The 72,089-nt window shown below is 36.4% G+C and overlaps 3 protein-coding genes across 3 annotated transcripts; 1 reads left to right on the forward strand and 2 right to left on the reverse strand.

The window, feature by feature from the left end:
- The first annotated feature begins 262 nt into the window (after positions 1-262).
- LOC122600178 (chlorophyll a-b binding protein CP24 10A, chloroplastic) lies at positions 263-1,919 on the forward strand. Its single transcript, XM_043772849.1, has 2 exons — positions 263-570; positions 1,290-1,919. Exons 1-2 carry the CDS (start codon positions 347-349, stop codon positions 1,837-1,839), a joined length of 774 nt encoding a protein of 257 aa, XP_043628784.1. The 5' UTR covers positions 263-346; the 3' UTR covers positions 1,840-1,919.
- Positions 1,920-2,858: 939 nt separating this feature from the next.
- LOC122599889 (3-hydroxyacyl-[acyl-carrier-protein] dehydratase FabZ-like) lies at positions 2,859-6,227 on the reverse strand. Its single transcript, XM_043772494.1, has 4 exons — positions 5,804-6,227; positions 5,641-5,701; positions 4,711-4,855; positions 2,859-3,304 (listed from the first exon to the last, which is right to left on the reverse strand). The coding sequence occupies exons 1-4, from the start codon at positions 6,006-6,008 to the stop codon at positions 3,050-3,052; spliced, it is 666 nt and encodes a 221-aa protein (XP_043628429.1). The 5' UTR covers positions 6,009-6,227; the 3' UTR covers positions 2,859-3,049.
- Positions 6,228-34,543: 28,316 nt separating this feature from the next.
- LOC122601373 (receptor-like protein 46) lies at positions 34,544-37,481 on the reverse strand. Its single transcript, XM_043774136.1, has 2 exons — positions 36,234-37,481; positions 34,544-36,102 (listed from the first exon to the last, which is right to left on the reverse strand). Exons 1-2 carry the CDS (start codon positions 37,479-37,481, stop codon positions 34,687-34,689), a joined length of 2,664 nt encoding a protein of 887 aa, XP_043630071.1. The 3' UTR covers positions 34,544-34,686.
- Positions 37,482-72,089: the final 34,608 nt, after the last annotated feature.

The raw sequence follows: 72,089 nt of genomic DNA on the forward strand, positions 1-72,089 counted from the left end.
AATGATAACATAAAAAATCCTTAGAATCAGAAAAGAGAAATGTAACGTATGCAACAAAGTAGATTCGAGAACACAAGAACTTGAAATGGGCACCACAAAAATAAGTATAGTTGGCCATATATTTACAAGTGGATGGAAGTTTGAAGATTGATATCAACATCCTTTCTTCTGATTGGCCAGAAATCTATCCAACTTAATCATATGTGGCTCCATTCACATATTTTCTTTTGATATCAATATTTTTACATATATTTTCATACTTACATTTCAACGTACAAACATAATAAAAAGAAAAACACATTCTCAAACAGCCATCATCAAACAACCTTGTTTTTTAGACCAAAAAATGGCAGCTGCTTCCTCTGCTGCTGTAGTTAATGGATTAGGCTCATCTTTTTTATCTGGTGGAAAGAGGAGCCAGACACTGTTATCTGCACCGGTTGGTGGTGCCAGCGTGGTAGTGGCTCCTAGGCGGTTAGTTATCACTGCTGCTGCTGCTCCTAAAAAATCATGGATCCCTGCTGTTAAAGGTGGTGGCAATTTGGTCGACCCCGAGTGGCTCGATGGCTCGTAAGTTTAACGCATCCTCCTCTTTTTCTGTACTACTAAAATTGTCACAGTTGTGACCCATTTACTTTTGAAACGATTGATTGTCAAATGAGCAGAAGCAAGATTATAATCAAAAACCTACATTAGCCCACAATTGACAATTGTACTTTCAACTAGGAAAAAGTTAATCATAACTAGTAATTATATTCCAGATCAATAATGGTCTAAACCCAAATTTCGATACTTTAATTATGAAACCTGTCAAAAAAAAAGTTACTATACAAAAATTAGCATCAGTCATTGTTTTAATTCCTTAACTTTTTCTAGTAATGTTTTTACTATCATTAACTTCATGTTTTTCTCTGTCTGTCTGACCATCTAAGCTAAGGAGTTAAAACCATATGCTGTTAAAAAGTTTAAAACCAAATAAAAGTTGGATGGTAAAAACATTGCCTAACAAAGTTCAGAGATTAAAATGATAACTTGTTTATCACTTAGAGTAAAAAGCTAGCAAAAATAAGTTTGAGCTTCAAAACAATCTGGTAAAGTGTTAATCATTATTAATCCGATATAGAATTCTCCTAACCATATTTGGCAAATCATCTGAAACAATTAAAATTTTCTTCGCAAGGAGTGTTTCTGAACCACCAGACCCATTATCACTCATACTAAACTGGTTGGCCCATTATCAATCGGACCAACATGCCCATTTGGGTCTGATGAAAACTTTCTAACTACAGGCTCCCAGGAGACTTTGGGTTCGATCCACTCGGTCTAGGCAAGGACCCGGCATTTCTAAAATGGTACAGAGAAGCAGAACTCATTCACGGGCGTTGGGCTATGGCAGCCGTGCTAGGTATATTTGTGGGTCAGGCATGGAGTGGTATCCCATGGTTCGAAGCAGGAGCCGACCCAGGTGCCATTGCTCCATTCTCATTCGGAACTCTACTCGGAACCCAACTCCTTCTCATGGGTTGGGTTGAGAGCAAGAGATGGGTTGACTTCTTCAACCCTGAATCACAATCTGTTGACTGGGCCACTCCCTGGTCTAAAACTGCCGAGAACTTTGCTAATGCTACAGGAGAACAAGGTTATCCAGGCGGCAAATTCTTTGACCCTTTGAGCTTTGCAGGTACGATCCAGAACGGTGTTTATATTCCAGATACCGAGAAGCTTGACAGACTCAAGTTGGCTGAGATTAAGCATGCAAGACTAGCAATGGTTGCAATGTTGATTTTCTACTTTGAGGCAGGGCAAGGGAAAACACCACTTGGTGCTCTTGGGTTATAAGTAGGAAGTGATTCAATTGGTTAGCATGTAAATTTGTTTAATTAGAATGATCCATTGGATGAATAACTTAAATTTAATTAGTATGTTCTTTACATATGTTTTGAACCTGAGTCAAGTCCATTAATATTAATATACACAAGTGAAGAAAAGGTTATGATTCCTTTTTAAACGCCGTTTGACTTCTAGATGGATTGTTAAGCTGTCGCATGTAGAGATAGTGAAGGACGGGTCCTTGGAGGGCCGGTTAGGGAGAGAAATTGTACCGACTGGTACTCCAAAGTCGAGTTATGACTAGTCTCTCGAAACTGATCCAGAAGCTCTTGGCAAGTGTAGATTCGTATATAGCTAATTAGCTATCATTCCCCTTATAATTTTTTTTAGACGAACAGAAAATATGAAATCTAAAAGCATATGAGTCCCTTCGGAGACATCCGATAACATTGGAACGATATAGAGAAAATTAAGGGTTAACATGCACATATCGAGAAATGGTCCATAAAGATGGCATAAACGATTCTGAGGGTGATGAAGAAGAAAATGCTGGAGGACGATTAGAGATTTTAATTAAATTGGATTGAATTACAAAACCAGCAACATTTCTATTTACACCAAGTCACTAACATGCAGATACTCTAAAATTCACACTTTCCACCTAACAAGCCATTATTTGGATATTAAGAGGGAAACGATTCAGCTTAAATCGAAGAAAATGAATTGAGACAGTTTGGAAGTATACTTCCTAGAGGGTGGAAAGATCCAGTTCCTATATTTGAATTCTATTTTGTCCTTGAACAGGGATAGGCCTAACCCAGGATCAGGTGTTCCTTAATTCAGAGGTTGGGTATGTATGGTTACTGAATTGGGAGTCGGGACCAGGATTTTTGGAATCAACGTAGACCCATCTTAAAACTTGGATGATATCTCATCTCTTGACTCATACAAGAGATTTTGAAACTCTAATTAACCAGAGAGATAAACCTATAAGGTGTTAGCATAATCTTCCTAAGAATTCCATTCCATCCACAATACAACCAATCTTCATTACTTCCAAAAAGATCAAAGATTAATCCTCGCATCAAAGATCAAATTAAGAACAGGACCTTACAAGAATCTGTCTTTACTCGCTATCAATCAAGAAAAAAGCTCAAATTGAACGAAAAGTTAAAAATATGCAGAACCTCATTAAGCAATATTACAGAGAAGAACATTATCAGTCAGTGTTACCCATTGCCATCAAGAACTCACCCTCACAGACAACCTCGCCTCCAACATACGCCTTCCCGTCCATCTTTGCGATTCCAAAGCGTTTTTGAAGTTTGGTGAGTGTCATTCTCATGACCAAAGTGTCTCCAGCGATCACCGGTTTTCTGAACCTGACTTTGTCAATTCCAGCAAAGAAGAAACTGTCACGAGACCCGCCAACTTCTGGTTGCAGCATTACCAAACCACCAACTTGTGCCATTGCCTAAAGATTATTTACCAAATTTTGTTAGCTTATAGGGAAACTTTCACGAGACCCACCTACAGATTTATTTGGACATGAAAGGAAAGATTGTTTTTATTTGGGGACAAGAATTCAACTGGTGCATTATCAGTCCCCCACAAAACAGTCCCGCAGCCAACATGAGAGAAGGTAAATGATGTAACACTATACTTAAAGGGACATGAGGTCTGAAATCCCGAATTTGAACTCCTGGCCTCTGTTATTATGCCACATGTTCCCACTACCAGACTACCATCGCAAGGACTTATCTTGGGACAAAGAGTTGGTGCTTTTTTTGAAATTTTTTTTTTCTACTTCCTAAAACATGTCTAGCTAAAACATGTCTTTAACTGGATGAAAATACGTTGGCGGTCGTAACGAAAAAATGCACTACATGTTACATGGTAGATCATTGAGTGAGGGTGGAAAATAGCATTAAATGGTTATTTTAATCAACCAATCTCAGTAATTACTGTTTCACTACAATATAGACAGCCATTTTGACTTTTGATATAAAGAAAACTCTTATTAAAAATTTTGACCTCGGATTTATGAGCTTAACTACTATACATGAGTTATTTGTTTATCAAACTAAACTTTATAGTAAATTCTACGCGTAAGGAAGCCAAGGTATTGATGATTAGCAAAATATGTATCAACTATCCACTTTCCATTTAAAAGGCCCTTCTATAACGTACTAAATTTTATACTTATTTATGTTCCAAAGTATATGCGATAGTTTTTGGCAAATGATACACAAAATGAACTTTTTAGATGTCCTGAAAGAAAGACAGTTTTTCTTTTCAAAAAAAATAAAAAAATCCTACTTTAAGTTACCTTCGTGCACATTAGCCGTTCAAAAACAAATTGTATAAAATTTATTGGCATCAGCAGTATTGCATTTCATTTGACTTGGAGCAGATACTAGGCTTTGTTCCAAAATCAAAGCAGAATCTTTTTGGATCTGGAATGAGTATTTTAAATTTTAACTAGTAGGCAACTGACATTTAGCAATGCACCCCAGCTAATCTTTTATCTCTTCCTAGTTTATAAATATGAACTCTTATGAACTCAATGTAATAAAATTATTCAAAAAGTTCTACAATTATACTTTGATTTTAGAGAATAAAAACACCATATGAATGTCGTACAAAAAGTTTATTATCTTTTTTAACTACTCAATCTATTATTCATTCATTTCACTTAAGATTAAGTTTGAATTATAATGCTCTGCCATCCAAAAAAAAAGTTTGAATTATAATGCACTATAGTCTTATACATATATGGGCAAAAAAAAACTTCCGATTATAATCTGAACAACTTTGCGATAATAAGAAACCTGAAATAAACATATAGTAGTAAATCATGAGAAGATTCTGAAACTGTACCTCAACCATAAGAACACCAGGCATAATTGGTCTATCGGGAAAATGACCAGGAAAAAAGTTGTCATTTATGGTCACATTCTTGATCCCAACCGCTGAAACTCCTGGATTATACTCAATCACCCTGTCCACTAAAAGAAATGGAAATCTACAACAACAAAAACTCAGATTAATAATTAACTATATATGAGAATTTTTAGAAGAAATTAAAACTTCTGTACAGTAAATGTAATACAGAAATACAAGAAACAAGCAAGTAAAAAATACCCAAATCACAAAGTAAACCATATGCTCATATTTTTTTGATCAATGATCAAAAAGCAAAGAAAAAGTACGACAACTACGATATGGGAGCAAATAAAAAATAAACAAAACCCAAATCATAAATCAAACCATAAATCATAATTTCCGCACAAAGCTTTCAACTTTATGCAGAAAAATAAATGTGGGAACTACCATAAACAAGCATGCAGATAAACTGTAATCAAATTAAACAACGCACTAGTTGAATTTATAACGTGTCAATTAGGATTTATTTAGAAATATAAAATTCTTGAAAATTTTGAAAATGAACTTTCGAAAATGAAGTTATAAGTTGGAGAATGTTGTTTTCTAGTTTTCTTAGGATTTTTTTTATTCTGAAAACATAAATTTGATCATGTTACCTAGTTTCTTTAGAAAAACTTTTCTTGAAACGACTAAACAAGCCAAATCACAAATTTAAAAATTAATATAAAATTACAAATAAACAAGTCTTCAAAATTCCAGTGATTTTATAGAGATAAAAAACACCCTTTTCATTTTCTTGTACAAATTAAAAAACTTATCCCTAACTAAACCAAACAATGCATCATATTTCCACTTTCCATGAAAAGTACATATAACTAAAAAAAACACTCGAAATCAGAAATCAAGCAAAAAAAAAGCACAAACCTGTGTGGCAAAATCTCACGAATCTGATTAATATCAACAACAGTAGGATAAGCAGGAAACCCTGAAAAAAATAACACACAATTAGTCATTAAATATTATAATTTCAAAGAAAATGAACACAAAAAAAAAACATGGGTCAGCTTTAAAATAGCATAAAACATACTAAGTTCAATTGGGGTTTCATCTTTTGAAGTATTACTATCACTACTAGCACTTGAAGTGCATTTAGTGATAAATCTTGATTTCAATTGGGATCTTGAAAAAGATAATTGATTGAAGGATGAAATGGAGATGGTTTTAGGAGGGGTTTGATTGGATGAGATATGAGAGTGAGAAATGAGGGAATGAGAGAGAGTTGAAGAAGCCATTTTTGAGTTTGGAAAAATGGTTGTTTTTTGGGGGTTTGAGAAATTGGGATTTTTGGGGGTATTTGAGAAATTGGGTGGGTGAAGATTTTGATGGAAATGGAGGTAAAGAAAGAGGGAAGATGGCGGAGATAGCAAGAGTGTGTCTGTGTTTGTTTCTAGTGTTCGCTTACTAGTTTTCAGTCTTTGGACAAAGTTGGTGTTGAGTTGTTGGTTGGGTGGATCTTGAAAGCAAGTGAATCGGTTCCGGGTTTTATAAAACATTCATCTCCAATGGAAAATATAGTTTGTACTAGCGTTGTACCCGCGCGATGCAGCGGGGAATAAGAAAAAAACGCTGGTGGTTTGATGGTGGTTTGTGGAGAGGCGGCGATGAAAAAGAAAAAAAATAAGCCGGCGGCAGTGGATGGTGGTTTTTGGAGAGGTGGTGGATGGTGTTTATGGGGATAGCGTACATAGAAGGTGGATTGCGGCGGTGGATGGTGGTATTTGGGGCGGTGGTGGATGGTGTTTATGAGGGGAGAAAATCAGAGAAGGGGGGAGGGAGAGAAAATCAAAAATCGGATGAACGTATGTGTGTGTAATGAGCGTGATGGAGAAAAATGGGGTAGTGTAAATTAGGAGGGCATAAAAGATATTTTAAAGGTAGAGGTGTTAAAAGGGGGGTGGGGTAGTTTGCTTATTAATGGAGTATAGACTAGGGATGAGAAAAGCATAACCGAAAAACCGAAAATCGAAAAAACCCAACAAATTGAACCGTCAAAACCGAAAAGCGAACGAATCTGATTCGATTGATTTTCGTTTTCTAAAACCGAACGGATTGGTTTGGGTGTTGGTTTTATGTATAAAAAAACCGATTAAAAAACTGAACCAAACCAAACAAAAATTTTTTTAATTTATTTTATATTTATAACTTATAACATATATATTTGTTAGTAATAGTTAGCATATATGTTAATATTAATATATATATATATATATATTTTGGCTTTTTAGTGTAAAAATCATTATAAAGTGTATGTTTAAATGAAAATACACAACAAAATAATTTATTTTATAAACATTTATACCGATTTTAACATCTGTATATTTTAGTTTCTATATCATATTTTTTCCTTAACAATTAAAAGTTAATATAATAACATAATAAACCAAAAGAAAACAAAGAAAAAACCGAAACAAAAACCCAAACCGATCCAGAAAACCGACAAACCGAACCAAATGAAAACTGACTCCAACGGTTTTGGTTCATAAAAATCGAACGGATTGGTTCAGGTTTTGGTTTTATGGCAAAACTGACCCAAACCGATCCATGCTCACCCCTAGTTTGTAAAAGCTATGGCTGAAGTATGGGTCAGTTTTTGCCTAAATCCAAAACCTAAATCAATCTATTTGGTTTTTAGAAAACCAAAACCATTGGATTCAGTTTTGGTTTTTTTATATATTTTTTTAAAAGTTTTTTTGTTTACTAGCCTGGTGCCCGCGCGTTACAACGGCTATACAGTGATAACAATACAAAACATGCGAGGGGATGCGACGACGATAATTGCAAAGCAAACACTTGTGTTACTCCGTAAAAACTATCATGATATATCGACTTCAAACAAAGGAAACGTAATAGTTTATTACATTGAATAATCCGTAAAAAAATAAGTTGTTTAAAACCCGATAAGATATAATAGAAGATCACCAAGCATAAATACTCAAAATAGACGCGATTGATGTTGCATTGGAGCAAAAATTTAAATATAAATTGGACAAATCCAGTAATTGAAAAATTGTCACATGGATTACTTAGGAAAATTTTCATGCTAGATGGTCAAATGCAATTAGTCACAAAAGCACGAAGTACTATAAATATCATTCAAAAGATACATATGCAATTTGTAACTTAAACTTGGATTAATTATAAGCTGGAATAATCATAAGCATTTTGTAATGTCCAAGTGCTATGGTATATATATTAAAATTGCTTCCTTATGCTCATACTGGAACTCAAGAAAGAAAACCAAGAAGTTAAACACATCACATAAGAAGAAAAACATGGGAGTCTCAAAATAATCGGGTTTTTACAAAGAATTTCCAAACAAAATAAATGTAAATTCACTGTTGAAGGATGCAAAAGGCTTGATTGTAGGTGAGTAATTTTGCATATGACACTCAAGAATCAACATTAAGAATAACATTGATTTAGTCGTTTACCCCTGTTATGTTCAGCGTCTTCCAAGACCTCCACCGTATGTATTCTGCAGAACAAGTAACGAAATTGTAACAGACACATTTTTAAATAGTAGTTTTGTCATAATGGGTTAATCCGAGCTAACTGAGCAGGCGCGAGTGTTTGTACATTAAACATGGGTTGTCATCCAGAGGGGATGAATGTTTGATTTAGGGATTTGCTGGCGATTCCCCGGAGGTATAAAGCACGGTGGTGCTTAACGCTATGTAATGTGAATGTGTTTCGGATTGATGGGTGTTTTTGGTTGTTTGTTGCTGGAGCATCACTTGCAGAGAGAAAATGACGTCCAGATCTGTGTTTGTGTTTTTTGAAGAGGAAGAGAATGAGAGTTTAGACTTAGAACTCATCTATATATATAGGGATGGTTATCTTAGAGAGTAAGTTTAGGGTTTTAATTGTGTTTTTATAAAACACAATTTGTTTTTATTGTGTAATCTAAAATACGTTGTGTTAAGTTTTTGATGTGTAAAAATCGAGCTTTAAATTTATAAAACTAAAACTACCCAAAAACTCACTACTACGCACTCACGGGCAGTGGACCCGATCGTTTGTAATATAGTTAAGAGATAAGTCCGAGTTCGTTCTCAGGGATTGGAAATGACTAGTTGCTTTATGAAATGGTTTGGAAAAACGGGTGTTGCTTTGAAATTCCTCTTGACAATTAAAGTAAAATTGGTTTGCAAAATAATTGCATGAATTTGAAAAGAACTTCAGACAGTATAATTAAAAGTCATACCTTGACTTCCCTCGACTTCAAATGTGATTGCATTTAATTAAGAACAAATTCTCTAGAGTTTAAAGATAACCGTGACAAGATTAAGGTGCTCACGTGGTACCACCAACCGTGAACAAAATATCGAATCACCTAACTCTTTTTCGTGGATATGGACTGCGGCGCAGTGGGCATAGCCTCCCTCCACTGCGGCGCAGTCATAGCTTGTGTAAGACAAACTTCTTTCGATCTCGAATACAAGCCGAGCTTCGCCGTCTTTTCCACTTAAATCAACTCTCAATCATTCAAATCAACTTCTAGGCCAATAACCCTTCGTAATTGCACCAAATGAACGCGTAACCTGTTTAGAGCCTGTAAACACTAACAAACACCATAAACGCGCCAAATGCATACAAAATATACTTAAAACACATAAGAAATAGGCCAATAAGGATGTGGGTAATGGGTATAAATTAGTCACATCAAATCCCCCCACACTTGAGCATTGCTTGTCCTCAAGCAAATCCGGAATTTAAGAAAAAGTAATCCTTGACAATCAAACTATTAAAACAAGTGACAAGTATCAAAAAGAAGCAACACCAAGCATGTCAAATGACAGAAAGCGGGTGAAGCAGTTTTAATCTTAAATGAAAACTCGAAATGTTTGACAATACCTGAACAATCCGCAAGCCACGATAATCAACTAAGCATAAATGAAAACAAACGATCCTATCAATTTCATTCTACTCCAACAAAGTTACTTTCGGGGTTGAATATATGAAGAATCATTCATAGCTCAGTCGTGATGTATACTCTTTTACTATAGGCTTGAACTAGGATCGTCACTTCACCATTGAGGCGCAAGGATCAAGTACATCGTCAAAATAGGCATTAAGGGTGGTTGTATAGTTAAACTAAGGCTAAGTATAAGGGATATGTACAATAGAAAATGGGAAATTTATAGGTTAAAAGTGGAAGATAAGAATTGATAGTATAAGTTAAATTAAATATGAACAAAATAGTCTAATCAAACCCATACCATTGATTGCCAACAAACCTTTAACCCATAAGATGCTATCCCGCGAATACCTCCAAAGTACCAAGCAAGCCTGATACCATTGTGGTGTTTCAACTTCTAACAACTTACAATCAACCAAATCTTCCAAAATAGTGATACAACAACTTTCTAGACATTTAAAAATGAGAAATGCCTACTAGTAGCCCAAGTTCTTTCTTTCTTTTTTTTTTTTATTTAATTTTTCTGATTTTCAACTCTTTTTATTCTTTTTGAACCATTTTTACTCTACTAGTAGATACCTGATGAGCGTCCATTTTGTGATAAAAACCCCTAAAGAAAGGCTTCATTTCTATGCTTAAATGAGTTAATATTCCGGAACTATCGATACTTAATGAATGATATGTTTGTGCAGGTTCCTGGAATATGCGAGAGAGGGTAAATGACATCAACTGACTCAAGAAGGAAGCCTATGAAGTTACAAGACACAAGGAAGTGGTTCGGGAGCCAAACGAAGACTCAAGTGCAAGACAGCAGCCACCAGCGCCGCTAGACACATACCCAGCGCCGCTGGTGCTCACCAGCGAACGCTCTCCAGACCACAAGCGCCGCTCGAAGCTTCACCCGCGGCCGCTCGAAGTATCACCAGCGCCGCTAGCCCATTAGCCAGCACCGCTAGCAGGCCCACCAACGCTGCTGGTCGGCCCAGATCAGTAACCGACTTAAACACCTATTTAAGTTGAACTAACCCTCAAAACCCTAGGAGAGAGCTGATTCAGCAGCCCTAGCCGCCCAGGACTAACCCTAGATCGAAATTGCAGATTCCAAGAAGGTTTTGGAGCATCTAAACACCTTCCGATCTTCACTCTTGGTCTAAATCTTTCATCTTTATTTACTCTTTGGCTTTGAACTATGTCTTTTATATTCTCAGACTTTGTTATTCCTTTAATAATGCTAGGCTAGTAGGCTGAATACTTGTTTGGATCAATGTGATCATATAGACGCTTATTGTTTTACTGTGTTTGTTTAGATTCTGTTGGAGTGTGCTTTACTGTTTATCGTAGATCCATGTTTATTAGTAATTCATGTTGCTATTGGTTTTATATCTGAACATATTAGTTTAATTCCGATGATTGTCTATGATCATGTACTAGGACTAATATGCTAGGACAGAAAACAACTAGTCGGTCTATAACTAGAAGTAAAAAGTGATTCACTTGTAACCGAGGGATCCAGAACCATAGTAACTAGGGTGAATTGAACATGAAGCTTAATAATACCAGACGCGATCCTTTGACTTGGAAACGAGCACTGTGGTCACCGGAGGGAATTATATCTGGTCATGGCTTAAGAGCCGGGTAATTAAAAGATGAATTAGTAACACAAACTTTAGGTCATAATACTTAAAACAATGAATCTAGCGAGAATTTGTTTTAAAGGGTAGTGTGAGTCTAGCGACGTCTTTGGCAACTGAGCTTTTGCTTCGGAGATGAATTTGGTAATGTCTTTAAATGACAAGAATGGAATGAGAGTATGTGTTCCATCAATAGTAGGCTTCGAAGAATACTTTCTATCCTTGAATAAGGCATAGCTGGTAAATTGAGCAGCTTTACGTTCAGCAGGTGATGAAACTTTGATCTTTGAGCTCTTTGGGATTGACTCAGTGCAAACTTTCTTTGGATCATCAAGTTCAGTTGGAAATACTGGACTTGTATCATGATACACTGATTCATTATCACTTTCAGTATCATCCATCTCAACTTTGTTAAAGTCTTTGAAGACTTCTCTCTCCTTGCTTAATAAAATAGTTGTCTTATCTTGCAACTCATGTTGAAGATTTGAAATGGTTTATATCAAGACAACTTCTTTTATTTGACTTTCCACAATGTGTTCATCAAGCCTTTGAAGTGAACTTTGCAACTCATTTGTCAATGTAGAAATTTGAGATTGCATCTCATTTGTCTTCAACTTATAACTCTTAACAAGCTTTGAATGTTTTGTTGTTAAATTCACAAAATCATTTAGATGACCAATGCTGCAAGATTCAAGGTCGGTATTCGTATCTTGTAGGCTTCTATTCTCATCTTGCAGTTTAGTCATCTCAGCTTGAAGTTGAGCATTCTTTGTTTGAAAAGCAATCACTTCCTCTTGAAGTTTAACATTCTTAGCTTGTAATGTGACTATTTCCTCTTGAAACTTGACATTTTTAGTTGCAGTCGAATGAATCAATGTCTTCATCACTTGACAGGGACTTGGATAAGGTTTCGACGAACAACATGAACACAGTCCATCTTTATGAAGTTTTACTTCGGATAAAGTAGGTGTCTTGGGTGAGGAAGTTAACCACAAATTAAAGACGAAATCATTTTGACTGAATTTAAAAACCTTGGATATGACATTTTGTTTAGCAAAGGGTGAAATGAAATGAAAGGTATTTGTGTTTGAAATTGAAATGAAGAATGAAATTTGGGAATTTTTGAATTTCAGGTTTTCCCTCCAGATTTTTCGCACCGAAAAAATGTTCTCACGAAACTTTGGATTTCATGTAAACTTTGGATATTTTGATCATAGGATTTCATTTTTTTTTTTTTTTTTGGATTTTCTGAATTGGAATGATCTTGGTTGAAATGATCTAAATGAAGATCGTTTTAGGATTGGAAATGAAACGATCTAAAAGGAATTAGGAAGTGAAACGATCTTGAAAGGAATGAAAGGTAGAACGATCTAAAAAGAGATCGTTTTGGAAACTTGTAGGTGAAACGATCTAATTTAGATCGTTTTGGAATCAAAGAGCTGAAACGATCTAAAAAGAGATCGTTTTGGAATCACAAAAACTGAAACGATCTAAAAGAGATCGTTTCACAGAATTTTCAAGAAATTGAATTGACCAAAACCAATCCAAAGGATCAGTTAGCCACAATCAATTCTTCACAACACAACCACACTTGTCAAAACGATCTAAATTGAATCGTTTTACAAGCTACAATCACTGAAGTAAATATGAAGTATGTAAAACTGAAACGATCTAAATTAGATTGTTTTAATTTCATTTCATCTTCTCCAACAGTTCAGTTTCAACATAAAACTCCATTGATGAACCTTAAAACTTCAATAACTTTTGATTTTCTGGAAATTAGAACATGAAACCACTTGCAAACTGTTTGTTTTCACCTTAGAAACAATCCGATTAACACAATTCACCTCAAAACATAACAGATTCAAAACCCAAATTTTGAGCAAAAAATCTCAAAATTCAAACTCGCAATTCGGATTGAATTAGAACGTGAAATTTGAGAGGATTATGAATTTAACTATCAGGAATCTATTGGTGAACAAATAATTGTGATTTCATGTGATTTGTGAGATGATCAAATGATGAACAGTGAAGAAAACGGTTTTGGATAAAAATTCGAATATTGACGAAAAATTGATAGAAATTGCAACAAATTGAGCTCTGGATCGTTAACGTGTAGTTATTTTGCTCTGATACCAAATGAAATAAACAAATTTAAGCTAGATTTGTGCAATTTATGGAGTTTGTGTGTGAAAAGGTGTTTGTGTGTGTATGGAGGTTAGGGATGAAGATTAGAGAGAAAATGTGTGGAATGTGTGTGTTTTTAATTAAGAAATGGTAAAAGTCTTACAAATTAGGTGTGAAAGGGGGTATTTATACCATAAATCTAAGATTTCACTAATGCCCCTTCCATCTCTAAAATATTACATTTTAACACCATTTTTAGGTCTAACAATTACTGATATTCGTCCTTTCACAACTATTTTCAGATTAGCCTTTTGCTGCAAAGCATTTGGTTATATTTTCTTATTTAATTGCTAAAAATTAGTTTATTAGGAGTTAGTGACAAACCCCCAAACAAACTAGAATTACACGTACCACTAGATTAGGTAACGCAACGCGTCCCTGCGAACGATCTTGTAATTTACCACTAGGCTATACTCAACTGACCGGGTTCGCTGCTCGTCAAAGTGTGTGTTAGTTTAGATAGTTACTTGTACAACATAAATTTTAAAGACTAGTTTAGATAGTTACTAGTTCATGGTATGATAGTGAATATTATTTTAAGAAAAGATTAATTTTGTCAACGTGATTGATATCGGTTGGTGGTACCACGTTATTGTCACATAGGTTCAATTGATAATTTGATAGTCAATAAAACTGATTGTTGGAAGAATTGTCTTTGTTTTGGTGGTACCGACTTGGGTAATTTAACTAGCAGTTAGGTGATTCGGTATTTCATTCACAGTTGGTGGTACCACGTGAGCACCTTAACCTTGTCACGATTATCTTTAAACTCTAGAGAATTTGTTCTTAATTAAATGCAATAACATTTGAAGTCGAGGGAAGTTAAGGTGGATGACTTTTAATTATATTGTCTGAAGTTCTTTTTAAATTTATGCAATTATTTTGCAAACCAATTTACTTTAATTGTCAAGAGGATTTTCAAAGCAACACCCGTTTTCCAAACCATTTCATAAGAAACTAATCAATTCCAATCCCTGAGAACGAACTCAAACTTATCTCTTAACTATATTACAAACGATCGGGTCCACTGCCCATGAGTGCGTAGTAGTGAGTTTGTAGGTAGTTCTAGTTTTATAAATTTAAAGCTCGATTTTGCACATCAATAGGTAGATTTATACAATGGAAAGGTAAGTTAAAGTGATGTATATGTGTATATATTGCTAAGGTATACAAGAAAAGAAAATTGTGTGAATATAGACAAGTATATGTATAAGGTTGTATACTAGGGATATGGATATACAAAAGAAAAGTGAAAAGAAAGAAATAAAAAGTATGGTCAAACCTAAATGCCAATTCGTTATCCAATGTACCCGTCACGATCACCAGGCCAAGTTCTAGAATCAACACATCATCGGTATACTCTTATCAAGAAAAGAACTCGGAAATGGCTAGGAAATACCTCAAACACGTAGATCCTAGTGCAGGGCATCAGAATGAAAACCCTTACTCCCGAATAAATCCAAGAGCCTAAGAGAGGGACGTATTTACGAAGCAAACAACCAAAACCGTCACCTGACACAACTATATATGAAATGATGAAATCTCACAATTGGGTGTTTTGGATATATATGAGTATGCAAGTAATGTTATCAATCCCGAAGGACTAGCCAAATAACCGTTCAGAACACACTTCGCCAATTAAAAATTTTTGTCAAGGAAACATTTTGTAGTAAAATTGCTTAATAAGTAATCAATTAAGTGTCAAAAGCAATTTACCACAAGGACAAGTTCAACTCAAGTTTTAAAGTTCATATCAATATCTATTGTTCCGCCAAATTGATAACACCAGTTTTAAACATGCACATCACAGTTAAGAGCTCAAAATAGAAACTCATACCCCTAGATAGAATCCAAAGGCCTACGAGAGGGACACATCAACAAAACTGATAGAAATCTCAATGGCAAAACAACAAAAGTGATAAACCCGGTAGCTTAAACCTATTTGCCACCCCCCACACTTAAGATGGACAATGCCCTCAGTGTCTATATTCGGTCAAACAAAAGTAAATAGGGGTAAGCAACATAGAAAAATAAAAGCACATACCGGAATAAGGACACATTCTGATTTGAAACAAGTTATCGACCCCGTGTCACAAATGACACTTCCGAAATAGGAAGGACACTTTGGTTGGCTGGATAAACAACTTGTACAAAAACGGAAGGTGCGAGAGTTGTGTGTGCATCAAACATAGCAATAACAAATATGGCGCTGAACTTACTACCAGCATACGCACACCATCACACAATCAACACATTGATGCCATAGAATAGATGAGAAGAGAATCCAAGGGGTTCCTCCCCACACTTGAGTTGGCTATAGCCATCAATTGTAACAACCTGCTCACATTGCATCAAAACAAACTATAATAGTTCAAAGCATAACCTTATTCTACTGTTCATGCAACAAACCAAAAGAAAAAGGAAAAATAACCAAATACAATGTTTCATCACCCCGTAGGGTGGATGCCAACAGAAATAAAGATAAAAGATAAGAAATAATGTATCAAGCACAGTCATCCATCTGCCAAAATGAGTGAATATCAATCAACATATGAACCCATCCCACGGTACCGGATGGAGATCATCATCATCACTGTCATCACTGCTGCTGCCCATGATAGCCATAAGGAGCACCAGGTGGGCCAAAAAGATCATCCACCCAGCTAGTGGCCTGCTCTGGCGTGCCTCCTGAACCTGAACCGCCATAGCCGCCTCTCGGCTGATCATCTGCCTGTCCAGAACCACCAGCAGCAAATCCTCCCGAGCCTCCAGCAAAGTCAGCGAACCCAGAGCTGGTACCTGCAAAGAAACTAGGCATGGAAGAGGAAAACCCAGCATCACCACCCGTATATCGACCAAACTGAACCGGCCCTCGAGTAGATCCTCCCAAGTCATGTGGCCGTGGGGACATTTAGGATGGCGTGAAGAAGAAAGAACCACCATCCTGTCGATAAGGTGGAACACGGATAGGTGGTGGGCTGAAGGCTGGAATCGGGTCAGGCCTCACAAACTCCGTCTCTGTATACTGGGCCTGCCACATCGGCTGGTAATAGTCAAGAGTGTAGTTTGTATGGGCCTGCTGCGACCCTAACCATGTTACCTCCTGATCCATACGCCGCTGATAGTCATCAAAAGCCTGGCGGCTGGCCTGCTGCCCCTCATAGATCTGCTGGAGCTGGGTGCTCAATGGGGTCAAATCAATACCTACCGGACCCCCGCCTCCTCGGTGGCTCCTGCGGAGTATCCCCCATCTCCACATCCTCAGGCGCCTCCACGACCGGAGGTGGCGCAGCAATAACCCCAGTATCATCCAGCAACTTCGAACTCTCATTCTTCGTCATCTTCTTCACTATCTTCCGTCACGATTTCCTCATCAACATCAGCATCTCCATCATTTCCTGTATCATGCACATCTGAAACAATATCATTAGGATTAAGAGGAGGGGCATAGGATCTACCTGTACGAGTAGTAATGGCTTTCGCTTCCTCCTGGCGAACAGGCGGTGGAGTGTACTTCTGCCCATTGTTAGGCCCTTGATTCTTCTGAGTGTTACTAGGCAAAGCACCCTGGGGCCTAGTGATAGCAGCCATCCTACTCTCAAGATCCTTGAAATTGATATCCTGATTTTTGGCATTCATCTCCACTTTACCATTAATCCTATCCAGCCTCTCACTCAACTGCCTAGTATCCTCCCTTATATTCTGGATACTTGTGTTTGTCTCCATCTGATTGCTCATCATCTGCTTCATCATTTCTCTTAACTCGGCATTAGGATCGGTAGTAGAAGAAGAAGAACCCGATCCTTGGCTTTGTTGAGTCTCATGCTGTTGTGGCTGACTTTGATAATTTTTCCTTTGCCACCTGTTACCAGAAAAACAAGAAGTATTAGCAGGAAAAGTAGAGTTATAAGAATTGTTACCTGATGACCGGTTCTGAAAACCGGTGTTTCTCTGAAAACCTCCTTGTTGATTCTGCACAAAATTCACATCCCCGGTGTTTCTCTGGAAACCGGTGTGTCTCTCTACAGTGATCACACCCATCAACTAGGGGTGTTCAAAACCGGATGTCCGAAAATTTGGATATCCGAATTTTGGATATCAGAAAATTCGGATAGTGGATTTGGCCATCCGAAATCCGAATCCGAAATTTCGGATTCGGATTATCCAACTATCCGAAATTTATATTCAACACAAAATCAAAGGCCTAACATTAATAATAGACAAAGATAACAAGCAGTTTTAAAGTCTTAACACAAACACAAGTACATAATAAACCGTCATAAGGCAAACATATGCCTAACAAACATAGCGAAATACGTTACAAACGTCTACATAAGGAAATGACAATCAAACAACTTATTAAACTTGAGCAGCCACACTTGACCTTGAACTTGAAGTCTACTAAACCTCCTGAACAACCAAAACATGAACCAACCACACTGTTGATATAATTTTCACAATCTAATAACTAATAAGTAGGCTGTAACAAAAGACTTCATACCTCAGTAAACCAACTCTCTTCCAAGTCCACTGTTTCGTCTATGATGATTGTAGGTTGATCTAGAGTTAACTCCTTGACTATTATAAATAAGAAAGAAACCAACAAAACATGACATACATACGGAATTAAAAAGATCAATTAAACAACTTGAATATAGATATGAAAAATAGATACTAACATTCTTCTTCCATTCTTTCTATCTCGAGAAAGGTGTCATCGAGTGAAATGGGAGTATGAGAAGAACGGATCCAATCTTGAGTACACACCAAAGCTTCAACCATTCTTGGCGTTAGAGAAGTTCGATAAGCATCTAGAACACGCCCCCGGTGCTAAAGGCAACTTCAGATGCAATTGTAGAAATTGGAATGGCAAGAATATCTCGAGCCATTTTAGAAACTGCAGGATAACGAACCTGGTTAATCTTCCACCATTTCAGAATATCAAAACTAGGGTCTAGTGGTTCACGTTCTTCCTTCAAATATTTATCCAACTCAGTCTTCTTAACAGTGGCTTCAAAATTTCCCATGGCCCTTTCAAAACGTTGTGTCATATGCTTTTCAATGTCCATTTCAACCTCAAGCCCCCATGTAGAAGTACTACCACCAGACATTTGGGATGATACTTCCTCATCCTTCTTTTTTTCAGGCACAACATGATTGTAAAGATCAAACAAAGCACGCATATTCACTCCTAATTCAAACAGAAACTTCTTGGCAGTTTCGGGAGCAAACGTATCATTCACAACCCACTCAATATATTCCCACTTGCGCCTTGGGTCAAGAACAATAGCAATGAAAAGAAACTGATTAAGCTTCTCAACTTTACCCTAGTACTTCTTATATTTGTCAAGCATTTTAACAGCCACATCTTGTATTGATTTATTAGCATGCATAGTGAAAGCCTGGATCACATTACCAATCCTAAGTATCTCATGCATATAAGCATTACAAGTCACAAAACGAGAACCAGAAAACCTCAATGTAGCATCATAAAATATTTTCAAGAATGGTAGCAAACTTGATACATTAACCCAATCCACATCAGTAATCTTAAATTTTACAGCACTTTCAAGCATCAGAAATGTCGAGTTCCATCTTGTCCCGACATCCATGGACACCAGACTTTTGCTTTCTATTTTTTCCTCCTCGATACAAGATTTAAACTTAAGAAGCCTAGCAGGAGAAGACCTCACATATTTGACTAAAGCACGCACCTTCTTAATGGAACAATTAACATCATTCAAACCATCTCTAAGAACTAAGTTCAATATATGAGCTGCACATCTCATATGCAAGAACTGTCCTTTCAACACATCACAATCCCAATGGTTAAGTATCTTCCTTAAGTGTAGAACAGCTACATCATTAGAGCTAGCATTATCCACCGTCACAGTCAAGATGTTTTTCACCCCCCATTCAGCCAGACACTTCTCAACTGCTCTTCCAATTAACAATCCCGAATGACCCATTATAGGACAGAAATTTATGATTCGTTTGTGGAGACACCAATTATCATCGATAAAGTGAGTAGTCAAGCACATGTAGTTAATATTTTGAAGTGAAGTCCATGTGTCCGTAGTGAGACACACTCTAGAAGACTATTTCTGAAAGACATTGAAAAGTTTTTTCCGTTCAGTAATGAAAAGGCTATAACAGTCTTGTTGCAGTAGAACGTGAAAAAACAGAAAAATGAGGATTAATGACTTTCAGAAATGCTCTAAAACCCTCCCGCTCAACAAATGAAAATGGTAACTCATCAATCACCAACATCCTAATAATGGCTTCCCTAATAACCTCTGGATTAAACTCCCACAACCTAGGGACTGTTATAGTTTCAACAGAGCCATCATCACTAACACGTGTTTTAGACTCGAGATCAAGAATTTTCTGTTTTTTTTATCCATGTTAGCCGGAAATTCTTTACAACTATTAATGTGATTTTTCAAAGGAGTAGTCCCATTTCCACTTGCACAACCAATATTTTTTTTGACAATAACGACATTTAGCAAAATCTACAGATTTGCCTTGTTCAAAATACTGCCACCAATGTGACCTCTTTTTCTTATTTCCAAAAATATAAGCTTCACTTACATTGGAATTCTTAGGTACACTTGGTGGTTTCCCATCATTTTTCTTCTTTCGCGTTTGGGTGTTTTTCCCTTTGCTCGCAACTTCACTAGTAGCAGCCACTTCATTTTCACAAACGAATTCCGACTCATCATCTTCATCGAGAACCATAGTCTTCTTATTCTTATCCATCTACAATCAAAAGAACAAAAATACAGAAAAATAATAAATTAATAATAACTAATTGATTAAAAAAAGAGAGAAGGTTAATTAACAATATTTTTCAAAAATTAAATATTAATACTTTTAAATTTTTAAGATTAAAAACTCTAATCCCCATTTAAAGAAGATTAAAATAATACTACTTGTATAATAAATTAATAAAACCCTAATCCCCATTTGAAGATGATTAAAAAATACTACTTGTCTACTTGTATAGATCTACTAAAATAATGAATGATTAAAAAAGATTACAACATACCTGTGTTATGGCCTTGTGTAAATCGCCTGATGTAAAACTTGTGTGGTAAATGAGAAAATGATATTAGGTTTTACTCTTTAGGCTTGAGTGTTTGCCTGTATACGTGTGGACTGTGATACTGTGGTGTAGACTTTTAGGCCCAACATTAAAAATTTTGTTATATTACACATATGGACTTGGCCCAAAACTCAATATATATAAATAGTTTATGTGAAATTTTCGGATATCGGATAATCCGAATATTTGAAATTATTCAAAATTTCATCCGATATCCGAATCCGAATATCCGGATATCCGATTTTCGGATATCCGAAAATTCGGATATCCGAATTTTCGGATAATTTCGGATCGGGTTTTCGGATATTTCGGATTGCGGATTCGGATTCAGATTTTTTGAACACCCCTACCATCAGCAAGGACCTTCACATCACGTTCAAGATAACCAAACCGATATTCTTTATTAGCAAAACCTTTATCCATTCGTGCAGACAAAGCTTGAATCTCATCTATGACATTAGAGATGTTGCTTAAATCGGCCCTCATTCTTCAAAAATCTTTTATCATCCATGGCCGCATTATCTTTCACCAAACGCTCCAAAATGTCATATCCTTCATTTGGAGTGATGTTGCTAAAACTTCCACCGAAAGCATACCCCATCTCTCTTTTGGAACCCTGATTCAAACCATCAAAGAATAGTTCAACATATTTTTCCTTAGTCAACTCATGTCCCGGACAATTTCTCAACATCTCCTTGAATCGGATCCATGCATCAACAACGTCTTCCCCATCTTCTTGCACAAAAGATCTTATCAAGTTTTCGAATTGCCTTTGAGTTCTAACCGAGTAAAACTCACCAATAAAAGCTTCCTTGAGTTGATCCCAAGTGGTAATTGAATTCTTAGGAAGATCGTTGAACCAATCTTCGGCATCTCCGGTGAGGGTAATGGGAAAGGTCTCAAGTTTGACTGCATTCATTTAGTTTTGGCCATATTGATAAAGCTGTGCTAACTTCTCAAACCTTTCTAAATGCTTATAAGGATCCCATTTCTTTTTACCATCAAATTTCTGCTCTTCAATGCTTTTAAGATGGTTTGGCTTCAAGTTGAAATTTTGATCAACACCCGGTGGTCTAATGGCGGAACCACGAGCCGTAGGAATAGTTCGGGTTCGGTCACCATACCAGATGTCATTTGGGTCTCTTGGTGGATTGTCACCCATTTCGTCTTTAACGAGTGCAAGATTAAAGAATTCCTCTAAATAGAACCCTTCTTCGTCTGAATTTGGTGGTGCTGAAAAGTTGATCCTACGTCTTGGTGGAGTTTTCAATGGACTAAAAAGAGGTTGCCCCGAAGAACGCAAAATCATCAACTATGAAACAATCCTGCAAAACACAACTAACACCACACGTCAAATGCACCTGTGATAATACAAGAAAACAAATCTAAGCTAATAAAGCAAATAACTCCCTCACGCGTGAGGAAGGATCAAACCACTAAATTAACAACTAAATTGGCACACAATCCCCGGCAGCTGCGCCAAAAACTTGATGTGCAAAAATCGAGCTTTAAATCTATAAAACTAAAACTATCCAAAAACTCACTACTACGCATTCACGGGCTGTGGACCCGATCGTTTGTAATATAGTTAAGAGATAAGTCCGAGTTCGTTCTCAGGGATTGGAAATGACTAGTTGCTTTATGAAATGGTTTGGAAAAACTGGTGTTGCTTTGAAAATCCTCTTGACAATTAAAGTAAAATTGGTTTGCAAAATAATTGCATGAATTTGAAAAGAACTTCAGACAATATAATTAAAAGTCATCCACCTTGACTTCAAATGTGATTGCATTTAATTAAGAACAAATTCTCTAGAGTTTAAAGATAATCGTGACAAGATTAAGGTGCTCCCGTGGTACCACCAATCGTGAACAAAATATCGAATCACCTAACTTCTAGTTAAATTACCAAAGCCGGTACCACCAAAACAAAGACAATTCTTCCAACAATCAGTTTTATTGACCATCAAATTATCAATTGAACCTATGTGACGATAACGTGGTACCACCAACCGCTATCAATCACGTTGACAAAATTAATCTTTTCTTAAAATGATATTCACTATCATACCATGAACTAGTGATAATTACTCATAGACAAGTAACCGTTTTAAAATCACATACACATTCAACTGGTACCACCAACGAAGAATCATATGCAACCAATACCAAAATTAATTAATAAAAAGAATTAGAGTCATCAAGATCACAGAACAACGATGATTAAATAAACTCTTTTGAATTAAAAATATTGCAATCACATTATCCGTCTTGTTTCATCAAGGTGGATGATTAAACGTTTAGCCACTCATGATCAATCCACAATAATAATTAAAATAGAAAAGAAACATGATGTACCAATTGTTTGATAAAAAATAAATTGCAAGACAGTAAGTAGATGCGATCTAGATGGGTGCTCGTGAATCTTCAATGAATCCGCCTAAGTAATTATCTTGATTGGAGATTGAAGAACCCTTGTAGAACAACTCTAAGAAAGATTTTTGATAGCCGCCATTCGACCTAGGGTTTTTGCTTATATACTATCTGAAAATCTGATGCAAAACCGATCCATTCCTTCAGACCCCGTGTTCCCACTGCAGCGCAGTGGGCTTTGTCTTTGCTCACTGCGGCGCAGTGAGTCTTGTTTGACTTTGACTTGAAGGTGACTGTGGCGCAGTGGGCTTACGCACCCTCCACTGCGGCGCAGTCTGATTCCTCGGCCTTCTTTCCCTTTGATTCGACTACGGCGCAGTCGTCCTAGTGCAACCTCCACTGCGGCGCAGTGGGGTGTGTTCCACTCTTTTTCGTGGATATGGACTGCGGCGCAGTAGGCATAGCGTCCCTCCACTGCAGCGCAGTCATAGCTTGTGTAAGACAAACTTCTTTCGATCTCGAATACAAGCCGAGCTTCGCCGTCTTTCCACTTAAATCAACTCTTAATCATTCAAATCAACTTCTAGGCCAATAACCCTTCATAATTGCACCAAATGAACGCGTAACCTATTTAGAGCCTGTAAACACTAACAAACACCATAAATGCGCCAAATGCATACAAAATATACTTAAAACGCATAAGAAATAGGCCAATAAGGATGTGGGTAATGGGTATAAATTAGTCACATCAGTTTTAAATCATGGTGTGTTTTTGATAGCGTTGTAAATCATAAAATTGTTCAAACACACTGTGATATGAACTTAACATAATGTGTTTTTGAAAAACATATTAAAAACACATTGTGTTAAATTCAGAACACAATGTGTTTTGACAGTTTTCTAGTTTTCACGATAAATTTAGTTTCAAATGATTAAAACCCATTCTTAATAATATGCCAGATCTGGTATTTAGGATGAGATAAGAGCAAATCTCTTTATTTTAGGAGGAAGAGATTGAGATAAAATCTTCCATATTTAGATAAGCCTTACAGCGGATACCTTCGTCACGCAGGTTCGGCTCCGTAACGGAGGCCACGTTCCGTCACGAAGGTTTGGTTTTGTCATAGAGGGTGACATATACCAACAAGCCCCCTAGTTTAATATGAGGAGCTACAAAGGTCGTTATATTAAACTCTGAAAATTTTCTGCATCAAATTAACGCTTCCTTCGTACGACAAGTGCTTCGTACCTCAAGCCTCCCGGTACAAGGTGATTTTTGTAAATCATTGCGTTGGACTACTTCTAGCCACATTAACTCTTCTATCATATTGCTGCTGTTATCTTCTATCTGATCTGTTCCGACTGTCGATGTCTTCGATTTTTTATTATCTTTGTTTTGTAAGTCTTCTTTCTTCAAAATAAGTTACCTTTCCCATTTAAACTATGGACTTCTTTTGTTATCTTTAATGGAGATACCTGTTTTAATTTGTCAATCTCCGAGGGATTAGAGTGTATCCTTTTGTTGCTATTATAATACCCAAGGAAGTTTCCTTCTTTTACACCGAATGAGCATTTATTCGGATTGGGTTGATTGCTCAGAGATTTCTAAAGGTCTCCCAAATGTTTTATAAAAGGTTTTCTTCATCCCGACAATGTCATTCAAGTAAATGTCCAAGCTTCTGCCAATCTGTGTGGCAAATGCTTTGTCAACTAGGTTCCGATACGCAGCCATTGCGTTCTTTAGCCCGGACAACATCTTAATGTTTTAAAGTCTAAGTTTTCGTTGAAGGAGAGAAAAATGGGTTTGTGCCAGAATAGGACCAAGACGTCTCATCTTTCACTACGCTCTATTCCTATTCGCAAGTACGTAAATTTGGCTAGTATTTACGAAACATAGATTTTACAGTGATTTTCAGGGGGTGGTGATTGCTACCTAGGGTATTATTTCTTTGAAGTAGAGGCTACGTACTAGTAATCAATGAGATATTTGTTAGACTTTCCTCCTGAGATCTTGTATTACGATGGAAATGGGGTTATCGCTGGCTTTATAAGCTATGAATACCAGTGTAGCATGATCATTGTGCATCATTCCACAGGCTCTGAGGGTTAGCTGCTTTCCACCCTCGATGATGCTTTGAAGCACGGTCTTTGTTACATAGTTTTTGGCGCTTAAGCATTATTCGTTGCAAAGCTTTTGGTTTTGGCGTACTCTTCGTTTCGAAGCCTTTGGGGGTGGAATACTCTTCGCTGCGGCGCCTTTGGCGTGGCATACTTCTGTCACGCAGTCTCAGGGACCCGTAATTGCTCATTTATACTAGACTTGTGTCATATGTTTGTAAGACTCTTGCCAGCAATCTTGAGATTGTGAAGTTGATTGGTCCTGTGATCTGCGCTCTTGAACCTGCTTCGTCTCGAAGGGTCTTTGATCCTGGGCATCTGCATTGTTGCGTGTGAAATCCTGTTACTTTTTCTTTGACTCTTTGCTTATACATTCAATCTTTTATATGTCGAATGTTGCAGCTTTAGGAGCCGTCTTTTTTATGTACGTTTGCCCGTACATTGGGGTGTTTGTTCAGGCGTCCCTGTCAGCTTGTTGCCTCTTTGTTTATTGAGGTTGCGACCCTTCATTTATATTGAGACAATTAGTCTTTTGCATTGTCCCTGTGGGACTTTTTGCTTATATTGAAATTGTGGCGCATAGCCTGATATGAATGCCTTGAGAGGTCTTTAGGATTCTCCTTTTATAGAGAGAATTTATTTTGGAGGAAAAGTTAAGCCTCTTTAGGGTTGCCTTAAGTCTTAGGCTATAAGAGCCCAGGAGGATTCTTTCCTTATTTATCGGACCTAAGTAATAAGATCAAATCCCGAGTATATAGGTCCTACTGTTCTTTCGTGTGATAGGTCCTGCATACCGCTGGGAGGGTATGTCATCACAGAGTTTTATGGAACTTCCGCAAATTCAATCCTTGATAAAAGATTGATTCCAGGACTTTTCAACCGAACCCCCTTCGGGGATTTTTAACTAGCAATCTAGCATGCTCCGTTTTCGTAAGTGATTCCGGAGTATGTGTGAGCCTTCCCATGTCGGTCCCAGCCTTCCTTGATATTATGTGATATTTGTGTTGTTTAACCAAAGTACATAGTTGCTGGTTTTGAATGAAGTACGATTGATTCTTTTGATTTAGCCTTCTTCGGCTTTCTTTTCGAACATTATTTCCCCAACGGGTGTATTTTCTCTTCATTCTTCTGATGATTCTAGGTCAGATCATAGTTCCTCCAAGTTTCCTTCAGTATTTAGCATTCTATGTGTCGATATTTGGAGTTCTGTGAGTACCACGACTTCGGTACTGAAGGCTTGGCCGAACAGTGGTGCTTTGTTTCGGAGTTATTTTGTTTGCTCAAAGGACCAAGGGGAGTTCGTCTACTCACCTCTTTGTAGCACGGCTTGTTTGGAGACTATGTATCATAGGTGGTATGTGTACATCTATATGATGAAAGTTTCACACCTTTGGGCATCTTTTCCTTGTGGTTTTTTATGGCTGAAACTGAGGTGCTTCCTTAGTATGCCAAGACTAATCCTTGCGGTTCTCCCGAATTTATGCACCTTCTTTGGAAAGGCTAGTATAAGCGTTTTCACCTTTTGGTTAGTTTGGATAACGGTTCTTAGTGGTGGAGGTTATCCATAAATCCGGATCTCCTTTGCACGATCGACAAACAGAGTTACGTAGTCGGATGCTTCTTGTGAAATGCATTCGGTTTTTGAGCTCTGAGCTGGTGAAAATCTTTAAGGGGTTTATAAAGGTTTTAGGGAACCTTTAAGACTTTGAGTTACGGAAGGCCCGCGGATTGACCTTCGGGATCTGAGCTTCGTAAGCTATGCGGGGTCTGAGCTGTTTCTGGACCTTTGGATCTAAGCTTTGGAGGATCTGCGGGATCTAAGTTGCGAATGAGCCTTTGGAAATAATTCTATGTAAGGTATAAGGATGGGTCTTCGGACCTGAGGCGCCTATGTAAGATCTGCGGGACCTAAGCTGCGAATGAGCCTTCGGAAATAATTCTATGTAAGGTATAAGGATGGGTCTTCAGACCTGAGGCTATGTAAGATCTGCGGGACCTAAGCTGCATATGGACCTTCAGATCTGAGCTTTGTAGGATTTGTGAGATCTTCTTTAGAAGGTCTACGAATGGACCTTCGGATACGAGGCTATGTAATGTCTTTGGATGGACCTTCAGATTTGAGGCTATATAAGGTATGCGGGACCTAAGCTGCATATGGACCTTCGGATCTGAGCTTCAGAAGATTTGCGGATGGGTCTTCAGGGCGAGGCTATAGCATTACAAAGGTTTTCCATTATAGAGGTTGCGCGCGGCAGCGAAAGGATCTTCAAGATACGGGGCAGACATTCCTCCTCAGTCGTGATATTTTTATATCCTATCTATGCAATTAGAATATTTGTTCAACGAAATTTAGAATATCATGGCAACCATATTTGTTCTACCGCATATTCAACAATTAGAATATCATGGCAACCGTATTTGTTCTACTGCATCTCCTAACAATTCATCCACATAATCAAGTAAGGGGGTAAGATTTTTGCATGTTCTATCAACTAATCCTGCAAACCAAGTCACACTTACGGTTTCTCATACGTTAAATACAACTATGCATGATTTTTCAATTATTATCAATTCGTTCTTATAACTAAGTTAGGAAATAAAGTTTGGGCATACTCAAATTTCAAACATGTTTACCATTCTTATTCATCTAATTGTCCATTGATTACATATTTATACATACATCACCGTATTCGTTTATCTCACGTATACAATTTAGCCTAACAACATACTTTATACATGTCAAACTATCAAACTAGTAAACTAATCCTTTCATAAAAGTGTTCGTTGATTATGTAACATCCGTGATATCTGACTTAGTTGACTTGTAAATTGAACGTAAAAGAAAATGAACGATTTTGTTGGTTTATATGAATTATCGAACATTTTATTGTGTTTTAACATAACGTTGAGCTTAGTTGGGATTACGGTTTTGTTTTAGCATTTAAAAGGATAACGAATAGCTATTGGTCGAAGTCAGCGGAGCGGGAGCCACTTTTGGACCTTCCTAGGTCGGCCCCCAACTCCCTCCCCCATTCCTTTCCCTTTTCATTTCTTTCTTTCTCTTTTCTCTTCAAAAGTAAACACCAAAAACACCTTCTTCTTCTTCTTCTCTCTAAATTCTTGGATTATCAATTGTTGTTTGGGCTAGATTAGTAACAAATTCTTCTTCATCATCATCAACTAAACATTATATCAAATGATTAAATCTCCAAGTGCAAGAAATCTCCATGTTTAAGACAAATTCGGATTTAAAGGCAATTGGAAGATTTGGTAAGTAAAAACTATCCCATACTAATCATTTTGTGTTGTTAAACCTGTTTTTAGTTGAATATAAACATGTTTGGGTTTTGAATCGAGTCAAAAACGGATTTTTAGTCAATTAGGGTTTGAAATGGATCATGAATGATTTTGGAGAAGAATTGATGTTATGAATCAAAACGAAGATGTGGGTTATGTTTATTTATGTCAAAATATGTGTAATTATGCTTCAAAATGAGTCTTGGCACCTCCTAAATCGATTTCAAGGTCAAGAATTGAGTTTGGGTTGAGCTTGGTTCGTATTTGGCTTGATTTGGGACTGATCTGGGCTGAATCGCGTTGTGAGTGGTCTTCCTCGCGTCGCTAGGGGTTGAAGATCGATCAAAATTGTGTTTAGGTCAAAATATCGCGCCGTGATATCAAAATATCGCACCGCGAAGTCAATTTATCGCGCTGTTAATTTAATTTATCGCGCCGCGATACACAGCAGCAAAGTCAGTTTTCAAAGGTCAATAACTTTAAACCGTAAGTCCGTTTTTGATGATTCAAGCGGCCACGGAAGCGTAATTGAGTCTGCTTTCCATTGGTATAGGCCAATTATCCCAGAACATAATTTTATCATAATAAAAGTTTAGAGGAAGCAACAGTGGTCATGTCCTGACTAGTTATTGTGAAACAAAACGTAATGATTCCACCTCGGTTGGATCAAAGCCTTATAGAATGGACATAATAAAGCTTTCATAGTAAGTAATATTAGGTCAATATTGATAGGGCCTTACCTCTTGATATGCTTTAGGATTAATGTGTACGTGTATAATATGTTTCAGCTATCGTGGACGTGGGTTCTATTTACTTTCATCTTGGGCTTGTCATTGCTCATCACAAGTGAGTTTCGTAAACCCTCCCTACTCAACTGAGATTCGGGCTGACAAGTGTACATGCTTGTTTGATTGTTGCTTAATCGTTTCATTAGACGATCTTACTTTCAATGAGTTGGAGTTGTGGTGGGAAGGCTGCGGGTGACCCTATATATAAGCATCAAGGGTTCCTTGAAAGTAAAATCGTATGAAGTGTATGTGCATTGTGTTGTTGGATGATGGAAAACGTTTTGATATGGAATGGGACATAGGACATTGCATGATAATATTTCCCTTATAATGTATTATAGATTTGTGATTTGTGATAACGATTAAGTCCATCTTGATGGCATAACGATAAGCCCACGATTTGTGGTATAACGTTGTTGATAATGATATTGTTTAACGTGTATATTGTATATGAATGTTTAGTTGAAACGTAACGTGATATGACGCATTTGAAATATATGTAAGTCGTAACGTGATATGGCGCATTATTCATTATATAAGTCGCAACGTTATAGGTTTCTTTATACTCACGTTATGGATTGTTGAATCCACGTTATGGGTATCTTTATATCCACGTTATGGATTGTTGAATCCACGTTATGGGTATTTTTATATCCACGTTATGGATTGTTGAATCCACGTTTTAGGTATCTTTATATCCACGTTATTGATTGTTGAATCCACGTTATGGGTATCTCTATATCCACGTTATGGGTATTTTTATATCCACGTTATGGGTATCTTTATATCCACGTTATGGGTTGTTGAGCCCACGTTATTGAACGTCGCTAATCATTATATGAATCGGTGTTGTTAAACGTTGATTGTATTGATATTGTGCTAACGTGAAACCTTTTAGGGTTTCCTTGGAACGTGATTAGGTATTCTAATCCTCGTATACCGTTAACGGTTGTTATCTTGACACACTTATTTCCTTTTACTTGTCCTTACGAACTCACCAACTTTATGTTGACCCGTTTTAGTACACTTTTCAGGTGACAGCTTAGCTCCAGGACGTATTGGATGATTATTTGCTTGTTTATGCTAGAATTGGACTTGGACTCCTTAGATCCGTGATTCATTATTCCCGACTAGGGGATTATGCTTATGTGTGATCCGGTTACTTGCTCTATTGAATGGTTCGTATGGATTACTTGATCCTTTACATGCATTTAGATTTACTCTACATAATTTTCATGTCGTGCTGTGCTTTTCTAAGTGATGCCCTATGATTTTACCTTGTTGGGGTGTTACAGATTAACACACCTACACATGCATTATCTATTTCCGTTACATCATGCATAAAAATCATGCTTAACAACATAGTTTCTCATACTTTGCCATATAACTAATATGTTAAATCAACTCATATAATTCTCCGTTGATTAATACATTGTACGCATGCATTACCAAATATCTCATATCGTGCACACAACCAAGATGAATTAACATCATAACCAAGATGAACTAACATCAAAACCAAGATGAACTAACATCAACTTGACCACTACGGGCCATACATACATACACATCACACATGCATAACATATATGTTACTCAATCATACGAAACAACATGTCATTCCATCATCAAATCTCCAACCATAGTAATAGCCCTAGAGTTTATGACCTGGAGATTAACTTCACAGTTGTTCTCATGTTAGCCACACTAGTAGTTAGTACTTTCATGCCAACACACTACACATGTTTAATGTCTTTCCACTAAGGCCAACATATAAATGTTATCAAGTAACTATCATATATTATGTTATCATACCAACATATCATACATGTCTCATATCACAACGCTAAAGATAATATACCAAAGTTCTGATGTCAAGTTCACAACAATTGTCCACTATCAAAATCAAGTACTCATATTCACCACATTATACAATTTAAGTAACTAACACGAATGGTTTAAAGTATAATCCTCCACACAATCAACTTCCATAAAGCATGCACGTTCCTTATTAAGCTAAGCGCGTGCAATCCGTGATGTCATTAACTTGTTATAACACCGGATAACCATAAAATAGTTGATCAGCCTCTTTTAGGGTTGCCACAATGTTACATCAAGTTAACGCCATAACTTCATTTTGCCCTAAGTCATCAATTAACACCAACCAACAACAATAATCCATCCCAACCACAATCAAGCTCAAATCAATGTACACGTTAATCACATTGTACTCATCACGCACAACACATTGTCCACCTTGTACATATCACAAAATAACACGTTGTCCAATTGTACTCACATGAAACTGATTATGTAAGATTACAAAATTTATAATATAAGAAATATTGCAATCATTTCTCATGAAATTGATTATGTAAGATTACAAAATTTATTGTGATAAACTATCTTGCTTATTATAAGTAATACTCCCTTCGTCCCATATTAAGTGTCCATGTTTGACTTTTTGAGTCTTTTTCTTTCAACTTTGATCGTAAATATTTTTGTTAGTGTTAATTAAAATTTGATGTAAGATATATGAATTGATTGAGTTTTAAATGTATTTTTCATTGATATAACTTTCATTAACTAATATATAACACAACCAAAGATATTTGCGGTCAAAGTCGGAAGGAAAAGACTTGACCAGTCAAAATAGGACAATTAAAATGGGACGGAGGGAGTAGATATTATAAAGATGTGGTTTATAGTTTAAGTTACATATTTTTTCACAGAAGTTCAATGTAGTTTAACTATCATTTTTGTTGCGAATTACATTCACATGACATGTATGGTCCATTTTCAAGCAAATATAACAAAAAGAGATCGGTTTGGTGCTAAAATTGGTAAAGTAACAAATCGTCAAGTAATACGGGTCAAATAGTCCCTAACGGGCCGTTTTATAATAATACGGAAGGTATTGATCAAACGCCACATATTTAACGAGTTTTTAATAATACGTCCCTAAGATCATACAAGATGATTCTGTTCAGCATCAAGCTCACAATGTGTTCTATGATCCAAAGCCTACAAGATTTATCTACAAGACCAAAGCCTTATTGATGAAATGTCTAGTAAATTGTGGAATTATGTAAGTACAGGGTATAAAAGTATGATGTAAATAGATTAGGGACTAGTCTTGTACATTTCCAAACTTAAGTAGTTAGAGGTGGTTACCATTATTTACTAGTATATATAATTGTAATTATACATTTTGTAATATCAAATATGTTAATTCAACGGTGTCAATTAATCTCATTCCAGCGATCCTATTTCTTCTCCGATCAACTTCCGGCGAAGAAATCATCACAAAACCCTAAAATTTCACAATTACTCCAATTCTTGATCAATTAATCAAGATAATCATTTTCTTTTAGTTTCTGTATAATAATTCTCTCTGAAACCAAAGTTCTATTATTATAAATTACTCCTTTGAAAGGCCCATACCACCACTATTATTATAAATTACTAATTATGATAGATAGCAAATGTCAACCAAGAGTACATAAACTACAAATTCCTATTCAATTCTGTCGTTGACTTCTTTAATCATCGCTGTTTCACACTTGAAAAAACCTCGTTATAAAGTCAAACTTGTAATGCAACTAAACCAAGATAAAGATACATGTGTATGTCACCCATAATGTTTACGCCACCTTTTTAAGATAAAGATGATAAGAACATAACTACTCGTATTAACGAGCATGGTATCCGCACAATGCGACGACGAGTCGACGATGACGGTGGTAGCGACATCTATTGGTGTAGGTAAAGGTATTTGAGTTAAAAGGATTTGTAGAAATATTTTATAATATAATGGACTAATGGTATAGTTTAATGTTAAGGGTTGATGTTGATTTAATTCATTAAGGGTATTTTAGTCAATTCGCATGTCACATTTTTGTAAACTTCCAACATGGGGTTATAATTTTTATATAATAATATAGAAGTATAGATAAAAGATTATCCGAATGAATGGTTATTATGAAGGGACTACTGTACGTGTACTGGACAGATCGAATTAAAGTAATACTAGATGCATATCTTAATGCTTATTTTGTGTTATACTTATATATATATATTAGGTTTTTTACCCGCACGATGTGCGGTAGTTATATTGACTTTTCAAAACTTTTAATATTGACATTAATAAATTTACAATGAGCTAAATTTAAATACCAAAATACTGAAATATTATGCAATTTTAGTCTAATAATTAAGTCATTTTCGGTAGTCAGATCCATAAAAAAAAACATGCTTGGATGAATGGACGAAGAACATATTATATTAGATACATAATGAATAGCTAAAACAAATGAAAAAAAAAATCTAAAGTTCAAATATTGTAAAGTTAATTTCAATTCAAACGTGAATTGCTGAACATCCAACTTTCTTCTTATGAAAAATATCGTGAAATAAGAAACCCTAACACTTTATTCTTTATAAAAGAGCAATACATTGACATAAATGAAACACTATCAATATAATAATAATAATAATGGAGTAATAATTAAAATGCATTAAGATGAACATAGATGAAAGAATCATCAAACAATGAAAATCGATAGTTGACAATTATTATAAAACATGCATCATGAACAAAAGTAAATATCGTCATCCAAAGAGAATAATATGAAGTCATGTTCAAGAATTAACGATTGATCTCATCTAAAGAGTTATACTAATTAACATGAAAATATCAAAGTTTTTGTATTGAAAGTTGAAAGACTTTTGAGGTGGGGTGTTGGGATTTCTTGTAGCAAGGGTTGGTAAAGGAGCTAAGAAGTTTTTATTTTTATAATATTAATTAATAATTTGCATTATTTATATTTATAGCCATATATATATGGACTTTTATTCACATACGAGGATTGGAAAGATTTTTTTATAAGATTTGGTAATCTATATATTATTTTATATGATATGATTTTACATATATTTCATATATATTTTTATTTAAATTTTTTGAATATATATAAATATATAAAATTTATAAATATTGTAAAAAATTATGGAGATGTCACGTAGGATAAATCCTATGTGACAATATTATAAGCTAGTTTAAGTTAAAGATGTCTTAGAATTGTTTGGTTAATAACTACTGCTTTAATAATTATATAGATATCAAATTGACCGATATTTCATAAATGTTAGTCAAGTAATTATTTTTTATTAACACTTTACGCAAATTTGTACTGTATTTAATAGGGGAAAATATATCTACATCCTGTTTTTGTTTTCAATATTTTTATTACAAAAAAGCATGCATAAAATAAGTAAGATATCTAGAAAGCATGTAATCCTTACATACGTACGTAACGTATTCAGATGTTTAGATTACAATTGAGTCGATTAGTTCATAAACAAAAAGAAGGATCGTTTGTTGAGAAATAACCAGGGTGAAAGCAAATTGTAGACGTACATATATTGCTATGGAGTACATTAATATTATATACGACTTTCGTTGAGAGACAATTATAAGTCGAACAATTCGATCAATTAACGGCACAATACAAAGATTTTGATACGAAATAATATGTAACCCAACTGGGAAACCGACCTCCAGATCAAGATTGATGCGAAAAATCCAATTGGGAAACCGACCCAAGTTGCCTCCCAGAGAAACCATGATTCTTTTTCATCGTCAGTACTACTTCCTTGTGATGGTGGGATATCCTCGGGACATGTGATATTAATCTGCACACCGCATAATCCATTGTTGTTTTGAAAATATCTCAACTCATTCATAGTGTCCATTTGCCCACCAGTAGGAATCTTACCAGTAAGTCTGTTGTCACTCACATCTAGAAGTGTGAGGTTGCCAAGCTTTGCAAATGATTGAGGAATTGGACCCGATATTTCGTTGTGTGACAAGTCCAAGCTTTCTACGCTTTGTAGATCACCAAAAGACGCAGGAATGTGCCCGGAAATCCTGTTGTGTGATACGTTGAGCGACTTTAGGCCTTTGAGTTTGCCCAAGGATGCCGGAAGTTCACTGGATATATTGTTACCCGACAAATCTAACAAAACGTATTGTATGAGCTTGCGAATCGGTATACCTTGAAAAGATTTTTTCCAATTCACAATCAAGTCCTCAGCTCTGTTGAAATCTTGACCGACAGACATGGCAATCATATGTCCCTCCTTAACTGCAGAGGATGGCGTTGACGGCCTTTCGATCATTCTTGGAAGGTTTGCGATCTCTCGGGGAATACTTCCTATTATATAGTTATGGGAGAGATCAAGAAACTGAAGGAAGCTGAGGCTAGAGATATTGTTGGGGATCAATCCTTGAAAGGAATTGTTTCTTAGAATAAGAATTCTAAGAGTTGACATATGAGGCAGGGTATACTGTAAATTTCCGGTAAGCTCATTGTCATGGAGATCAAGAAGTTGGAGGTGGACCAATTTAGTCAAATTCCAAGGAAGCTCACCAGAAAATCTATTCCCCGCTAAACAAACAACTTGGATTGCTTCGGGAAAAGTGGTTGGCACCTTACCGGAAAGATTGTTGTAGGACAAATCTATGATAAGCAAACTAGAAGTATGTCCAAAAATAGGCAAATTATTACCGGAAAATCTGTTTTTGGACAAGTCCAAAGTAGTTAGACTGTCAATCTTGGAGATGGACGTTGGAATGTGTCCTGAAAGATTATTTTCCGCCAACAAAACGAAATCCATCCCTGTGGCATTTCCTATGTTTTCCGGAAACTCGTCGGAAAATTTGTTCCTGGTCAATTCAAGGTGCAGTAAAATAGTAGATTCAAATAGGCGAGAAGGGATTGATCCGGTGAGATTGTTATCCGTAAGAACCAATATTTCCATATGTTGCATCTCAGCAAGCCAATCAGGGAATCCTCCCTCCAATTGATTGGCGCTCAAATCAAGATACACCAGTTCTTTCTGTGATGAAATCTATTCAGGAATGGGGCCCCAAATTTGACAAGAAGTGATAGAAAGGTGTTGAAGACTAAATCTTGGAACAATCTTGGTTTTGTTATTCCAAACTAGGTTGCTTCCTTGTCCACCGATGAACAATACCTCTAGAGTTCTGATTTTGAATAACCAAGTTGGGATTTCCCCAGAGAACATGTTGTCATGGAGCCGAAGGTTATCCAACTTACCAAGTTTCGTATTCCTGATGGGATCGGGCCCGTAAAGCTGTTGGCGCTCAGGTCAAGTTTGGTAATGTTGGGTAGCCTTCCTATAGCTGGAAGCGTGGATAAAGAATTTTCAGACAAATCCAAGACGTCCAGCTTCTTCAGGTTTGCAAATGAAGACGGGATTATGCCAGAAAATTCATTATTTTGTAAAGATAAAACTGTTATCTTTGTTAAATTTCCAATCTCTTCTGGGATATTTCCCGAAAGATAATTTGCAAACAACAACAGTGTTTCAAGATTCTGAAGCCTGCCAATTTTGGGGCTTAAAGCCCCATCGAACAGATTTACTGATAAAAAAAGACGCCGAAGAGATTTGAGTTCGAAAAGTTGAGTAGGAATCGGACCATGGAAATTATTTTTAGTTAACCTCAGGATAGTCAAATTTCGAAAAGACCTTAGTTCAGGCCTTAGTTTCCCAACGAGTAAATTGTTGCCCAGATCCAAGTAACGTAAGTTTGTTAACTGGAAAAATTTGATGGGAATAGAGCCGTAAAATCTGTTACCCGTCAGGTCAAGGTGAATGAGTTTGGTTAGATTCCCAATCTCTTCTGGAATGTTTCCGGAAAGAGAATTTTTGGTTGGCAAATTTCGCCTTGATGTCCGATAGTGGGGAGAGTCGCCCAAATCAATGATCATGTTGCCCAAATCCAAGTAATGTAAGTTGGTTAACTGAAATAATTGGGTGGGAATCGAGCCATTAAATCCGTTACCCGCCATGTTAAGGTGAATGAGTTTGGTTAGATTCCCAAACCCATCTCCCGGGATCTCTCCTAACATCGAATTCCATGAGATATCAAGTAGCTCCAACGAACGGATGTGAAAAAGCGGAGTTAGGATGCTGGAAAATACCGGAACCGGATTGATATCGGGTGGAGGGAGAAGCTCAAACAGGTGGAGCTCTGTGACGGTTCTAGCACTACAATTGACATATTCCCAAGAACAACAATCAGCAGAATGGGGATTCCATGATTTTAGTTTAATATTCAGACCCATGATGGTGGTGAGAGTGGATTTGAAGTGGAGAAGTGCTTGTTTTTGATGTAGTGGACAGGAGAAGGATGGGTTTGCAATGGAATTGAGTATTATGAACAGCATTGATAAAATTAACTTTAACACCCGTGTATTTGCCATTATTGCTCTTACCAGATTTGATTCATTTTTTGAGAGGATTATATATAGAGAAAGATTTGAGGGGGATCGAGTAGCATTTGAAGACAAGTCTACGCTGGCTTTACCGAAAATCTCATAATCATAATTCATAACTATATTCCAACAAACGAATGATCATAAATAGTAAAAAAAAAAAAACTTGTTACTACTGAGCAAGTAATACTACTACCTATATATTAATTAACTAGATTAGACCTCTTGCGTTGCACGTTTATCCGATTTCATACTATTTCTCGATTAGTCCCCGTGCGTTGCACGTTTATCTGATTTCATACTATTCCTCGATAATCATAGTCATAGATATGTTGATTTAGCAATCTTAATTTTTAAATAATACCATCTAAACATATATATATATATATATATATATAAACTAATGAATAAGAAGAAAGATTCAATATACTACTCGTATAATTTCTGGTTCGTGGGTAAAAGAGATTTTTACCCTGATTAGCTTTTATCGATTGAGTGAGTGATTGCATATTGACCGAGTGCCAACAATTTTTGATTCGTGAGAATGTGTTATGTGTTATTTATAAAAAATGTAATTATGTTTAGTTATTCTTAAAGTTTTCTATCAAATTTGATAAAAAAAAGTACATACCATTTAATTAAGTATATATATTCACATTTAGATAACTACATGATAAAAAAGAGTCACTGTTAGAATCTTATATTAATAAAGTGTAATTATATTTAAAAGAACACAATTAGTTAAAAAAAATGCATATGTATTTAAGATTATTTTATAAACTTGTAATTATTTTATACTTACCAACAAATATTTTATATTAGTATGATGGCAATAAATATATATTAAAATACCAATTATCTTTATCGACTATAATAATAACTATTTATTTAACAGTCTCTCTTTAAGTTATTTATCAAATTAAATTAGTTTATAATATTATTTATTTATTTATTTAGGGCTCCTTTCGTTCTTTAATCTGTTTGGCCGGAAGTCTTTATAAAAGTAGTTTTTCTACCTTTAAGTGAAGACAAAATTGTTTACATCTCTCCTCTTATACCCCAATATACGTGTATTGGACTTTGTTGTAGTTGTTGTTGATGTGTATGACTCATTTTTCGATAACTTTGGGCTCTTCAGTCGACAAAGAAAAAAAATAAAAATTGATAGCAATTATTATTTTGGCAACAAATAAAAATTGATTATTTTATTCACAACGTAAATGTAAATGTAAATGAAGCAACTTACATAACTCATTTTTTTTATTTTGCCACCAACCATCAAAACTCGAACTCTTACATTTGTATTATGTGTCTTAGATTTTTTTTTTTTTAAATATATTAAATATTATCTCGAATATGTGATAAATAATTTGTGTATTGAATACATTATTAAATCTAGTAATATTACGGTAAATTATATTAAACCTTATATTATTAAAAAAAAAATGTTATATGTTAACATAGACATATATCTTCTTTGGACAAACATTATAGTTTAATTGCTTATGTTTATTTTAAATACTTATCATTAATTGTTTGTAGTAAACAAATTTTAGTGTTGGGATGTTATATATATATATATATTGTCGTGATATGTTTGGCAAATTAAGGAAAGTGGGTTAACATATCAATAGTTATCTATGAAAGTTTAAGAAATTTACGTAATAACTTTCTTAGATGAAGTGGGTGTGATATCTTCCATAAGAAATTGAGATAGTTGGTTCAAACCCCAATCATCCTCAATTTAATTTTTTATAAAGTGATCGAGAGTTGAACTCATATGTAAATGTGACTGGTGACTGGATGATTATTTGTCACGTTCTAGTAGATGATTAACATATGAATGCTATGTAAGAAAAAGATGATGTGGCGACACCAGAAATATACCATATCATCACTTTGAGATAGAAAATTATATATATATAGAGATTGGCTGATGTTGCAATGCATCTTCTTGCTAATACAGTTTCAAAGATGCATAAATAAAATATTATTAGTAAATATTATAGTTGTATGAATCGATTTATAATACAAAATCATAACCAAAATAACAAATAAGCTTCCATTTGTTGAATTTTTATTCTTCAAACATGAATTATAATTAAATCGAAATTGTATTTATTGTAAATAGTCGTAAAATATAATAGTATAAAATTTTATCTAAAAATAACAAATAAATTTAAAAAATAATAAGGATATTAAAGATGAAAATAACAAATAAATTTTGAAAATGTAGGAACTTAAAAAGACATATTAATGAGTGATTCAAATACGTATGTCTTGAATACATAAGCTAAGTAGATCTCGTCTTATGGACGGGTTAATTTTAAATACTCTCTTTATATATATTATTGTGGTATATAATAGTTCATCTTCAATAAATATTGTATGTATTGTAGTTATATTTTTTAGAACATTTTTATATTTTAATAATATTCACAATTATATAACAAATGATTAGAAACATTTAAAAAATTTGTTACTATTAAGGTGCTGATACTACTTTTATATATGATTTAATAGGCTGCTGGGTAATTGTTTCTAGAACTAATGGCTGAAACAGTTAAAAAACAAGTGGTACTGGTTTTTCGTTTCATTTCCTTTTTTTTTAACTGGGAGAGGATTTCCTGATGTATGTAATTTGATCCCTTAAGTTAAAATAAACTTAAGAAAATCTTCTCCCTCTTTTATTTATTAGGTCAGTAATCATTTAAAGTGAACTATTAAATCTGATTATGTAATATATAGATATCTATATATTTCGATGGCATAAAATAAAAATAAAAGTATTATATATAAGCATATGAGTTGCAGTGGTGAACAAATCGGTATTTAATGTGCACCATCGAAATATACTAGCTGGTGAATTTTGAGTGGTGGCACTAGTTTATGTATCAATATCACCTTTTTTAACTAAATCCACCATCGAAATATTCAAGAATTTACATAATGATAAAGTTAATGTGCTGTGAAATTTTAAAGATTGCATTTCAATTCATTGATTCACAGTTGGATTGATGAAAATGGTAGGAAACTATCAAATATTAAGAATATAAATTTATTTTTATTCAATTAATGCAGTTAAACTACATTGCAATGTAGCTAATATATCCCCATTACAATGTGGTATAAATATTGTGTTATTTAATATACTTACGTTGAATTAACAAACATTATATCATATATAGGTTTGTTTAAAGTTTATTATATCAAATGTATATATTTAATATATTTATTTAAAGGCAAAATAACAATTGTTTCCATTTGCACGTTGCGCGATTTTAATTAGTTCGATAACGTTTTGTTATTGATAATTTATGTTTCCAAAAATTTTGACATATGAAATATATACTTATTCAAAGACAATACGACAAAAAAATTATACTCATAATAGTTCTAACAACAAGTAAATAACACTCGTAAAATAATAATTATCCAACAAGGATAAATAAGACCGGTGCTTCTCTTAAAGGGTTCAGCATACTTGTTGTTTATCTTCTTATTTACTTTCTTGTCTAACTTAATTATAACATAAGTTGTGCATTCGTGGACTGTCAGTGGTATCAGAGCCACCGTTCCTAAATCATTGGAACAATATCTGTTTGCCTTATTGTGTTTACATAAATTCTCTGTTCTTTTCTCTTCTTAAAATCTTGTCCTTAAAACAAGAACATGTCGTCTGTACCTAGCCTTGTGAATACACGTGACTTTGGTTATGTGTCTAGTCCTCCAAAATCCGAGCCCAAAGATTTTGGGTCTTGGAAGGAGAGAATGCTTCTTCATATCGCCAGTGTGGAACCCTACTTATTGACTATATTAACTGAGGGTCCATACGTACCTATGTATGTTCAAAGAACACTAGGAGCAACACCTGATGCTCCTGAGATTGTGACTGACCTGGTAAAACCAGAGGTCCAGTGGACTGATGAAGAGCGAAAACTGGTTAATCTTGATGCCAGGCTTAAAAACATGATAATTGTCACTCTGCCTACTGGAAATCATGAAGCTTGTCATCAAGTATCCCTCTTCAAAGGAAGTTTGGGATAGGCTGGTCAGCACCTATGAAGGTTCTGCTAACCTTATTAAAATAAAGAAAATAGACCTAAAACGGGCCTATGAAAATTTCTTCTCTCTTCCTGATGAAAGTCTTGAGGGCACCTATACTCGCTTTAAAGGGTTGCTCAATGATATGACTAATGTTGGCATTACTCATGATAATTTTGAAGTATGCCACAAATTCATCAATTCTCTTCCTCTTAAGTGGCAAAACTTAAGACAAACCCTCCGTACCACAAAGAAAATTCAGGATTTTGATCTTGAGGAACTTTTTGGCACTCTTCAATTTGAAGAGAGGGCTTTGGCTCAAAACATTCGAGCCTCTGCTGATGCCAGGAGACATGCTGGCTCCTCTTTCTCCGTCAGCATGTCTTCCCATCCAATTTCTGATCCTATTGCTCTTATCTCTGCTGAGCCCATCGATCTCAATGATGGTGCCAGCACTTTTAATCTTCCTGATCCTATCCAAACTCTTGTTGATGAGCTTGATGCTGATGAAAAACAAGAGACGTTTAGTGACTTTATGAGCTTTGCTCTTCTTGCTGGAAAGAAATATTCAGAAAATGGAACAACCGTAAGTCGGTTGCTCCTTACAAGCCTCCTGTTGATAAATCACAGGAAGAATGCTGGAGGTGTGGCAGAAAAGGCCATTACCAAAAAGAGTGCAGGGTCTCTATCCCCACTCCAGCTGCTCCCAAATCTAACTTTTCCAAGTCTGCTGATGAGTACAAGAACAAATACTATCAGCTGAAGGCTAAGATGGCTGAAATGAGGAAGCCAAAACACTAGCAAAAGGACTGGTTGCTAAAGAGCATGATTGGGCTGACTCGGATGAGTCAGATGATGAAGATTATGTTGACACCATGTGCCGGATGGCACTCGCTGATGGTGATGCACTAACCAAAGATCAAGTCTCCTCTAGTCAGTGGGTAAATGTCACTGTCAAAAAGGTACATTCTCTTCTCTCCTCTTTTGATGATGAGAAGACCAAAATTATTGAGTCTTTGTCCTGTGATCTTCAGTTTGTAGAAACTCTACGCACTGAACTTCAAAAAAAACTTAACTCTGCTAGCACAGAATTAAGTGAAAAGTCTGAAAAACTCTTGAAACTGAAGAATGTTCATGTAGAACTTCAGTCTCACGAGCTAATGACTCAAAAACTCTAACTTGAGAATGAAAAACTCAAGCTTGAAGTCTCTAATCTAAAGAAGATTGTGACCTCATGGTCAAAAGCTTCTAAGTTTCATCATCAGTGTCTAAGTGAACAAGTCCCTGCTCAAGTTCAGGCAGTGATTGGTGGCGATTTTGATGCTGCTGCTTCACTTGTTGACTCGTTCAACGATGATGTTAAGCCAGAAATTTCTATTCCTCCCTCCTCTACAATCTCTCATGAAGAGATGAAAAAAGGTACTTTGTCAAGGGACAAAATGACTACCACACTGAAATGGATGTAAGTGCCACTTCTTCCACCAGTGTATCTTCTTTTGTTGAAGTTAAATGTGCTAGTTCCTCAACCAGCACCTATAACATGTTCTCTCACCTCCCTATTGTTGACATGATGCCACATGAAGGGAAAATTCAATATTCTCCTCCAAGAACTTTTAAAGGGGATATCTCAAGTGACAGGCATAAACCCATTACTCCTCAGCAGCTTCCCAACAAGTATGTTGAACCCTTTAAGAGAAGCACGGTTGCTGTGTCTTATGACTACAACACTCCTTTGAGAGTGAATTCAGTCAGTCAGCAATCTTCATGTGCTCCATCAACTTCTTCATCTCAAGAGCCTGCTCATGTTAGTCATAAGGATGGCCAGCATGACCGTCTAATGAAAAGACGTGTCAGGTTCACTGATGATAAACTTCAGCAAGTACTTCCGTCTAGGGATTTACCTGCTGATGGTCTATTTAATCAGCAGACCCCTCAAAACTTGTCTATATCAACTAGGTCAACTCCTAGGAGCAACACTCCTCAAAGAGGAAGGCTCCCTTCTCTAAACAGGTCAACTACTCCTCAGCGAGGACACTTGCCACATCAGTAAGTGAGACATGTTACTCCTCAGCGCGGACACTTGCTATATCAGCAAGTAAGACCTGTTACTCCTCAAAGAGGGCACTTGCCACATCAGCAACTGAGACCCACAACCCCACAGAGAGGACAAATGCCCAATCAGCATTCTCTATTCTCTATGACAAACAGGGAGTATCTGCCTCATAGGCAAATGAGGTCAGCAACTCCCAATCATCAATCTAGGCCAACTACTCCTAGAAAAATGCCTCATCCTCAACCTCTATCTCAGCAGGGTCCATCCTCTTCTTTCTACCTTGCTGGAAGACAAGTATGGATAACCATTCAAGGATCTCAAAATCCTTATGATCACAATGGTCAATCCATACTTGGTCCTGTTCCTCAGATGCCTCTACCTAGACCTAAACAAAGAAACAAATCTAAGTCTAAGCAAAAAGGCAAGGCATCTTCCTCTAATCCTTAGATCAATGTGCTTACTCAACGAGTCAATGATCTTTCATCTCAGCTGAAAGACTTTCTCAATCTGAACCAAAAAGGCACTTCCTCTGTTAAAAAATGCTATCTATGTAGCAGCAGAGGACATGTTGCCTCTAAATGTGAAAGTGTAAGCTCAAGGAATGCTCTAGAGGTTGCTACACAACCAAGTTCTTCTATATCTGATGGAGCATCTTCCTCGTCTAGCACATTGAAGTTCCTCATTCCCAAAGAATCATTTCAAATGCACGGGGACATCCATCTAGGCTGATTGAATACAGTGCTCCTGACGTTGTCAGCAGCTATGTATATCTTCAAAGCAATGAGACTAACATCATGCCTTTTGAAGAAAACGATCCCACCTTTGGAAATGTCAATGTGGGTAACTTTCCCACTCTTGAGGATGCTCTATCAACAGAGCCAACATCTTCCTCTAATGACCCTTCCCCTAACCCTGCTGACAGGGTTATTGATGAGTTCCAAAGTGAAGCCTAAATCCTTCTATTATATCCATGTAGGGCTCGCTGGGAAAAGGAGTGTGGTATTTGGACAGCGGCTGTTCAAAACACATGACTGGCTCTAAGTCACTGTTGGATAACTATACAGAGGCACCTGGTCCTACTGTAGTGTTTGGTGATAACTCCACTGGATAAACTGAAGGGTTTGGTCTTCTTTCCAATGGTCTTATCAAATTTTCCAAAGTTGCCTATGTAAATGGATTAAAACATAATCTCATAAGCATTAGTTAACTTTGTGATGCTGATTACAAAGTGATTCTTGATAAACATCAAGGCACTGTTGTAAATATAAACAAGGAAGTCATCTTGGTAGCACCAAGAAAAAGAGATGCATATCTTGTAGACTTCACTCCTATCAAGACTGATAGTGAGACTTGTTTCTTTGCTAAGTCAGCATTCGAATTAAATTGGTCATGGCACAAGCGTATGTCGCATGTGAATTTTAAAACCATCAATTCATTGGCCAAAAAGAACCTTGTTCGTGGCCTTCCTCCTCTCTCTTTTGAAAAAGATAGACTCTTTGGTGCTTGTGAAAAAGGTAAAAGCCATAGATCTTCTTTCAAAACAAAACAAGCCAATTCTGTCAAAGACTGCTTTCATCTTCTTCACATGGACCTTTTTGGTCCAGTAAATGTCCAAAGTCTAAAGGGTAGCAGATACACTTTAGTTATTGTGGATGAATATTCACGATATACTTGGACTATCTTTCTTCATTCCAAGAGTGATGCTGCTGATGAGATCATTAAATTCATCAAGAAAATGGAAAATCTCAACAGCATAAGGGTTAAAGAACTCAGAAGCGACCATGGCACTGAGTTTAGAAACCACACTCTTGAATCCTTTTGTGCTGATGAAGGGATCTCACAAAATTTCTCTTCAACTAGAACCCCTGAGCAAAATGGTGTTGCTGAAAGGAGAAACAAAACTCTAATTGAGGCAGCACGAACAATGCTCAGCGAGTCCTCTCTGCCGAGCAGGTTTTGGGCAGAGGCTGTCAGCACTGCCTGCCACACTCAAAATCGCTGTCTCGTTGTCAAAAGACATGACAAGACAACATACGGAATTTTGAGAGGCAAGAAACCTTAAATCAAATACTTTCATGTATTTGGTTGCCCAGTCTTTCTTCTTAGTAATAAGGATCATCTTGGAAAATTTGATCCTAAAGCTGATGATGGTTACTTCGTTGGATATTCTGCCATCAGCAAAGCTTTCAGAGTGTTTAATACTCGTCTTCAAAAGGTGGATGAATCTATTCATGTCACTTTTGATGAGAGCTCTTCAGCTCTCAAAGATATCCAATCTTCATCCTCTAAAGAGATAGTCAATGAGCTCACTGATCCTCCTATGGAAGCTGTTGACTCATTTGTTGATGCTTCTTGCTCGCTGCCTCTTGATAATCAGCTACTCACTGAGGACAGTTCAGTGGAACGTGAACTTGAGCAAGTTGCTGCTCACATCTACACGATTGAGCCAGTTGAGCCCATTTTAAGATCAATCCATGCTGCGTTAGCCAAACCTAGATCACTGGCTGGTGATATGCAAGTTGATGACTCTGCTGATGAAGAGTTTCATGATGCTTCAGCTAATACTGAAGACATGGGGTCTACTGATGACCCCATCATCAATGATGACTCTACCTAGTCAAATGGCTCCTCTGATCAAAGTCCTATTGAATCAACTCTAACTATTGATCTCTCTTCTTATAGTTCTCCTGCTGAACCTATTCCCAGTCTTCCGCTGCCCCTTTACTTGGTTCATCAAGTGTTCCTGCAATTAAATGGACATCTAGTCATCCTGCCCATCAAGTGATTGGTGATCTTCAGCATGGTATTATGACTCGATCAGCGACCAGAAATTCATGTCTCTATGTTAATTTCTTGTCAATGATCACTTCTAAAAATATTGGAGAGGCAATTATTGACCCTTCATGGGTTGCTGCCATGCAAGAGGAACTTACCCAATTTCAAAGACAACATGTCTGGTTTTTAGTACCTCTTCCTCCTGGTAAAGAACCCATTGGTACAAAATGGGTTTATAGGAATAAAATGGACGAAGATGGTGTTGTTATACATAACAAGGCTAGGCTGGTTGCACAAGGTTACCTTCAAGAAGAAGGTGTTGACTATGACGAAACCTTTGCTCCAGTGGCCCGACTAGAAGCTAGACGCTTATTCCTGGCACATGCTGCTTATCGAAACTTCACAGTTTATCAAATGGATGGAGTGCCTTCCTAAATGAAAAACTCGAAGAAGAAGTTTATGTGGAGCAGCACCTGGTTTTGAAGATCCAGCCAAGCCACACCATGTGTATCGTCTTTACAAGGCCTTATATGGTCTTAAACAAGCTCCCAGAGCTTGGTATGATACTCTTTCTGAATTTCTTCTTTCAAATGAGTTTCAGCGTGGATCCATTCTATATGTCCAAATTTATGTAGATGACATTATCTTTGGATCCTCCAGCAAGAAACTTTGCAAAAAGTTTAGCTCACTGATGTCATCTCACTTTGAAATGAGTATGATGGGTGAACTAACCTTCTGGTTTACAAATTCGTCAACTCTCTGATGGAATTTTTATAAACCAAGAAAAATACATTAGGGACATGCTGGCTAAGTTTGATATGACAAATATCACTCCTAAGCCCACTCCTATGTCCCCTCCAAATAATCTCCATGTTGACTCAGATGGAAAGCATGTGAACCCAACCCACTATCGTGGGATGATTGGCTCGTTGATGTATCTCACAGCGAGTCGTCCTGACATCATGTTTGCTACTTGTCTTTGTGCAAGATATCAAGCGTTCCCCAGGGAGTCTCACTTACTCACTTTTAAGCAAATCTTCAAATACCTCAAAGGGACTTCCTCCTTATGTCTTTAGTATCCCAAAGATTCAAACTTTGACTTAGTTGCATACTCTGACTCTGACTATGCTGGGTGCATGTTAGATAGGACAAGTACCAGTGGTGGATGTCAACTGTTGGGGGGAAGGCTGACTAATTGGTCTAGTAAGAAACAACATACAATTTCCATCTCCACTGTTGAAGCAGAGTACGTATCTGCAGCGAGTTGTTGCGCTCAAGTCCTTTGGATGAAAAATCAACTCGCTGACTATGACTTAGATTTCTCTAAGATCCCAATCATGTGTGATAATACAAGCGCCATTGCCATTACACATAATCCTGTTCAGCATTCCAAAACAAAACACATAGATATTAGGTATCACTTCATTCGTGACAATGTCATGAAGGAGGATGTTGAAATCTACTTCATCCCCACTGATGATCAACTTGCTGACATTTTCACTAAACCTTTAGATGAAAAAAGATTCAAAGATCTAGTCAGCAGGTTGGGAATGGTACATGGTGACTCTGCTACTTAGCTTACATATCTCTTATAAGTTAACTCTTGACCCTTGTCAAGATTACCTCAGCGAGTTCAAGTGTGTCTTACTCGCTGAACAGAAAAGCAATAGAGAGCTAAAAGTCTCTCTAGTCCAGCAGCAAACGGCTGCTGGTAAAGACAAATAAAATCCGTTGATCCCTGATGCTTTGAGAAAAAGCATAACAAAAGTAATAGGGTGCTGAAAGTCCCTATCTAGTCTAGCAGCAAACGGCTGCTGGTAAGGACAAATAAAATTCGTTGATCCCTGATGCTTTGGGAAAAAGCATAACAAAAGTAATAGGGTGCTGAAAGTCTCTATCAAGTCCAGCAGCAAATGGCTGCTGGTAAAGACATCTAAAATCCGTTGATCCCTGATGCTTTGGGAAAAAGCATAACAAAAGTAATAGGGTGCTGAAAGTCCCTATCTAGTCCAGCAGCAAACGGCTGCTCTAAAGACATCTAAAATCTGTTGATGGCTGACAATTTGCCAAAAATTGTATAAAGTTAGTCAGTGACTGCCTCTCTCTTTCTTTGAGTTGCTGACTGAAAACTTGGTAACCATTTTTTTTTTAACAAAAGAGTGACTCTTCAGTGGATACCTCTAATTATCCTAGTGTATTCCACTACGTATTTTTGTTAATATTTTATGATATATATCTCAAACGGTTACCTCTATTTTCTCCCAAATGGGCAACTTGTACACTGTACGCGCCGTATGTACTCGAGTACAGTTGAAATCGTGGTTCATGTGGTCACATCATACAACCCAAATACGTACATATATACAGTTTTCTTTAAATAAAATAATATTTTATATGCCACTTATGAAAGAGAGTATTTGTGACGACTCACTTTTTGCTATTATAGGGCCCATATCCATGCCATATATATACAAATCTCTTCCACTTCTTCATCTTTTACGCTCATTTTTTCTCTCAAATCTTCTCACATTCTCATATTTCCCAAATCTTTTCAAATTCTTCATATTCTCATTGTCATTCACTTCATCCTCTTCATCTCTACTCCCATTTTAATCTTTCAAATGGCTTCTCCATCTAAGAATATTCCTGAACAACAACTACAAATCTCAGAAAATCTCTCCTATCTCACTTCCAAAGATTATGATAATGAAGGCATTTGTCCTTCTAATCAAGTGTCTTTCTAAGCATCTAAACTGGTCATCAAGGCCAATAATTATATTGGATCCACAGAAATCCCGTCTAAAATCAAGGGATACTTTTCCATGCTCGACTTCATCATGGGATGTCCTGTTAGAAAGGCCATCTACAGTGATCCCAAGGAGATGTGTGTTCACCTCCTAAGGGAGTTTTGGTGGACGTGTGACTATAAAGTTTCCAGTAGCACCATTACTGGCACAATACTGAAAGGAGAACACTCTATATCCATCTCAGTTGACTCGCTGAGAGATGCTCTTCGTCTTCCCAAACAATCGGAAGAGCATCCATATGTTGATTTGGTCCCCATCGGAGTGTGGAAGGAATGGTTGTTAAGCATTGGATATGGGACCAACATGGAACCAGCACAACCTGTGCACAACAATCCTCAAAAGAAGTATCTGCCTGGTGTGTGGAGGCTGCTGTTCAGTCATGTCATCCAAATGTCTTGGTGGCAACAGTGGCTCTTTTGATCAAGCCACTGCTGCTCAAATGCAAATGATATATGCGCTGGCAAATGGTCGCAATATTGACTTTGCCAGCGTAAGTTTTGAAGACCTGAAGGGGAAAGTCACAATAAAGAACAGGTCAAGCTCAGTGCCTTTTGCACGTTTTCTCTCACTGATCTTCAGATGGGAGCTAAAAGATAAGTACCTCCCTGAAGGTGCTCAATTCATTCTCTCCCCAAGGGTTGCAAGCTCCATATATAAAATTCCTACTTGCGACCCTGAGTAATTTGATTCCAAGTATGTTGTGCTCACTTCAGCAATGAAACAGGTACTATATTCTATGTACCCTGAAATATATAAACAGAACCCTGCTGGAGCTGGTATGCTGATAATCCCCCCAGCAACCTCCAAAGCTCCCAAAAAGACCAAGAAAACCACTTCTTCCACTTCACCTCCTGCTGCTGTCCCAAAACAGCACCAGCGAGTACCAAAGGGCCAAACTTCTAAGGTTAGGAGCTCCTCACTGCCCAAGGACAATAGAGACCTAGCCAGCCCATCAACAGTCTCAAAAAAGGCTGCTGACAAGAAAAAGGGTAACCGCAAGCAGCCACCTCAATCTTCTGTAAGCCAGGTTGGTGAAGATCAAGGGCCACCCCATCCCATGAGAGTTGAGTCAACCCCTCAAACACTTCCCTCTTCTTCTTCTCACCCCTCTGAGTCGCTGTCAGCAGCCAGATCACAGGTGATGCTAGAGACAACACATTCTACGACCGATGATGCATTAGTGAAACAAGACACTGATGCTGAGGCACACGGTTCCCCTACCCCTTTAAATTTTTCAGTGGAGGAAAGGATGGGTGTTGAATTTGAGAGTGCTGAGGATCTGGAGTTGGTGTTGAGGGTGCTGAGGTTGTCACACAAGAAAACTTGGTTGAAAATGTTGATGCTGATGTTGGTGTTGATGAGGAGGAGAGTGATCTGGAGTTGGGAGATTTCATGGTTGATGAATTCCAGCTGGATTCCTCCAACCAGGCTGATGAACTTGAAGCGAGTGATATGGAGGTTGATGCTGGAGAAGAGGCTGCTGCTGATGAAAATGCAGTAGCCATCATTGAAAATTTTGAAGAAGCTGCTGCTACTGATGATAATGCAGCAACAAATGTTGAAGCTGAGGTGTTGACTCTCTCTGCCAGACCTCAGACTCCACCTATGCAGCAGTGAACACCATGCTCTCTCTTGGCATGCCTTCATCTTTCTCAAGTGTTCTTGGTTGCACATCTGCTGGCAAGCTTGTTATTGAATCTCAAACTGCCAAAGAGTTGGGTATCTCTTACTCTACTAACTCTTCTGATAGGCTGCCCAGGGTGGAACACCAGCTAAATGATCTCACCAAGGCTGCCACACTCGCTGTTCAACTCAAAGGTCATGAAGATGACAGATTGGTGAAGATCTTGGAGAGCTGGTACAAAAAGCAAAATGAGAACACTGCTAGCATCGAGACACTTAAAGAAAAATCTGTTTCAATGGCTGCTGATCAAGAGAAGTTGCGCACTGTACTAATGTCATCAAAAGAGATCAGCAGGCCATTCGAGGTTTCTCTCAATCGCTATGCAAGATTGGGAATGTTGTTTGTTTTTCAGCTAAGAAGGCATCCATGCTGCTGAGGCAAAAAGAGTTGTTGACCTGGTTTCTCTTCTCATCACCCAGGTCGAGAGCAACACCAAGGCTATCAATGCCTTAGAGACTACAGTGGCCAGTCTTCCTCCTCATGTCTCATTCACTGAGGAAGATCGTAAGCGCCAAATGAACTTAAAACAAGAAGTTGGGGAAATAAAGAATATGATGTCCCAACTTCTTCAGCAGCAGGCAGCCCCAACAGCAACGGTGGAGGTTGTTATTAATGATACAACCTCCAAGGGGGAGAAAGTTGATGTTGCCATCTTAGACCTTGTCACTGAGGCAGTAAGTAAGGCTGTGAATAAGATCTATGAAGCCTCTGCTGACAAGGTACTGGATGAGCAAGAAGAAGGTAACACCGCTGCAGCCACCGAGGATAAAAATGATGAATTGGCAATGGTGGTTGTCAGTGAGAAAGTTAGTGAAGTTCCCCCTGTAGGTGCTGAAGGGGAAACTCAAATGGTTGTCGTTGCTGAAGATCTCCCCGCTGATGTTGAGGGGGAGACAACGGAGAAGGATGGTGAGAATGCTGAGGGGGAGCAACAATTAATAGTTGTTGATGCTCCACGAATTGAAAGGTTTGATGAAGAGGAAGAGTAGATGAGTCCTCATGCAGTTAGAATAGCATGGGAAGCTCGGTTTTCACAAGAAATGGCTAGGGATGGATCAAAGGAAGTACTGAATATTTTCCATCCTCGCTTCCTAGGAAATGCTGAAGTCACTAAAATGACTGACGCACGAAGAAAGCAGCTTACTGATGCTGGCTTTTTCAAGAGACCTTCGTCTCTCTCTGCTCTAAACATCTCCATCACTTCCTCAGCAGGCAATGAACACCAAGTTATTGATGTCCTTTCTCTAACTGCTGAGGGAAGAATGCAAGAAGAGGCCCTAGAGGAGCTGGATAGAATAAAAGCAAACCACGAAAATGAAAGAAAAAACCCGGAGTTCATTAACCAGCTGGCTTTCTCGGAAAAAGATCAGATGGATGCTGAGCAGAGGATGCTGTTAACCACTGGTGGGCCTCAAGATCTCTACCAGCAGAAGCAAGCTGATGTAGAGCAGCTACTGAAGTAAAAGAGAGAAAAATTTGAAAGTGAGAAGGCCAAGTGGTTAAAGATCGTGAATGATAGGAAGAGACCACAAAGAATCACTACTGTGGAAGCACACAGAGCAGCAATGGGGACAAAAACCAATATGAAGATCTTAAGGGAAGGGCATGGTGCTCCAACGAAAATTGAAGATGTGAAGCTCACCAACTTGGGAGCTTCAGAATGGTTTGAGGTTTACATGCTTATAAAAAATAAAAAGGCTGCCAGCTATGAACAACTTCAAAGGATGCTGAAAGAGTATTTTGAAAGAGTGTAAGGTACCCTATTGTTTCATGGATCGAATAAGACGCGATTCGTTATGTCAAGAGTGTGGAATCCTCTTGACATAACTAGATTGCTATTGCCTTCCGTCGATTAATGATGAATTAACCAACCTAAGGAGATGCACAACACTTGTGGTTCGTGTAGGAGGTCACACGAAGGAACAAGTGACTCGATTTCGTAAATTCGTGAATATCTTCCAAACGATTAATGAAGATCAACTAACATTAACCTAATTCCGTAGATTAGGTCTTGTATTTATACTAGAAGAGTATTGGATTGTGTGGGCTTAGGTCTTAATCGAAGATTAGGCCTGAAACAATAAACCAATCGACTTGCCTCGTGCTGATGTCAGCACGAGGTTGTTCCTTCATACTGATGACGTCAGCACGAGGGACGACCCTTTGGCTCTTTGTTTTACTTTGTTTGGCTCGTACATAACATCCAACCATCGTTTAAGCATCCTACGACACTTATAAACCTTGGTTCTATGTTCTTGTACCTGCAAAACAATATATAACACACAAACACAATACAAAACTCAAACAGATATAATATTGAAGTTCAAACGTAATCATTAAATATCAACACAAGTTCTTATTTAAATGATTACAATCATTGTTCCTAAAACATAGACGATAATGTTGCGATTGTTACAACAAATCTGCATCTACAGACTCCCCCTTGACAGTTGCAACTTGATTTCTTTAAAGTCTTTAGAACTTGAACTTCAAAGTCATCCGTTAAACAAAAGCCTTGTGCTATTCGCATGAATTCTCTCTTGTAAGCAATGTGCGAGAATATTGCGATAGCTCCTTTCTTCAACTCTCCGAAATTCCACTGCTGAACAAGGTGTATCCAAAAGTCTTCTCTAATCACCTCTTGACAAGTTGACAACCTGCATTGGATCATACATGCGTAGCAACATTTGTTTCTTTGAATCATCAACGAACATCTGTGCTTCGCCTGACTTGATATCTATCTGCCAAAATGTCATTGTCGTCAGCATATCTTGATCCCATTTGATAGTGGGAACCTCCTTAACACACTTAATCCTTCGTTGTTCAAAACGATATGTGCCATCTTGATTCTTAATCTTCTTCAAAGGTGTTGGCTTAATCAACCTCTCTTCTGGCTTCAGACCTCTATCACTGAAATTTCTAATTCTTTCATCTCTGAATTTATTCCAGTAGAAATCTACAAGTCCATTGCTCTGAAGATTAACGAACCATCGTCTTCCCAAATCTATCATATCAGAATCACTGAGAGAGTGGAAGTGTCTTTGACTTATTGACATGTACTAGCATCCCTCCTTTCTCTTGATAATAAACAATTTGATTTTGTGATCATAGAACCAACTTTGTATCACTAAGAAGTACTTGGGTGCATCCTTGTCTGAGATAAATTCCCAAAACATTGATGATTTTAAATTTCCACCCATATGAAAACCAGCATGAGTTACAACAACTGGAACCCTTCTATCAATAATAAACTTAGGGTCTTGCTGCACCGGAGGTATATTGAATCTTCTAAGATCAACCTCTCGTGTAGCATCAATATTCCAGTATAACTAAAAAATATTGTCATGTTCTTCATCGATTATGTTTGCAGATACAGCAAATCTCAAACTTGCTGTATTCCTAGGTTCATCTGGACTATGTCTGATCTGATTAAGATTAAGATGTTCTACTTCAGCTATCGGTTCAACTTGAATGACTTCATCTTCATTAAAGATGCGATCAAAGTCATAAGGTATATCAAGCAACCTTTTTCTATCAGCTTCTGAAGTAATGAACTCTCCTTCTTCCATATCTTTACCATTGACACTGTCTAAGTCATCTTCAGCATCAAGATCGTCCAATGCACCTATCTTTTGAAGCTTATCTGCAATTCAAACAATTCAAATATGCAAAGACAAAGAACATAAAACATAAGTCAAGACATAATAAATAGTATAAATACATAAAAGAAATTAAAATAAATAATACTATATCATAAATATAATGCAACAATTACGTTAATATTTATCTTATAATCTTTATCTATTTTAACTTACGACAGTAATATTATATCATAAATATAATGTAATAAATACATTCATATTTATCTTATAATCATTACAAAAACAAAAATCTTTAGCACTAAGGTTCATAATCCGAATCTGAATCCGAATCTGACTCTGACAATGTATGAGTTAACCCTGACCGTTCTTTCATTTGATCCGTAAGTGATCCTGGATCATAATAATCATCATAATCCATAATCTCTGCTCTAGCTCTCATATGAGCCTGTGGATCATAACCCAATCTCTTTTTTAGTCTATGCACAATTAATGGGTGCAAATCTGACTCTGTAGAGGCATTGGTAGTAGAATCGGTCTTAGTTGACTCACTATCCTGAGTAGATTTTCCTTTGCTAAGATTTTCAATATGATTATGAGGATCATTCACTAACTTTTCTCGAATCTCCCTTTCTATTCTACTAGACTTAGAATTGGAGTTACCTGAATTGGAATCTTCCTCATCATCATCATTTGGATCATCAGGATCTGCATTTGTAGCAGCCATCACAGCTTTACCTTTATCTTGAGTCCCAGAAGTACTAGCACTAGCTGTACCAGCAATCTCTGACTCTGTCTGTCTTGGCGACTCCCCCTGAATGTTTGTAGTCTCTGTATCCATAACAGCATCATCAGCATCTTGACCTTGACCTCTATTCTCTGGCTCACCAACTGATGGTTGTGCTTGATTTGGACATTGAGCTGGATCTTGATCTTCATGATCATCATCTCTTGACTTCCTTGCTAGCTCATCATCCTTACAACCACAATAACCTGTCACACTAAGTCTTAGGTTAATAAATACAAGGCAATCCGTCCTTGTAGCACGTTTCGTGCATAGATTGTTGTCCGTTTCAATGAAATTTGTAACCTACACACTTAACAAACTTCATCAATGCATCATGATCAACAAAAATTATAAATATGCAAAACAATCAAAATCTTAACCTATCGATCAAAAATCTAAGGCAAGTCCAATCTTTGTCAAGCATACTTATCAACCAAAAACAATTGAAATTTCAAAAATTTGAAACAAATTCTAAAATATTTTGACTTTTCAATTTCAAATCCAGTTCATTTTCTAAATTAAACAACTTATGTATTAATTAGAAAATCCAACTTTTAAACATACTTACCATAAGCAACAAGACTCATATAATTCACTAAGAATCATATAACTTCCTATTGAATCATTAGATGCTTATCAAATCTCTCGTTCAATAAGAACTAGTTTGACACACAAACTGACACTTATTAGTACAAAAAATAAAAATAAAAACAAAAATAGCTAAAATAAAAACTAAACTACTTTATTTATTTACAAGAAATTCTAAGTTTTGCAGATTAGATCAGATTAGCATTTACATAAGTCTGCAAGTGAGAAATAATTCTCTTATGATTAGTTATGAACAGTGATCCAACCACGATTACCGGTATATTTGTCCTCTTAAACACTCGGTACTTCCAGTTTCCTTTGAGTTGTGACACTTTCGACATACCCTGGCCAAGGACAGTCACCATGTAACCCGAGTAGCCTAATATGCCACTGAACAGTTTGCGAACTTATGTGACCCACATTCAGATATACTTCCGTAATCGATACAAGCACTAAGATAACAAATATTCAATATATATTCAAAAATATAAACAAATCATGAGACACTTTTCAGATAACAAAATTTAATCACTTTGTGATTTAACTTATTTGCTTTTGCATTTGATTATTTATAAGGAACCCGTGATTTTCTATGAGACCCATGTAGCGAACTTTCTGACAACCTATCCCAAGTTTGAAGCTTTAGGTAGGCTAGATATACAAAGACACCCCAAGGACATACTTGTCCGAATCTCAAAGATCACATTAGCCCCTTAATTAACATTCATTTCTTTTGCATAAACAATATCACATTTAACTTTCATGCTCATGATTTGTAGAGGTTTTTGCCTATACCTTGAACAAATCATATAGTAATGCTAGATCTTTCACAAAATTTAAGGACTAGATCAATTCATTATGAAAAGCAAACATTCTCAGTTATATATCTGAATAAGTTTCCCACAAGAACATTGTATAAATTAAGTACAGATTAAGGAAACCTTGCTACTTTGTGTCTACCAATATATCCCAAATTGTAATCACTAAACTAAGCAGTTATATTACGATTAAGCAGACTTAAAAGCTAAGTATCCTCACTTCTAATCGTCTTACAACATAAACTTAAATCTCTCCCATATTTTTGCCATTTTCTCATTTTTCACATTTTTATGGTTTTTTTTATGACACTAAGAACTCTTTTTTGTATTTTTATGACTCTAGCTATTTACAGACACAAACTTACAAAATTAGTTCTTTGAGAGATTTAATATGAATCAGCATTCTTCATCCTATTGAGAAGAATTAACTTCTCAAATCGAGTCTTATCAAATGTTTTGGTATAGAAATCAACTAAATTATCATCAGTTATAGCTTTTTCCAAATGAATTAACTTCTTTTGGGCACAATCACATAAGAAATGATGTCTAATATCAATATGCTTGGTGACCTTATGCATGACAGGGTTATTTGTAATGTCTATAACTAACTTATTGTCTATTCTAATAGGAGTATCAAGAAAATCCATACCGTAGTCACGAAGTTGTTGCTGAATCCACAATACCTGGGAACAACAGCTACTAGCAGCCATATATTCTGCCTCACCTGAAGACTAAGCAACACATGTCTGCTTCTTACACTGCCACGATACTAATCTTCCTCCTAAAAACTGATAACCTCCAGTCGTAGACTTTCTCTCATTGTTACAACCGCCAAAGTCCGAATCAGTATATGCAACTAAATCAAACGTTCCTCCCATATGATACCATAGACCCAGCTCTTGGTTTCCCTTAAGATAACGTAGAATACGTTTTGCTGCAACCAAATGTGACTCTTTCGGACTAGCTTGAAATCTAGCACAAAGACAAACAGCGAACATAATATTTGGACGCGAAGCAGTCAGATACATCAATGAGCCAATAATAGCACAATAATAGGTTGCATCCACAAGTTCATCTTTCGGATCAAGAACTCCTAAACCATGATATTGCTGAATAGGAGTACCATATGTCTTGGATTCTAACATTTGAAACCTCTCCAAGATGTCATCGACATACTTAGACTGGTGAATAAAGAATCCATCTTTCCTTTGATCAACTTGCAGTCCGAGGAAAAATTGAAGTTCCCCCATAGCACTCATTTCAAATTCATTTTTCATGCTCATTTCAAACTCTTTGCACATCTTTATATTAGATGAACCAAAAATGATATCATCCACGTAAACTTGTACAATTAGATAATCTCGCTTCTTCCACTTGATAAACAATGTGTTGTCTATCTTCAAACCCCAGTGGTTGGTGAACATCTACTTCTTCTTTAACTTCACCGTATAAGAAGGCACTCTTAACGTCTAACTGATACACCTTTATACCTTTGAAACTTGCATAGGCTAAAAATAACCTTATAGCTTCAATCCTAGCAACTGGTGCAAAAGTTTCGTTATAGTCATATCCTTCTCGCTGTGCAAACCCCTGAACAACCAAACATGCTTTATTTCTGGTAACAACCCATTTGTCATCTCGTTTATATTTATATACCCAACGAGTTCCAATCGGTTCTTTACCTCTAGGCACATCTACCAACTCCCAAACTCCAAGTTTTTCAAATTAAGCTAATTCCTCTTGCATAGCTTCAACCCAACATGGATCTTGAAGTGCTGCCTTAACATTCTTAGGTTCTACTTGTGAAATGAAACCAGAATATAAACACTCAGTTATCAATCCAGTGTCTTTCACTTCACAAAACAAACTAGTCAGTTCCTTATTCAACTGATTTCTAGTTCGAACAGGTTCTTTAGCATTACCAAGAATATTTTCAACTGGATGATCCTTATTAAGTCGATATTGAGGAACTGAATCAACATTCAGACTTTCTCCTAAATTTGTTCTAATCTGAAACTCAGTAGAGCTAAAATCATCTTCCGATTCTTCAAAAATAGGATCATCATCAGGCAGTGAGACCTTTGACGGAGTAAGTGGTGTAATGTTCTCGGGTTCACTATCATCTGAATCTGTTAAATTATTCTTGTCCTTACCACTTTCACCAACAACAGTAGTAGACTGAACTTTGGTTAGAGTAGTATCGACATTTCGAGTAGGCGGAGATGTAGGAGTATTATCCATGTGATCTCTTAAAATAATCACATCATCAACTGTCTCAGGATCTGAATAAGAAGCAGGACCGTGTAGTGTACGAAACACACTATTATAATCGAAATTTTTGCCATTTCCAGAATGAATAGCGGGCTTATGACTGACAATCTTGACATTTGTACCCAAATCAACTTTGCTTGTCTGCTTGTTATAAACTCGTCGAATTGATGTTCCTGGTTTATAACCCATGAAAAATCCCTCTTCAACCTTTGGATCAAACTTTGACTGAGTAGATATTTCAAGAAAGTACACGGTACACCAAATGGTTCAACATTCTGTAAATTCGGTTTCTTCTTATGTAGAAGCTCATATGATGTCTTGTTATGACGCTTGACTACAGTAACCCTATTTACAATATGACAAGCTGTATTCACTGCCTCCCCCCAAAACATAGTAGGAAGCCTTGAATCTGTAAACATAGTTCTGGTTGTCTCGATTAGAGTCCTATTCTTTCTTTCAGCAACTCCATTCTGTTATAGTTCATATGGCGAACTGTATTGATGTTGGATTCCCTTTGACAAACAAAAGGCATCCATCACGTTATTCTTAAATTCAGTTCCATTATCACTCTTGATTCTCTTAACGCGAACTCCATAAATATTTTCAGTTTCGACAAAGAAGTTTATCAAAATCTGTGGAGTTTCATCTTTCGATTTAAGAAAGAATACCCATGAGAATCTCGAGTAGTCATCAGTAACCACCAAACAGTAATACATCCCACCGATACTTCTTACATTCACTGGACCAAATAAATCCATGTGAAGTAACTCGAAAGGATTGGCAATAGAATTTTCTTGTTTCGGTTTATGTGCAGACTTTTGTTGTTTACCTTTCAGACAAGGTACACATTTATCTTCCATTCCAAACCGTTTCATGGGAACACCGTCAACCAAACCATGTTTGACAATGTCATTCATCTTTCGAAAATTGATATGTCCCATTCTTCTATGCCATAGTAAAGATTCAGATTCGTTTGCTTTTGTTAATAAGCAAACAGACTCCTTTGGATCATCAACACCTAACACAAGGCCATAGATGTCTCTCTTCCTAGGAGCTTTTAGCAGGATCCAGTCTTCAGGAATAACATACCCTGGTTTCAATATAAGTGCTTCTTTCTCAGTCAAATGGACATTGTTACCCTTGTCACAAATCTGAGAAACACTCAATAAATTATGTGATAATTGTTCCACATAATTGACTTTTTCCAGCTTAATCTTCCCATTAACAACATCACCTTGGCCCGAGATGTTGCCGCCCTTACGACCTGCGAAACTAACATAATTAATTCGGTTCCACTGTCATGTGCCGAGAGCATCCACTGTCAACATACCAAAGACTGATAGGCTTCCTTGGTTCTCCCTGCACATGAGACAATAAGATGGTTAGTTTCTAAAGGGAACCCAAACCTTTTGAGGTTTAGGTTTTCCGAATTCATCTCTGATGATTAATTCGGTCCAATATCCATCGTTCTGAAATGGAGCCTTGGATGAAGATGGTGTCATAGACTGTTTCTTAGGTGAACTGAAACGAGCCTTAAGAGGAGAATTCCTTGGTGAATTAGTGCCATATCTAGGTTGACTCCCTAATCGATCATAGAATTTAGACGAACTATTAATTCTAGAAGGGGGTGATCGATTTTGTTGAGCCATCTTCCTAGGTGAATTACTCCTTTGAGGTGTAAGAGAACGACTCGGACTTACACTACTAGAGGTAGTATTCTGTGAAGGTCCCTGTCGTTTTGGTGTCTTAGATCTATTGTTATGAGTCACAATGTCTGAGTCGCTCGATGCTCCAGAGGACGTACCTTTTTCTGGACATCTTCTTTTTCTATTAGGACAACAACTATAAACATGACCTACTTCATAACAATAAAAACAGGATTTCTTAGCTCTTGCTTTCTTAGCTTTAACATCAAACCCAACTGAAGTCATGCCTAAACATTCCTTAAGTTCAATTGTGGCTGACTCTTCTTCTGATAAACCAGTTGACTCATTTTTATCGGAAAAGTGTACTTTCTTTTGAGAATTCTTATGAGTCGAGTATGGAGTTAAGGGGACTCTACTAGATGTAGATTCATCCTTATTCCATACTTTAACAATCTTATCATGATCTATCTTTTCAAAATCAATTTCAGTGGATGTAAAAATAGTGTCACATCCCTTCATTGTAAAACATTTAATACTCTTATCACCATGACAAGTTGAATTCACTTGGTTAGACCCTATAGGAGCACTAGCATTATAAACTCCATTTTTAGGATCTACTGGTCTAACAAAAGAACTTTCCAACTTATGTTTCTTGTTAAGCTCTTTTATTTTATCAATTGAGCTTTTAGGGGTCTTAAGATCAACATTTTGATTTTCTGAGAAAATTGGAGAATTTTCAACCATATCAACCTTCTCAGAAAGCTGTGTTAGAGACTCTGTGTAATTTTCATTAAATGGACCTCTAACTTCTTTATAATTCAAACCTAAACCACTTTTATCTTTTGAATCCCATGGTACAAGCTTTTGCATCTGCATTAATCTTATTAATTCGGATCCCCTAATTTGATCCAATCTTGCATTAAGCTTAACTATCTCCAGTTTTGCATCAACTAATTCTTTCTCTTTCTTAGAAAAGTCTTCAGTTAGTTGAGCATATTGTTCATTTCCCACTTTTTCCATTAAAACTGACTCTTTTAATTTTTCTTTCAAAGCAAGAATATCCTTATCAGATGCACGAATCTTATCTTGATAAAGACTTTCTTGTTTTACCAATCCAGCATTTTTGCCAAATAAAGAGTCGTTTTCTTTCTTAAACATGGAGTTTTGACTAGTTAAGTTAATAACAGACTTATTCAGAATAAACATCTCGAGTTTTAAGTCTGACACCATTTTACAAACGTCAACAATTGAGGATAAAGAACAAGATACCTTCTGATCTGCAGCCTTGTAATCTGCCATGTATGCAACAAAGTCTTCAGTTGTCATACCTTCAGGTATCACGAAGTTCTTCATTTGATCTTCAATGCTCTTCTTAAAAATGTCATCACCAGATGTAGATGACTCTTCCATTTCTTCAGGTGCTTTCACAGTTGTCATGGGTTCACTCTCATATCTCACAGTCTCAGCAACATTACGTACATTCTGCTTAACTATCTCAGATGCACTCTCTTCACTTGAGTATATAGCATAATCAATCGTCGCAGCTACCTCATCATATGATTCTACCATGTAGGCATGATTCGAGGTATCATCCGATTGTGTATCCCATTGATAAGTACCATCCGGATTCTGAACAACAACCACCTTTGACTCCAAAAATGGTGACGAAACTGACTGTTGTGGAGTAGCAGGATATGTAATCATTGCTTGAGTTTTCTGATTACTTGGAGTAATACCGCCTTGATTGTAATTCTGACGACCAGCAACGGTATTATCAATCCTCTTAGGTCGTTGACACTCTCGTGCAAAATGACCAAATCCATCGCAATTGAAACATTTCACCTTGGATTTGTCAAAGCCTTTAGTGCCATTTCCTATAGGTCTCCCAGTTCTCTAAGTGAATCTTCTGACCTTAATAGTGAGCATAGCTAGATGCCATTGTAGATCCATTTCATCCAAATCATCAGGATCTATCTGATTGTAATCCTCATCAATCACTGCAGGATCAGTAATCTTTCCTCCGATAAATGCTTCATGAGCATTATAAAAGGCTGAGTAAACACTCATTCTACCTTCTGCAGAACTCATACTCATTGGCATAGTGTGAAAAGATTATCCATTGCTCTTGACATTCGTATTTGCATTGTCATAAGCAACATATCCAGCAAGACCTTCAGCATCTACTATTGGTGTAGCTTCAACACCACGTAGAGATTAAATGCATTGTTCCCCAAGCTAGAACTTGCTAAATGAACAGACTTAGCATGATACAATGATGGATCTTGAGTGAAATCCGAGTGTGTATCTTTAATTCTTCTCTTCATATCTCTGTTCTTAAGTTTGGATACTACCATCTCAAAATCCCATGAACTATATTCCTTATCATCTTGTGGATGATGAACATAATCTGTCCACAATTTAGGTAGTGAGTCCAGAAACTTATCAACTAACTCAGTCTGAGGATAAACAACCCCAAAATATGACAACTCAGTAGTCAAATGACTGAATCGAGTAATAATCTCATCAAGAGATTCTCCTTTCAATCCATTGAAAGCTTCATATTGGCGCTTTAGAAGTTTGATACGATTTTTCTTCAAAGTTGCATCACCCTTGCAATATCTTTCAAGAGCGTCCCATAAATCCTTTGAAGTAGTGTATTTCTTGAACAAGTGTACACTATCTTGAGGTAAGGCCATAGTAAGAGTGGACAAGGCCTTTCCCTCAATTGCGTATCTTTTTCGTTCTTCAATCGGCATATCAGCATAAGTATACCTACCGATTACTTCATTCTTCTCATAAGAAGGCCAATCAAAACCTTGAGTTATCACAAGCCACATGTCCATATCCGTGAGACGAATGTAGTCTTCAAAAGGTCTCTTCCACATCCAATAGTTTTCCATACGGAACAACTTTGGAGGTGTATTTCCACGACCAACCTCATGATCGTGCATGATCATCTGGCTAATAAGTAGGGCATTTGGTGAATTTGCAGCAGCTGGAATAGTAGTCATTTCGAATCTTTAGAAGTGAAGCACGAAGTACACTCGTCACGACCTAAGTCACGAAGGGTAGTTCGTGTTGACGTGGCACGAAGTAAAACGAAGTCACACGAGTCACACATGACACAAAGTTCTACACGAAGTCACACGACTATCACGTGACACGAAGCACCGACGCGAAGTAGATGATGACGTAAGCACTAAGCAGAGTCAACTTCGTGCTGATGTAAGCACGAAGTGTCACACGAAGAAGAGCACGAACTAGCTGAAAATCACGAATTTCGAACGAATTTGCAATCAATAGCGAATCAAACGATCTTAAACCTTCTGGTAATCAACCTTAGGGCTCTGATACCACTTGTATGGTACCCTATTGTTGCGTGGATCGAATAAGACGTGATTCGTTATGTCAAGAGTGCGGAATCCTCTTGAGATAACTAGATTGCTATTGCCTTCCGTCGATTAATGAGGAATTAACCAACCTAAGGAGATGCACAACACTTGTGGTTCGTGTAGGAGGTCACACGAAGAAACAAGTGACTCGAATTCGTAAATTCGTGAATATCTCCCAAATGATTAACGAAGATCAACTAACATTAACCTAATTCCGTAGATTAGGTCTTGTATTTATACTAGAAGAGTATTGGATTGTGTGGGCTTAGGCCCTAATCGAAGATTAGGCCCGAAACAATAAACCAATCGACTTGCTTCGTGCTGACGTCAGCACGAGGTTGTTCCTTCATACTGATGATGTCAGCACGAGGGACGACCCTCTGGCTCTTTGTTTTACTTCGTTTGGCTCGTACATAACATCCAACCATCGTTTAAGCATCCTACGACACTTATAAACCTTGGTTCTATGTTCTTGTACCTGCAAAACAATATATAACACACAAACACAATACAAAACTCAAACAGATATAATATTGAAGTTCAAACGTAATCATTAAATATCAACACAAGTTCTTATTTAAATGATTACAATCATAGTTCCTAAAACATAGACGATAATCAAATCTATGTTGCGATTGTCACAACGAATCTGCATCTACAAACAGCACTGAAGTTTGAAACAAAGTTCAAGGCAGACCTCCCAATGCTGAGGGCAATCTTTGGCTCCCCGGCTGCTGTCTTTTCGTCAGCAGGCAAGCGTACTCAGAAAAGAAAGCAAACCATGCAACCCTTTCCTGCTGACCTTCCTCCTATCTCAAGCGATGCTGGCTTGAATCTGGGGCTTCCTCCCAGGTGTTTCTTTGAAGAAGGGAGAGTACTTGAAAACCCTGCTGGCATATTCTTCCAAAATTTCCGAAATGATCAACTCTTCTTTAGGCTGGCGGAGATTGAACAAGCATCTACTGGTTTCCTGATCAGCATCAGAAGAAGATTCGCTAAAATGATAAGTGCTAGATCTGTTATCAGCAAGATAGATGAAGAGCTGATGAAGCCAGCGAGAAGAGAAGATCCAGTGCTGAGGATTGCCAAGCAGGACGCTTGGGAGATTGAAGCTGCAAATATTTAGTTGTCTTACATTGTAAAAGCTTTATGCTTCAGCTTGTAATTTGCTTCGATGATATAAAAGACGTCTCTCCTTCATACTACATTCTTTTCAATGTCTTATTTACTCAGCAAGTCTCTCCAGCGAATAGGGGGGGATTATTGAGTCTTGGATTCGCTGATAAGACTTGCTCACTGACGTGTGTCGTCAGCGAGTGCTCAGCGAGTCCAGTGACTCTTTAGCGGGTTGGATGCTGCCCAAATTGTTGGTCAAGGCGGGAATATTTCAAACCAAATGAAGACAAGAGTCACATGGTGGTTCTTCCAACTGTAAAATACCTTATATGGTAAAGATACAAGTTGGGACCAAAACAAGGGTTTTCTCTCTCACACCCGTTTTGGTAAAGAAGACAAGGGCTCTTGCATGGAAGTACAAGGAGCCAATGGGACGTCGACAACCACCATTTATCACCATCAAAGGAAGGCTGTGTTGCCCTAATTCCTCCTCTATATAAAGCAACACAGCCGCATTGTATCGAGCGTGTTTGTCACCTCTAAAGTGTGTGTCACTTGTAATTGTTTAAGTTTTTAGTGTGTCTAGACTTAGCAATTACTTTGTTCATTTGTATTCTTGTAAGTAAAGTTTGTAATATCGGCCATGTATTCATCGTTTAATCAATGATACATATGATTATACTTGCATAGATTTATTACATTTGAACTTGTCATTGTTCTTGTTGTTTATTTTCTTATTTACTTTCTTGTTTAGCTTAATTATAACATAAGTTGTGTATTCGTAGACTGTCAATATTCTATATACTTAGTATAGTATATATAATTTTAAGTTTATCTTTTCTTTTCTTTTCTTTTCAGAAGGTTAAATATAATTTTAATCGCATATAAAATTAACAATCCTATCATATATGGTTTCAAATACCAACGTATTCCAACTTCAGTCATACAATCATTTTTATGCCATCGGTACATACTTTTCATCATTACATCAAACATTTGAGACTTTGCTATAATTTAAGTTGATTAGGAAGATAGATATTATGAGTATAAATGTATTTTTATTCACTGAATGTAGCTAATAAGCTACACGCGCGGTAATGTAGCTAATATATCCCCATATAATATAGCATGCCTTAACTTCTTATATACGAGTAAATGTTTACCTACGTTAATATTGACTCGAGTCCTCAAGACATTTAATAGAAGACGTCGAGTTGTAAATTGCACAAAGTTTTTGAAGTGATGGTGGCCACATACTGAAAAAGCTTGATTGGGTCCATAACAAGTTACTTGTTGATTGTAGTGTTTTGCAAAACTTGTTTGTATGGATAAATTGCCCAAAGTCATGATTAAGAATTAAACAGTAGACTTGGAGTCTTGAATTATACCAAGTCTATCAAGAGCTGGTGGCCACAACGTATCAACTTGTTTGGGACGGTTGTTGACTGCAGTGTTGAACACGTAAACTTTCCTATCAAAGTAGGATGCGTTTTTTTAGAACTTTAGGTGGTCTGCTAGTTCGATTTTGGTTTGCAGAATGTCCTTGTGTTTTATCCTTTGATTCTGTGTCACTTCAATGATTTGAAAGGGTGGAAGTAAATATTACTTTATTCACTGAATTCTTATTTTTTGGACAAGCCTGTTTGAGTTTTGGTTGTTAAATGGGAGTCTAGATGGGAGCTGTTATGGAAGAATTGGTACATCATTGTTTCTGGTGGAAGGCTTAAGATGGTGGTCATGTTAATTTAAATTAAATTCTGGTATATTTCAGAGCTAGTAACTTTGAGTATATATAGGGGAATATTTATTCACAGGAATGATGCTAAGGCAGCTGCTGAAAAAGATTGTGGTTCATCAAAACACAAAAGTTTTAGTAAATATGTTCCGTATAAAAATCATACAAATAGAGGCATTGATTCTTCTCAGTTAATGCACTGTGTTCGTCTTTCTGGGCAATCTAATATGGACCGATGGGTATGGGATGTGGACGGACTGTTTACTACTCATGAATCTATTTGAAGTTCTTTACATTTTAAGACATATATCAAACCTCCTCTGACATACATATATATAACAAGATAAGTAGTTTACATTTTGGAGTAAGATAAGAATATTGTGCAGCATGCCTTAATTCTGTTATGAACCTATGTATATTTATGCTGATATTGACTTGTATAGTTGTATCCACAAGACATTCAATAATAGACTTGGAACTGTGAATTTCTCAAAGTCTTTCAAGAGATAGTGGCCACACACTGAAAAACCTTGATTTGGTCCATGAAATATTACTTGTATGGTTGTCAGTCAACACTTATGGACTGTAGTGTTTTGCTAAACTTGTTTGTATATCATTAATTGCACAAAGTCATGATCAAGAATTTAACAGTAGACTGGAGTCATGAATCATACAAAATTACAAAGTCTTTCAAGAGCTGGTGGCCACATACATATCAACTTGATTGGAAATAAATTGTCACATACTATCAGTCAACGTTTGTTGACTGCCGCCTTAAATACGTAAACTTTCCTATCAAAGTCGATTGTGTCATCTTAGGACTTTAGGTGGTTTTCTGCTAATTCTGTTTATCCTTTGATTTTATAAGGAGTACGGCAGATTTCATTGAGTTGCAGGTCTAAGCTCTGATGTATTGAGTCAACATTGCATATTTCTTCCTTTGTGCAGCTTCTTTTACATAATGATTATTTTTCACAAGAGTTACAGTTTGATCAACTCTAATTTTGCTGATAATTAGTTTACTTCATGGTTATATACTTATGTAGCATGTATTCGAGCCCATCATGTTTGAGTCTAATACCATAAAATTGTTGTTTTTCAGTTAACATGGATCATTAAAACTGTAGGAGCCAACAGCCTGGTGAGTTGAGTGCATACTACATAATAATATACTAGTACTAATGCTTATACTCTAATAGACCATATATTCTTTGAATCTAAGGATTTTGAGTATTCTTTGCATTTGTGTATTTGAAAGCGTGTATTGGGAAATATGGACTAATTTGTTCACTTGCATCGCCAGAAGTCAGGAACCAAATAATGATAAGATGGCAGCCGAAAACGATTTTGGTTCACCAAAATACAAAAGTTTTAGTATGCTTTAGGGATATAGCTGGTTGTTTGTAATGATTATTTTTCGCGAAAGTTGCAGTTTGATCAACTCTAATTTTGATGATAATTAGTTTACTTATCGGTTATATACTTGTAATATGTAGCATGAATTCAAGCCCATCAGGTTTGTGTATCTAGGTAGCCCGACATTTCATATGTATTTCAAAACTCAAGTCTAATACCATAAAATTGTGGTTTTCCAATTAACATGGATCATTAAATCTGTAGGAGCCAACAGCCTGGTGAGTTGAGTGCATACTACATAATAATATACTAGTACTAATGCATATACTCTAATAGACCATATATTCTTTGAATCTAAGGATTTTGAGTATTCTTTGCATTTGTGTATTTGAAAGCGTGTATTGGGAAATATGGACTAATTTGTTCACTTGCATCGCCAGAAGTCAGGAACCAAATAATGATAAGATGGCAGCCGAAAACGATTTTGGTTCACCAAAATACAAAAGTTTTAGTATGCTTTAGGGATATAGCTGGTTATTTGTAATGATTATTTTTCGCGAAAGTTGCAGTTTGATCAACTCTAATTTTGATGATAATTAGTTTACTTATCGGTTATATACTTGTAATATGTAGCATGAATTCAAGCCCATCAGGTTTGTGTATCTAGGTAGCCCGACATTTCATATGTATTTCAAAACTTAAGTCTAATACCATAAAATTGTGGTTTTCCAATTAACATGGATCATTAAATCTGTAGGAGCCAACAGCCTGGTGAGTTGAGTGCATACTACATAATAATATACTAGTACTAATGCATATACTCTAATAGACCATATATTCTTTGAATCTAAGGATTTTGAGTATTCTTTGCATTTGTGTATTTGAAAGCGTGTATTGGGAAATATGGACTAATTTGTTCACTTGCATCGCCAGAAGTCAGGAACCAAATAATGATAAGATGGCAGCCGAAAACGATTTTGGTTCACCAAAATACAAAAGTTTTAGTATGCTTTAGGGATATAGCTGGTTGTTTGTAATGATTATTTTTCGCGAAAGTTGCAGTTTGATCAACTCTAATTTTAATGATAATTAGTTTACTTATCGGTTATATACTTGTAATATGTAGCATGAATTCAAGCCCATCAGGTTTGTGTATCTAGGTAGCCCGACATTTCATATGTATTTCAAAACTTAAGTCTAATACCATAAAATTGTGGTTTTCCAATTAACATGGATCATTAAATCTGTAGGAGCCAACAGCCTGGTGAGTTGAGTGCATACTACATAATAATATACTAGTACTAATGCATATACTCTAATAGACCATATATTCTTTGAATCTAAGGATTTTGAGTATTCTTTGCATTTGTGTATTTGAAAGCATGTATTGGGAAATATGGACTAATTTGTTCACTTGCATCACCAGAAGTCAGGAACCAAATAATGATAAGATGGCAGCCGACAACGATTTTGGTTCACCAAAATACAAAAGTTATGCTTTAAGGATATAGCTGGTTTTAGAATAACATAGATTTTTATCCTGTGGGAAACCGCGGGCTAGTTTATAAAAAAATAAATTTAATAAAATATTGTAGAAACTAAAAAAATTGATTTGAATATAAAATAGTAGAATGTATAGAAAATATTTAAATAAATGTTATAAAAATGAGAAGTGTATTTATTTTTGTAAATACGTGCAATTGTTGTCATGTAGAAATGATCACTTAAAATACTTGATGATACATTCAAATTCCAGAATTCAAAGTATGTAATACTACATTCAAACTATTAAGTACAAAGATATTTCATTTACATATTTCGATGTAGACGATGAAAATATTGTAAATAGTTTCACTTATAACAACATAATATTTATGGTCATACAATTCGAATGTGTTGTTTTAATTACAATTTAAATTAACCAATTTTAGTTGACTAATTTTGTGTAAATTCATTAGTATAATTAAAAAGATTTAAAAAAACGTGTTTATTTATTATGTATAAATATTTAACATGTTTACCTACTTGGTTTTTAGCGGAATTGTTGAAGACCGGAAGTATAGGGTTGTTTTTGTAAATATCCTAAATACACGGTAAAAAAATAAAATCACATAATCTAATCCTAATCTCTCGACCACCATACAAAATCATCCGCGCTTCACTTTTCTCTATCAGGAAACCGTGTACAAAAAGGTTTGTTTTTTTTGTTCTTTATTTTATTTCATTAATGTTGTGAATCTCTGCTAATATTATTTACTAAAAGTATGTTCTTATCTTTGTTATGTTATTGTGTTATTATTTAAAATTATTGCGGCCCTATTTTGGGACCAGTTGTTTTTTAGGGTTTCGGGGTTAATGGTTAAATCTGGTAAACTTTTAGGGGATAGGGGACTATATATTGATTATGTGATTCAGAAATCCGTTGCCAGTTATGAGGGATGAGACCATGTGTGTTTGTTTTTTTTCTAAATAAAACATATTTTATCTTGGGATGATACAAAAAATATATATATTTATATATATCTATATATCTATATATAAAACTATATACGTGTTTGTCCACGTTGTTTACCATTATATTAAGGTACCCCTTTATTTTAGGGTTTTAAAAGTTCATATTTGGCATAATCTGTCTTAGTTAATAAAAAATGTGAGTTTTTTTTACTTTTGTTAGGTTTATTTCATTTGTATTCATAGTTGTTGGAGTTTGAATACCAATTTCTGGTGAAATGTGGAGATATTAAGGAGTTTGAAAAGAAACTGGTTAGTTGTTGTTTACCAATATAGTTTTTCATTATTATTTAATTTTATGTGTATGACTCTAAGAATTGGAAAGATGAAATATTTATTCTGATTGTGTTGTTTAGGTGATACCAAACATATTTGGCAATCTGTTTCCACAAGAATTTATGTTTTGTATGAATTTGGTTGATAGTAGGGGGAAGACACATAAGATTTGGGTTGCACGTTTCGATGATGGTAGTTGTTTGCTTTCCGGAAGTTGTTGGAAAAAGTTTGTAAAAAGTGATCCTTATAAAGTATTTGGTACTGTGTGTTTTACTTTGAAAGAGGAATGCATGTTTGGTGTTCAAGTATTTTGTAGTGGTGGTTTGGAGTATCGTAGGATGATGCATGCTGGTGATTCCGCTGTTAACAGTCAGTTAGTTGTTGCACTAGATTTCACTTTTCATCAAGTGGTACAAACTTTTTTTAGTGATTATGTTAATTACTTATTATGATATATGAAAATCAGTCACATTAGTTTGTTAGATATTGATTAATTTATTTGGTTTATAGGTTCTTTCTCCATGCTTGTTGCATAGTTTGAACAAAAATATTGATCATGATTGGCAATACAGTACTGTTGTTTTTGGTAGAAAAGAAAGTGCGAAGGTAACAGTTAGCTATAAGTATTATGAATTGGATGGTATGCATGCAAAGATTGCATATGGCTTTAAGGGTGTAGGTTGGAGGAATTTTTGTTCAAAAAATAATCTGCGTCCAGGATACATTCTAAAGTTCTCAAAGAATGTCGACTTGACTTTCACAATAGATGTCTTTGCTGAAGATGGAAGTCTTGTAGATGTTCATGGTGATGGTAATTACTATTTTTTTTATTTAAATTATATTGTATAGTCAAGTGTTCAGAATGCATTCTTTCTAACAGTTTTACATATTGAACAATTTGTTTATGATGTAGCATTTTCTATTAATAAGGAGATGAACTTGTGGCCATCTTCTTCCGATGATGAAGCCAGTCCTGAACTGAAATACCACAAATGTAGGTATATTCATGCTGCACACTCAAGTTGTGCGTCACACTGTTTTCAGAAAATTCTTCATCAACATGTCGAAAAAAATAAATTGGTATTTTTATATCTTTTGATCTATATTAATTTCACAAGTTTTCATCTATTTAGGCATG

Source organism: Erigeron canadensis, chromosome 5 (assembly GCF_010389155.1).
Source record: "Erigeron canadensis isolate Cc75 chromosome 5, C_canadensis_v1, whole genome shotgun sequence".
Classification (NCBI taxonomy): domain Eukaryota; kingdom Viridiplantae; phylum Streptophyta; class Magnoliopsida; order Asterales; family Asteraceae; genus Erigeron; species Erigeron canadensis.

Excerpts from the sequence above, each read along its gene's own strand:
- LOC122601373 (XM_043774136.1), bottom strand. The coding sequence starts at position 37,481 with ATGGCAAATACACGGGTGTTAAAGTTAATTTTATCAATGCTGTTCATA. Across the intron at positions 36,103-36,233 it reads GTTATTCAAAATCAGAACTC|ATTTCATCACAGAAAGAACT; the intron begins TAGAGGTATTGT and ends ATTCCTGAATAG.
- LOC122600178 (XM_043772849.1), top strand. The coding sequence starts at position 347 with ATGGCAGCTGCTTCCTCTGCTGCTGTAGTTAATGGATTAGGCTCATCT. Across the intron at positions 571-1,289 it reads CCCGAGTGGCTCGATGGCTC|GCTCCCAGGAGACTTTGGGT; the intron begins GTAAGTTTAACG and ends TTCTAACTACAG.
- LOC122599889 (XM_043772494.1), bottom strand. The coding sequence starts at position 6,008 with ATGGCTTCTTCAACTCTCTCTCATTCCCTCATTTCTCACTCTCATATC. Across the intron at positions 5,702-5,803 it reads TGAAACCCCAATTGAACTTA|GGTTTCCTGCTTATCCTACT; the intron begins GTATGTTTTATG and ends TATTTTTTTCAG. Across the intron at positions 3,305-4,710 it reads CTGGTGTTCTTATGGTTGAG|GCAATGGCACAAGTTGGTGG; the intron begins GTACAGTTTCAG and ends AATAATCTTTAG.